At 45.8% G+C, this 72,089-nt stretch overlaps 1 pseudogene; it reads right to left on the reverse strand.

Annotated features, from left to right (window-relative positions):
* Window positions 1-9,007: 9,007 nt before the first annotated feature.
* On the reverse strand, window positions 9,008-41,753 carry LOC119394665 (uncharacterized; annotated as a pseudogene).
* Between the last annotated feature and the right edge of the window lie 30,336 nt (window positions 41,754-72,089).

A 72,089-nucleotide genomic window follows, 5' to 3' on the forward strand; every position in this document is an offset into this window, starting at 1 on the left:
AGAAAGCTCGTGTCGCAGAAATTCCGCCGTCGGTGTCGGGACCGTTGGTTGTGAGCGAAAAATCATCCGTGAGCGAAAAATCGAGAAAGAAGGAAATAAAATAAAGAGTGAAGTTTTCGGTCTCATCATAGTCCCTAGTATTGAGGGACTATGGTCTCATTGAGGATCGAACCCGGGCCGTTCGCGTGGCAAGCAGGTGTCCTACCACAAAGCCACGATGGTACTTGCAGCTGCTACGGAAAAAACACTACATAAATGCCATGCAGTGGACATTTTGTTCGACAGGTGTCACGACGGAAACGAGCCCATTCGGCGATTTTTAGGCACATTTGGGAGGCCATCAAACTACGTCGAAAAAGGCCGGGATAGTGCAGCCATCGCCGCTAAAAACAAACACGAACTTTCAAACAGCTTTGAAAATGGTCAACTATGTCCATCTAGCGGAAAACATATCAAGGCAATGCCGCCTTTCCAGAGGAGGCGTTGATCAAGCAAACAACAAACGCTAGATAATGTGCTGCCATCTGTGAGGCATTGTGAGAATCTTTATAGCCTCCGAGATGGCAAGCGCGCGGCGTGTATCTTGAAGGCCATGCGACTCTTGCTTTAGATCAAAAACCTGTATGTACCATTCTCGCGCGCGCGCGTGTGTGTGTCTGTGTGCGCGTGTGTGTAACAATACACATTAATGAGTATGCACTTAGTGGTTGAAGTGCGCACCAGGGGCCGGATTTAGCTATTGCGTTCAACTCTTAAAGGGTCCCTCACCAGGTCTGACAATTTTGAGCTAACGAGCGTAATGCATACACTGGGCGTTTACGATCACGTCTGCCAAAATTTGCAACGCTACGCGCCGCGAAAATGGGTCAAATTTCAAGGTGAACGCTGCTTGCCCTTCTTCTCGCGGGCGCGCGCTTTAGAGAATGAGGGGATGACGTACATGAGAAAATGGCCCAACGTAGATGGTAGTGCTGTGACGTCGCTCCTCTACGTAGACGACTGTGCTCTGACGTCGCCAACAGTAGCACGTGACACTGCGATAATTATTTGACACGACATGTGTAGTTTGTGTAATTTGTTGCTTGAATAGATTAATAAAACTTGAGAGAAATAATGAGACACACAAAGGGAATGTGTGCGTCTTTTTCATTTTTTTTTCGTGAATTGCAGCGAGATGCGGGGCTTATGTGCCTCCCTCTCCCATGCGCTCATGTCCCCGCGGTTAGCGCATCGAGCAGACGCCAGCCCTGGAAACGAAAGTAATGTACAGGCGCGTTCGAGCACTCATTATGCTCATTTATTCTACCGCGTCCAAGTAAACGTTAACGCGGCACTGGCTCACGACACCGCCACTCTCGTGCTCGTACAAATGTCTCAACTTTTATGCCCGTCCCGCAGAAAAAGGCAGTACACCACAGAGAACGCCGACAAAACGCCCACAGCCGCTACATAAAAAATAAAAAAAAAGGTAGTGGCCGTGCAACGCCGCCCGCGTGCTCGGGCTGGCTCGGGCACGTCATGCGCAAGTGACCATGCATGCGCATGACGCGTTCATGCGTATGTGTCAAGTGAAGAGGGCAGGGAAGGGATTTGGCTTGCTAAGGCTACACGGGGCGAGTGGCAAGGGTTTGAAACTCGCCTTCTCGCATCATGGTTTCGCGCCGCTACAAATTATTGTTTTTCTCAGCTCGTAGTGAACCGATTAGAAAAATTCTTGCGGCACACTGCTCTTCATTCGGCACACAACAACTTCCAGTGTCTAACTAAAATTTGCTATGTGGCCTGGTGAGGGGCCCTTTAAAGGCGAAGCTTAAGGGTCCCCCAATTTTTTCCTGAATATAGAATGTTTCGCTGCCGTTATTTTCGAGATATCCGACCTGAACTATGTCTGGAATTTCTTCGGCTTCACATTCGTTCGTAAGAACGAACAAACATTTACAAGAAAAAGTAATCTGTGGAGGTCGCTAAGAAGTGCTTCTTTTAATTAATCGACCTGCGCCAGCTTCGTTCGCAAGGATAAGACTTTAACAAAAGCTGTGCGAAGGGACGGCCACGAAGACGTGTATACTAGACATCACTTCTCACACTAATTGGGAACGTCTCCTTGAAGAAGATAAGACGAATTTACAATCACTCGACTTTCGTACCTGTTTGACCTTTCCTTACTGTTAGGGTGAGCAAGTTTAGAAAACTAACCTTCGTCTTTTCATCTTTGGAAATATCTTTCAAGTTGTTCAAGTTGTTCTCTTGAGGCTACAAGAAATTATGTGAGGACAACGAAGGTTTTAGCGGTGTCTAGAATGTCTTGTTCGCGACGTTATTAGTACGGAAATTACTATCGTTGTTATTTGACCTTCAAACGCATGAAAAAGACGCGAAGGACAGAGAGGAAAGAGGGCGGAAGCAAGCTGGCACCGAGAGCAGCACACTGCCTGTTTACGCTTTCAAAAGTTTTCCGTGAATTGTAAGAGGCGAAGCTTGAGACTTGTGGGAATTCAGTAGAAAGTACCAACAATACATTAACACTACCTGCTACTTTAACACTAGCTTATTTGAGTTAACACTACATTAACACAGCCTTAACCGCTGCATTAACACTTAACACTAATACACCCCCTTAACTATTTGGGGCACGTAAATGTTATGTTTTATTCCGACAGCTACAATAAAACTCCTACCCAAACCCTGTGCACCTCCACAGGAGCTACCCACACTTATACCCGGACAACAAATGCGAACTATGCACAAAAGAAAGGGCTTCGTCTAAACTTATATAACTTATCAACAAGTTCTCCTGAGGCCCTCCGGGAGCGGTGGCAGCTAGCGCTGCTCAGCTCGGAGGTCCAAGACCAAAAATGGGATATCCAGCAGGCCATTGAGGCTATAGGGAGACAAGGTCTCCAGGCGTCTACCTGGGTGGTATATCCCGGGCCACAAACATGGCCAGTCTTGTAACAAAGTTTATTCACTCACTCCCTCATTTATTATTCACCTTTCTTTATAATTATTCACGTTTTAATTGGCTTTTTGTAAAGTGCATTTGGGAAAATTTGCCACATTGATTTATTTTTGAATTGGCTTAATCCCATTGTAACCTCAGGGTGGTGCGCATCTTTTCACAGAAGCATGCACTGGTAATGTGAGTATAGCGCTGGGGCGTTCATGTACTTTTGGTCATCGTATATTGCCCAAGCGCAATAGGACTCAAATCAGACCCACTCATTGATTTGTAGACAGGACACGAAGTGTCACCAAAACGTGACTGCAATATACGTAGAAGTACACTGTACTCCATAGAGCTCGGGACGTGCCGTGATTTGGACTACGTTTCTGTTCCTGTCGAGGCCGTATCGCATATCTCCCGGCCAGAGATGGATTTTTGAATGGTTCCGAGGCGTCTCTTTTGTCGCAAGCAATATGTGATTTAGATCGAAGAAACAAAAAATTCTCTCGGTGCCGGCCGGTCTGTTGCCTTTCTGGGGCGCGTGGCAGCTTCTGAAATGAGTACAAGTCGTCGTGGATTTTGTAGTACATCCAGCGAGGACGCGTTCTTGTTTTGCACTCAAGACAAATATCGTGTGCCGAATGCGTAGCGACGAGTCGCAGGCGCTGTTGACGTTCTAATGCTGAGCACGAATTCGCGTGCTCGGTTCGCAGACTCCTGAGACGCAGTCTGATAGCGTATTGCGCTTACATTCAGACGCATGTCGTTCAGCTACGTAGTCCAAATCAAACGGGAGATTTCAGCAGTAGTCTCACTTGTAGTGGACTGTTGCCCAACCTTAGCTAAAGAACTATTCTTCTGGTAGAGTAGATTTACAGGTCGAACACCGATACTGCAATTGCGTCATGCGATTGTACGACTCAGTCACGGATGGTCAGGTAGTCTTGTTTTCAGTACAGAAATAAACTTGAAATGGCTCGATAAAGATGAAAATACAGCGCTTATTCTGAACTGAAATGCATTGTGAACATCCATTCTAAGAACGGCTAAAATTACACTAGTAGGTACGCAATTACCACATCAAGAAAGGGTTCGTTAATTGCCACTCTTTTCCATTGCAGGGGGTAACGTACGTGCAATAGCAACAGCCAACGCGAGATCGCCTGGCCCTTAGCGAACGTGGCGATGAATGCAAGTGAAAGGGTGCGTATGAGCCGCGCACGGCTTAGAAGGTGATGTGAAAATCCATGTGCAGCTCCAGAAAGTTATGGTAGTCAGGACTACTTCTTGTGGCACGGGCTGGGGTACTTTCATTTATGTTTTTTTCCTTTTTTGCCCTGACATTATTAATGTCCCTGACGTCAAGTCTACTTCCCTATAGAAAAGTCAAGCTGCAAAGCTCAGATTTCTGCACGTGGTTTGACTTTCTGAAGCTACTCCACTGTGCACCACTTCATCGACGAAGGGCCCACGATTTGCGGTGGGCAGTGATGGACGCTTAAAAAATGTTTTGTCAGTAACAAGAGACCATGTATTGAAGTTGCAGTGGCGTAAAAAGCACATGATAGGTAGTACTGATTCTATAGTTGCTAAAGACGATCCACTGGCTGCCAAATCCCGATGATAACATGTGCAAAGGAACGCCCGTGCTACCTTTTTATTACCAATTTTTAAAGCTCTCCGGCACGTTTTCTTGTGGCCTTTCACGACAGCCCTCGTACACGGGTGAGCTAGTTTTCTCTTGCCTTACGCATTGGCTAGCCTTAATTTATTAGTGGCACTAGCATTGGCTGGCAGTCTTGTTTCTTTTCCATGCACCTCCGGTCGAGCACTTACTTCGTTTTCTGAATATCCAGAAAAGTCTCGTAAAAGATAAAAGTAGTAGGAAACCGGTGGTTCAGGTTCAGTGTAAGAGTTACGTTGGATACCTATTGTTACGGGGAGAAAAGGCGTTGCAGGTTATATTTCCAGGGTATACATACAGAGGACGGAGCCAGGCATACAAGATAGAGCTAAGTCCGCGCGGAAGCAGAGAACGTCGTCGTCTTTAATGCTGTCTCTCTCTTCATCTGCGGCAGCGCTTCGTAGCATCACCCGTACTGCGACCTTCGACCTTCGAACCTGCGCGGCAAGTTATCTTTTCGTGCACTTTACTTTCTTCACATTTATATCCTAATTACTACAAATAACATCCCCTTTACTTGCCTTGGCTTTTTTGTGTTAGTTCTCATCATATATATATATATATATATATATATATATATATATATATATATATATATATATATATATATATATATATATATATATATATATATATATATATATATATATATATTCAGGAACACACGTGCAACAAGCTGGCGCATCTAAGACTTGTCCGAATGCTGTAATGACTGCCAGCTCGCGTGTTAACGTCCGCCAAGTCACGATAAAGGTCCGTGTGGGGCACGTTCGGCGGAGCAAACAGCACTAACGTGTTGGCGCTTCTTCGCTTTATTCTGCGCTTAAAGAACATTTGTTCGTTACCTCTGTGTTTTCTTTCTCTTTTTTTTTCATCTTTGTAATCATACTACAGCGTGCGAGAGCGAACAGTTATACAAATAATAGGGAGGTAACATTTAGTGCCTATAGAAATTTATGTGCGAAAACAGAGCAGCCACGAGACGTTCACTAGTGCTACACTGTGTCCCACCGTGTCACATCGCATGTGTCTATAAATATGTGCGGAAGAAGTTTCATACGACACAACATTGCATTGCTCGACAAGAGGGCACGCACCTGTGATTACGTTTTAAAAGGTACACTTTCCTAATTCTTTGGCGTCCGTCTAGGCGTAGGTAGGCGGCGAAACGTGCACAGTCTTCGTCGCCAGATACAAAATATGTTTGCCCCCTTCGCTCTATAGGTATATATCTCTTAATACTTTAACATTTTATTAGGCGTAAATAACTCACCAGGGGAGCTTCCTGAACCTTACAGCGTCGTGTATTCTAAAAGAAAGCTTAAAGTTAACGAAACGATTTACAACGAGGACTGCGCTGTGCTTCTGGTCAGTCTTCGGTTAAAATGACGTACGGAGTTCTTCTAAATAGTCGCCGGGATGACCGAAACAGCCTAATAATTGTGGCGGCATATTCACAGTTGTCTTATTTTGTTTCAACGGTAGAAAAATGATTCTTCTAATGCTCACTATTTTATATCGTTTAACAACGGGCCTCATCTGTTCAAAAATATTCCTATGCAGTGTTAAAATGACACTAAGGAAGCCAGTCGTCTATATTCACTAATCGAAGCGAAATTGGATCTCACTGATGCATTCTGGCCTGCGATGGGTTTAAAATTGGTCGAAATAAGCAATGTAACGGGACGTGGTATTTGGTCCGTGAAGTGTTCGTGCTACACTTCAGTTAGTTTTTTTTTCTAACCACAACCTTATATTTGAAACTATGCTCTCTCTGGATTTACTATTATGTGGAACACAATTGTCAGCCACTACCTGGAACCTGGAAATGCGAGGTGATAAACTAAGCTCTCTTGATCTTACGCATTTGCTGACACGATGATGGTAACATTTTCTTGGCAACAAAACCATCGTATACAAACGCCAACCATCACGCAGATATCCTACAGCCTGAGTATGTCGATCGGGAGCACATTTTCGTCTTGTCTCTTTAGAGTGCACTGCGGTATTCAGCTACGCTATGTGTTCCCAACAATACATTTCGTGCATACACTCTTCAGACAGGCAATGTAGGTCACTACATAGATCAACAACTTCTATTACACAGTAAGTGTCTTCTGAACAACACGTGTTAGCATCGGTCTATTTACACGATGTTTTCACATGCGGCTATCACGACAACACGTTGCCAAAAAATGAGCGTGGGCACACCTCGAGCAGTTGTTATTATAGCCACTGCTATCTGCACTCTTGCTAATACTGTAATAAACGTTCTGGTTTGAAGCTTCATTTCACTCCTAAATAGCACACTGAAACGCGTTCTGGTCAAAGAAAATGACAGGATATGCCTATTTCTAAGCTTAGCTAGAGGGCGTATTCATTTAGACCATCAGCCCAGGCCTTCAGACTTCAGCGTTAACAACAGATCGTAGCAGCAATACAGTAAAATGAGACTTCGTCAGGCTATGAAGTTTTGAAACAAGGAAGCAATCGCGTTTTCAGAAGACTATAGTCAATAAACTAGAAACGTGTATCTGCCGAAGCATGTTCAACAACAAATGCATCGGTTCTCTGAGACGACATTAGAATGCTGTTATAAGGAAAACCGGTTGATTAACGGGACTGTCTACAGCTCAGAAAAATTTTTCTGATTGTGGTGAAAATGAGATCGTTCATCACTTCAACGGCAACGAGCATGCTTTTGCCTCATAAAAAATTATATTTTTAATTTGATGTTTAAAATCGTGAAAGAATGACCGCTAGCGTCACTCAACGGCGATGCGATTCAATTTACTGGTAGGACAAGAAATCCTCGCAGGTAGACTCATTTTGCTTAAAAACAAACATGTATAACTTGAAATTGTATTTCACGCACTTGAGGCACCTTTTGGTTGCGTCAGAGGGTAGTTTTTTTGCTTTTTTTTTCCCCTCACGCATCCAAAAAGGCGCCCGGTGGCGCTGCTTGCGGCGCCGTCTTCGATTTCGTCTGCTTCAACTCATGCGCCATGCCATGCGGCTCTCCGCGCTGGTCGTACTTGCCGCTGTATTGTTATTAGAATGTCTCACATGTGCTGCGCTGTGAAGGCGCGCATTTATCGTCTCCTTTTGATGAATCGACTTGGCTTGGATTGCAGCAGCAGTGCTAAAATAAACGCATAGACTGCGATTACAGCAAAACAAGTGTTCTTTAATCGTATAATATGGCTTCATCTAACCGCTAGCGCGCTGAAAACGACTGTTACATCCATTACAACATTGTTCGGCGAAAATAAAGTAATCCTACAGAAATCACACGTGCTTTCGGTTTTAATTTTTACCGGCACTACAATCGTCATCGCGTCCACCAACCAGTGTTGTGGACATGTTTCATGACAATGGAAGAAGACCGAACGCACTGAAAAATTCTGTTTTAAAAATTTCTGCTCACTTTCCAGAAAAAGCGCTGCAAGTTTGGACACTTTAAACAGTACGCTTTCTATTGCGGCACAAAACAGAAAAGCGATGAAGGATGGTAGACAGTTCCTTTAAAATGTCTTAAACTGCACCAGCCCTTATTACACGTAGGTGGTTAAGAAAAGGTTTACACACTCCAGATGCATCGCGCCTACTCCAAACTGCTTAGCACTAATTAGTCACACTAGACCGGTGGCCAACAAAAAGAATAAATAAATAAAATACCGCTTAATCATCTTTACCTACTTGATGAAACAAGTTAGAAGGGACCGAAATATACGAATGGGTCTATTTTTATGTATAAAATATAAAATTTCGATTTATTTTTTCTTCGTTTCTAATACAAAAAAGACGCTGCTATTTTCCCGGCTTTGTCGGACTCTGCACACGCATGCGAGGCATATACTTATGCAGCCATTTTTTTTCTCGCAGGCCATTTTGCTGATTGCGCTCCTTCGGAAAGCTGACGATTCCCACTCTTGTGCTATGCATGCCGTTTACAAACAAAAAAGTAAATCAATAAAAAATGTTGGCGAGGAAAGGCTCCTAGCGGCCTGTATTGTGATTGGGTTGAAAGAAAGAAGTACTCGCCTTCAAGTATATTGCTCAATAACGAATCGCGTGAATAAGGGACATTGTTCTCCTTTAGAGCTTCAGAAAGAAACAAAAAAAGGAGAGAAATCTCCAAAAAATCTTTTTTCATTCCCACAAGAGTCGTAAGTATTGTGATCTGTTTCAGAAAATCTCGCTTTCTTAGCGGAGACAATCTCGCCGGACGAGAGCACTCGGACACCGCACGAGAAGCGGGCACACTTTTCGCGAAGAAAAGATCGCTCTTGCGTCGTCTCCTGAGCGGACGGGGTACCGGCAGTAGTGTCCGCAAGCAGGGCCGGTGACCATCGATGGGCGGTTTTATTTCGGCGGCGTTATCTCCGGTACCCGGGTAGCTTCTGGCTGAGCAGGTACCGGTATCTGCGGCCGTCGACAGCGTCGATGTAGGACCGGCGTACGCGAAACATGCCAATGTCGGCCTGGTAGAGCAGGGTGTCCAGAATCTCCTCATGACTGATTGTCTTTGTTGGGAGGACCACCTGCGAGACACCGAGCAAAGAAAAAAACAATTGGCAGCATGTTATCCTCTCTGTAACATGCCAATGCGAAAGCCTGCTGCATTAAATTAATAAATAATAATTGCTGGGGGTTAACGTCCTAAACCACAATATGAGGGACGCCGTAGTGGAGGGCTCCGGAAATTTCGGCCACCTGGGGTTCATTAACGGGTGCCTAAATCTAAGTACACGGGCCTCAAGTGCAACCGCCGCGGCCGGGATTCAATCCCGCGACCTTCTTGTCAGCAGTTGAGTACCGTAACCACTAGACCACCGTGGCGGGTCAAAAATTAAACAATCTGGGACCAGACTTCCTGCAAGACATGGTAAGCCGCAACGTGCGACATGCAATAAATTACTTAACGAGAACTAACAGAAAATCAAGCCAAGGAAAGTATCGGGGATGTTATTTGTAGTAATTAGGGTATAAGTGTGAAGAAATTAAAGTGGACGAAAAGTTAGCTTGCCGCCGGCAGTTGTCGCCGGCATTGCCAAAGTCACGTCTTCACTTTTGAGCCCGTCGTCTTGCTTGCCTTGCTTCTTTTCTGAGCTGTCGTGCAGCTCTATCCGCAATGTATTTTCGATTGTGGTCAACTTCTTTAAGCAAGTTGACTGTGTTTTGGCCGGGCTTCAATCCGAATGATTTCAGAATTTTGGCACGTGCGATAATGCCACCATTAAACGAAAGAACAGCATCCCATGTCGCAGTCTTTAAGACTCTGAAGCCTAAATCAGCGCCTCCTCAAATAAAGGAGGCGTTACCTAACCAAAGAGAGCAAAGACTGCGACGGAATTCCGATTAGCTCAACACTTCCACAGCACAGTTTGCAAGAGGAAGTCTGTCTAATTGCATCACAGATAATATTCATGCCCATTAGAGCATATGCGTTGTCAACCTGCACGCGCGATTCCCTCGAAGGACGTTGAGCAGGCTTCACGACGAAGATCTTGCTGGTTCAGCGTTCGGCACCTCAGTACGTCGCCGGCATTTATTGGCATTTACAAGAGAACTGTATTGGTTGCTGCGAAATTTGCGCTTGCTGAAAACCTTCTTTACTAGCAGAATATCAACTTACCGAGAGGCACGGCAGACACAAGGTGTAATGAAGCTAGGAGCTAAATGTGTTCGAACAGACGCGCCCCGAAGAACAAGTACGAATGAAAAGGGGCACCGCGTCTTCTGATTGCTTTAGAAGTTACCCGACAATTTCTTATATACAGTTGACTCCAGACAAGCATTTTGGCTTTCGTACAGGAAGCTTTCTTTCTCAGAAAAATGGACCGTAAGCACGAAGCGCATACGAGGGGCTTCTTCTGGGGTGCATGTTCACACACTACTCGCTTTCAGAAAAGCGGTTTTTCAGCCCACAAAAAAAAAGAGAAAAACATTTCCTAAGAAAAGCACGACCATGGAAAATATGCGCGAAGGGATACACTTGCCAAATTGCAAAGAAAAAAAGTCACTTTTTTACATTTTGCGTTATCCTGTGTCCTTAAAGTCTCATTCACACCTGCGACTAGCACATATCGCGCGACCATTCGCGACTGACGACCGAAAAGCGACTCAAGGCGGCCGACGTTGACACCTGCGTGCGACCTATACCCGTCGCCACACAGAGAGTTCACGTCTGCTCGCATAGCCATTGCCCCTCAAAATAACCTGACGTCCTGTTCCTGCGCACCTGATTCGTTCAGAGATTGGCGACCGCAGCCGCGCGACTGAAAATTTGAGCAGCGACTGACTGACTCAGAGCAGTCACTTTGCGACCAAAGCGACCATTCGCGACAATTTGCGACCAGTCACTTTGGGACTAACTTGGTCGCGCGACCGGTTATGGTCGCAGGTGTGAACGAGCCTTTCGGATGCGGAAACGCGCTAAGGCGCCTTTAATTCGGACGTGCGTACCTGGTCGACTGATGGTCTTAACGTGGTGCGTGGCCCAGCGAAGCGTGACTTCGAACTTGGTCACTTCGGGTATGTTCAGCTCCCTGCCGATAATGGTCTGGAACATGGACTCGGACAGCTCTAGGAAGTCCTGGCCTGCGAACAGCGACGCGGCTCTCATGTCCACAAACTGCAGCACTGCAGTCGGCCATGGAACTGGTGAACATGACACTGTATCATGTTGACCAGTTCCGTGGCCGACGTGTAGCACCACTAGTAGTTCTCCAGCACGTTCAGCATGCCGCAGACGACGGAGAGTCGCAGGTGCTGCTTGGCGTGGTGGAAGCAGGCCTGCATCAACTCCGGCAGGTTGTAATGCTCGGCGGCGACGATCAGGCCCGGAAAGGACTCGCAGGTCAGTGGACACGAGCCGCAGTGCATGTATCTACCAGAAGCTGGAACGTGTCGCTGTCGAATTCGATGATGTTGAACTGCGCTCACGCAGGAAAGAAAAGAAGGTTCGGGCAGAACCATTCAGGTTGTTGCTTATCCGTATGCAAGCGCGTCATTAAAATTATTTTGCATGAATGTAATGCTGTTATAATAGCATATAACCTACATTAGCTGACGTTAGTCAACACGTACCAACATTTAGCCAAGACTAGCGGATATTAGTCAAGATTAACCATAGTTTAGGCAACATTAGCTCTCATTAACCATCATTTAACCAACACTGTTATGATCGGCCTGCCTGGCTTGGCGCCGCTTTGACGCATGAGACGTTGCGGCTAAGACTACGCTGATTTCTTCCGGGTCAGCGGTTCCAGAGATGCCCCAAGAGCAGCGACAACACGAAGGTCGTTCGTCTAATATTCTCAGGTTGTCTGCGCCCCTCGTAAAACCCTTTGGGCACGCCTGACCGACTGACAGATTAGGAAGAGTTGTTGACCGTCGAGGCGGCTTGCTTTGTCGTCAAGGTGCCCCGGACAAAGGACCCAGCGTCTGGGAACCGTCTGCGGATGCATTTCCCACGTTCTCCGTGGCCCCTTGTTGCCGCTGTTTCCACCACGTGGCCTGCCTGGCGCCGCATACCCATCATTGCAACAGACTACGAAATTGACTTCCACGTAAGACTCAACGTCTTCGTGCTGTGCCGTGTGTGCGCGGTGGGCAGTGTTTTTCCCTCGCCATGGGACGAACTGGATGTGCCTCTTTCTCCTTTCGTGGGTTGGGAAGGAGGCGGCGTTTCACCTTCCCCTTTTGGGGGCGGAGGTGAAGATGAAATTTTCATTGGACTGTCCTGGCCTCCATTGTTTTTTCCTACAGGGAACCCTGGGAAGGCCAGGACATAAAATGCGAGCGCCGATGCGCTCCCGAAAAGCTCTCACAAGTTCTCTCAAGCTCTCACGAGCTCCGAGAGCTTCCATGATGCTAACCCCATCATGTAGCAACACGCTACCTGTAAATAAACGTTACTGTTAACAGCTCCGGGCTCCTCTCCTCGACATCTCCCCGGGACTCTGGCTGGCTCCGGTCCTCTGGGCAGACCCCCGATTACATCAACACTAGCTGACATAAGCGAGACATGCTCTTAGGAGCGGTGCTGAACGATACCAAGTGACGCACACCATCGCTGTTGCGTTTGCATTCAATAGCGCTACTTATTAGCACGCTTATATAGCGCCGGTCAAGAAGCTCGTTTTTCGTTCCTGTTGAGCATAATCTGGCATTAACTAACACTAGTCGACAGTAGTCAGCGTTACTCATTGCTAACCCGTTCTCGTAGTATGCGGCTAAATACTGTAGACAAGGGCACTGATCACCGTTTCCGCTCTCCACAAATCGCGGAGGGGTTACGCTAATGCTCTCGCAAATAAAAAAACAAAAGATAAGCGCCCACGCCTGGTGAGAACTTTCGTCATGCGCTAGTCGTTTTGTTTTCTTTGCTTTCCGACAACCGCCGCTCAGGTGTGACTTTAGAAGTAACGAGCTACGTTCACATACGGAGCAGCCCGGCCGTCACTTTGTGCATGTACTCCCTAACCTTGTTAGAACGGCTCTCAGTGTCGCGTCATAGGGAAGGGCACGATGAAAACAACAAGAAAAAATTAAGAAAGGTTCTGGCGGGTAGTAATTCTCGCGTCGGTATATTTTCGTCGCTGGAAAAAAAAAAGAAGTTGAAAGGTCTACGTCGTACGCCTCTACTGCAACGACAGCGCGAACGGTGTGTCTTTCATACCTGTATATATATGTATATAAAAAACAAAAAAAATGTCAGAAAGCAAACAGAGGAGCGGTCCTTACCTCGTGTTGACACAGCCAACGTTACTAGAACAAACTACGTTGGACACAGCTTCGTCCTGTCCACCTTGTGAGCGTCCGCGCAAACGCTCAGCGTTACTGTGGTTGGTTGGTTGGTTGGTTGGTTGGTTCCTCAGTACTTTGGCGCGACCCACTCCGGAGGATAGGCCATGAAGCGGACGGTGCTTTGCTTAGGAAACTAATTCACTTACTGAAGGAAAAAGTTGAAAATGAGATGTTTAACCTTTACATATTAACTCGCAAGATTAAAAAAAAAAACGCCTATCTGGAAACAACAACAGTTGCATATACAGTTGCATCTAAGACAACTGAATTCAGCTACACATAACATTCAAGTCTTTTCGATTCTCGTAAAAAATTATAGACAGCGTTGAAAGCGTTCCTGTGGCTAAAACCAAATATGGTTGCTCCAAATGAAAGAATCACCGGAAGTGACAAATTCAAGCCCAACTTCCGTAGGGGTTCTTCTAGTAGTCTTTTCCTCTGTGTTTTAAATCTTCGGCACGTCAAAAAGAAGTGCTCCAGAGATTCCCTCTCATTACAGTGAAGGCATAACGGTGACTGACCCAGACCCGACCTGTGAAGGTAAAAGGTCAGTGGTGGGACTCGACAATGTAGCCTTGTTATTAGTATTTCTTCTTTTCTAGACGAACACCATCTGCTCTTCCAAGGAAACTTTAGCTGTGGGAAATCTGATAAAGACAAAGGAGATTTATCGAAGTTATTGGCCGTGTTACGCTTTTCAAATCTCGCTGCTGTGACATACGCTGACGTGGGCAATACAGACAAAATAGGGCCATCATGGGATGATATTGCCAGTGCATCCGTATATTCATTGAGTGCTATAGCTCTATGGCCTGGTACCCACACTAATCGAACCAGCTGCACATGTCTGGGAATCAGCGAATAGAATGTATGTAAAGTACTCGATAAATTAGTTGCACTTAAGACAGAACAGACAGAGAGGCAGTCTGTTAGAACAACCACTGCTGATATACACTGGGGCAATTTACTCAATGCTAGGATTATTGCCAGCAATTCAGCCTGGTAAATAGGGGTGAAGTCCGGTAACCGAATCGAGAATGACCAGTCTAGAGAGAATGATACAATTCCCACACCTGCCTTCTCTGCACAAACGGACGCATCAGTCGCTATCACAGTGTTTATTTCTAGATTGGCCAAACGATCTTCCAAAATGCAATTTAGATATTGATATGGTAAATTTTTCGCGTTCTTGGGATATATATCATCAAATTAAATCCTAATTGTTTCTACAGCGCTGAGTATATGTACTTCCCAGAGGTGAACTTTTAATGGGTCCAAAAGTCTCTGTGTAAAAATGACTTGGGGTCAACGTAATCTAGACCATTGGAGGTTAAAAAACGAGGCCTGCTGGTTAATGAAAACATACTGTGACCTCCTCTGTGGAGATGCATATATTTTCAGAAATGTACGTACTGTTAAAATATGAAATCTTTTCATCAGAGACGGCAGGCGTGATTCTTCGTATAGAATATTGTTTGCAACAAGTTTAGGTAGCCCCAGACATAATCGTAACGATTCATGTTCTAACAAAACCAATGGTCGAACTTTATGAGCCGGAGCGCCAGAAAACAAAACGCGGCCGAATTCTAGTATTGGTCGAATGTACATGCAATAAATCATGACGGGCACGTCCCTGCGCAAACCGGCACGTTTATTGCTGAGCTTACGCAGCATCCCTATTGCGCGTGCTCCCTTAGTAGCCATGTTTTCTATATGGGGACTCCAGTTAAGTTCTTCAGTATAGGTTACCCCTAAATACCTAACTGACGCGACCTGAGGTATGTCGGCTTGTCGGTAGAGTAATGAAATTTGCACTGGGACATTTTGTGCGAAAAGTACAATTGCACTTTTATTAATATTTAGCGATAAGTTAATACCCTCCAGCCACGTTTCCAGGCTATTCATATATGTCTGCAGAATTTGGTAAAGTGTGTGAATGTCTGCTGACGTAGCGAAAAATGCGATGTCATCGGCATACACGTACACTTGCACGTCCTGTTGTATGGGGATACTACATAGTAGAACGTTAAATAATAAGGGTGATAACACTGACCCTTGTGGGAGGCCTCTCGTTTTCTTATATTCTGAAGAATTGACACCAGATTGCGAGCAATCAAATTCTCTATCGCTCAAGAAAGCATAGACCTATGCCACAACGTATTCTGGCAGTCCTAAGTTCTGAAGCGAATCTATCAGTTTCACATGCTCCACACTGTCATAAGCTTTGGCGATATCTAAGGTTACTAATGCGGAATATTGTTTCTGATAACGAGCAAGCTGTATTCTACTTTCAAGATCAACATGCGCACACCAAATGGAACAACCACGCCTGAAACCAATTTGACATGGGTTTAGTGTCATTTTTTCTGACATCCAGCGATCTACCCGGCTATGTAAAATTCTCTGGACGAGTTTTACTAGATTCGATGTGAGTGCTGTAGGCCTGATATTATCTAAGGTAAACCTAGCGCCTTGCTTTTGTAATAATGGAGTAAGTTTTGCAACTCTCCAATCAGGTGGGATCCAAGAATTTCTAATTGAGTGATTAACAATTTCGAGTAAGCCAAGGGGGTATATTTTGTGTACTGCTTTTATTACCGACGTCACCATACCATCAGGACATGGAGCTGAATTAGGCAGCGTTCTTACCACATTTATTAACTCAGCAGCTGTGACCTCCTCAAAATCCTCACCCCTATGAGGGGTCTGTGGTTGGTATAAGAGAACAGTCGTAAAGCGACCCTGTAGGCCCTGAGCTATATTTTCGAGGAAAGACTTCAGTTCACCTGGTGTTGACACCACAGATTCCACGTTTTTCAGTGCTGGAAGAACTTTCTTGGTTCTCAGAAAGCGAAATAGTGTTTTTCTGTTTGCCGTCTTTGAGAGAAACTCAGATCGTTCACTGTCAAATCTGTCCTTCGCAATGGCAAGGGTTCTCTTAAAAATCGCGGCCGCATACTTATAGTCCCTCCAGTTGCGAGGGCACTGGTTGAATAGTAATTTTTTCCATGCAGCTTTTCTTAACCTATAAGCCCGCGCACAGTCCGCATTCCACCAAGGGTTGGTAGAAGCGCTTTCGGAGCTTTGTAGATGATTTTGGAATTATTCAACGACTCTTTTAGGATGTCGCTTAATCTGATAGCGTCTGGTTCCCTATCATCTGCTCGGTTAGATAAAGCGCTCGTAGTAATTTTCCAAATGTGCTGAAATTTACATGCGTAACCGATAGTATAATCATGGAAGTCACTGGGCATACCATCTCAAACAATATAGGCATATGGTCCCTACATGTGCCAGGATTAATAGCAGCCCATGTTGAGATGGACAAATTAACACTAGAAAAAGTCAGGTCAAGCACAGAATAAGACTGATTATACACTAACGTGACAGTTCTGGTGTTGATACACACAAAGTTATTCTTATTAGCCCAAATCCACAGACGCTTCCCATTCAGATCAGTTCTAAAATCCCACGAAATATGATGAGAATTGAAGTCCCCCACTAATATAATATCTTTGCGGCAATATGAGACTGCGGAATCTAGAACGCCAGAATTTTGAACGCCCGCTGGAAAATAGGAATTAATTAACGAAAATGGGAGGTATCCCGGAATAGTAATGTCTAATGCTAGAATCTCGCTATCTGAAGTCATTAACTGAACTGTCATTTTCGCTCTGTGAGCAATTTTGGAGTATACAAAAATTGCCAAACCGCCACCCCGAGAGGCCGGTCTAATCTAAATGAGCGGTAATTTTTATATTAAAACACTTTTCTTCTGAAAGCCAAGTTTCTTGTAAAACAATATTATCAGGGGAATAATGATCACAAAGATGGAATAAATCGGTAGTTGCTGAAAAAATAGAACGGCAATTCCACTGTAATACTTTTAAACTGCCTATTTTGGTGAAATACCAGCAGCACTCACTGCTTTCTCCAAAATGCTATCCTTCAAAAAATCCTTTTTTGATGAGTTTTCCTTCTGGTAATTCTTACTCTTTGCTTTGGGGTTCTGTGAAGACCCTTGGGCTTCAGGGGAAGCACGTCTTTTCATTTTTCTTAAGTCAAGGTCCATTTTTTCCGGTATCGAGTCATGGGATCCGGAGTCAGAGCTCCAATCTACCTCCTGTTCACTAGGTACAATTATTTTACGGCCTGCCTTCGACGTGCATGGCTTTGGTTTCGAAGGGCCTGGTTCAGATGAACCCGCAGCAATCTCAACTGGAGTGGGTAGTGAAGGGGTCTCAGCATATCGATTACCGCCCTGCAAGATTTGTGCCAATTGAGTATTCACTACTTGTGCCAATGATTCCATTAGGCTCACAAACAGAGTTTCCATCAACTTCGTCATCGATCTTTCCACCGTTGACGCTATTATATCCGTCAGCGACGAGTCGAGCATCTCATTGGCCTGGTTGCAGCGGTGGCATAGCCACGTGAGCGCTCTGAAAGAACAGATCGGGCCTCACGCCGGGAGCATCGTTTCAGTTCAATTATCTCTAGAAGTTGCAACTCTTGTGTCCTCATAGGGCAACTTTCATGATCAGCTGCGTGAAATCCACTACATAAACAACATATCTCACTTCTTGGGTTGAACATTCATTAGTATTGTGTTGTTCAGCGCATACTACTCGGACTACTCGTAAGTGGACGTGGAGGAGTCCTAATGGCGAAACTAAAAATGAAATAGAATTCATAATATGCGACCACCCGGGCATTATACAGGATGTGGAAGTAGTTAACAAGATCCGATGCAGTGACCATAGAATGGTAAGATCTAGAATTCAACTAGACGTGAGGAAGGAACGCAGAAGCTGATACGCAAGAAGCCGATTAATGAACTAGCTCTGCGAGGGAAAGTACAGGAATTCAGAGTTTCAATTCAGAATAGGTACGCGGCTTTAACCGAGGAAACCGACCTTAGCGTTGACGCAATGAATGATAATCTGACTAGTGTCATTAAGGAGTGTGCTGTGGAAGTCGGGGGTGCAGTCGTTAGACAGGACACTGGTAAGCTATCCCAAGAGACGAAAACCTCATTAAGAAACGTCAATCTATGAAAGCCTCAAATGCAACAGACAAAATAGAGCTGGCGGAGCTTTCGAAGTTGATCAATAGGCGTAAAGTAGCCGACATAAGAAAGTATAATATGGAGAGAATTGAGCATGCTCTAAAGAACGGAAGGAGCCTCAAAGCTACGAAGACAAAACTGTGCATAGGCAAAAATCAGATGTATGCATTAAAGGACAAGGATGGCAAGGTCACAACCAATATGGATAGAATAGTTGAGGTAGCGGAAGAGTTCTACAGAGATCTGTACAGCAGCCGAGACAGTCAGGATGATAACGTAAGAAGCAGTAATATCCCAGAGGAATCTGACATCCCACCAGTATTAAAAGGAGCTGTAAAGAAAGCCCTAAAGGGAATGCAAAGAGGCAAAGCCGCTGGTGAGGATCAGGTACCATCAGACCTGTTGAAAGACGGTGGAGAGATTATGTTAGAGAAACTGGCCACCCTGTATACGAAGTGTCTCTCGACAGGGAGGATACCAGAATCTTGGAAGAATGCCAACATCATCTTGATCCAGAAGAAAGGGGACGTCAAGGACCTGAAAAATTACAGGCCCATCAGCTTACTGTCCGTTGTCTACAAGCTATTCACAAAAGTAATTGCTAACAGAATTAATACGACATTAGAGTTTAATCAACCAAGGGACCAGGCAGGATTTCGTACAGGCTTCTCAACAATAGACCATATTCATACTATCAATCAGGTGATAGAGATATGCGCGGAATACAACCAACCCCTATATATAGCCTTCATAGATTACGAGAAGGCATTTGATTCGGTGGAGACATCAGCAGTCATGCAGGCACTGCGGAATCAGGGCATCGACGAAGCCTATATAAACATAATGGAAGAAATCTACAGCGCATCCACAGCCACTATAGTCCTTCATAAAGAAAGCGACAGAATCCCAATAAAGAAGGGCGTACGACAGGGAGACACGATCTCTCCAATGCTATTCACCGCGTGTTTACAGGAGGTTTTCAGGGCCCTAGATTGGGAAGAATTAGGGATAAGAGTTAATGGAGAGCATCTCAGTAACCTGCGATTCGCTGATGACATCGCATTGATGAGTAACGCGGGAGACGAACTACAGCTCATGATTACTGAACTGGATACGGAAAGTAGAAGAGTAGGTCTGAAAATTAATATGCACAAAACTAAAGTAATGTGGAACAATCTTGGCAGAGAACAGCGCTAGCGCCTTGCGATAGGTGGCGAGACGCTGGAAGTTGTAAAGGAGTACGTCTACTTAGGACAGGTAGTAACCGCGGAGCCGAACCATGAGAGTGAAATAACTAGAAGAATAAGGATGGGATGGGGCTCATTCGGCAAGCATTATCAAATCATGAATGGTAGTCTACCACTATCTCTCATGAGGAAGGTATATAACAGCTGCATCTTACCGGTACTTACCTACGGAGCAGAAACCTGGAGACTTACAAAGAGGGTTCAACTTCAGTTGAGGACGACGCAGCGAGCGATGGAAAGGAAAATGATAGGTGTAACCTTAAGAGACAAGAGGAGAGCAGAGTGGGTCAGGGAACAAACGGGGTTAAGGATATCATAGTTGAAATTAAGAAGAAGAAATGGATATGGGCCGGGCACGTAGCACGTCGGCAGGATAACCGGTGGTCATTAAGGGTAACTGACTGGATTCCAAGAGAGGGCAAACGCGTGAGGGGAAGACAGAAAATTAGGTGGGTAGATGAGATTAAGAAGTTTGTAGGTGTAACGTGGCAACAGAAAGCACAGGACCGGGTTGATTGGCGGAACATGGGAGAGGCCTTTGCCTTGCAGTGGGCGTAGACAGGCTGATGATGATGATGATGTTCAGCGCATGTACGGCACCTCACCTCCGATCTGCATCCCTTTAAGGTATGTCCGTACCTCCAGCATTTTCTACACTGAAGTGGGCGAGGGGTTAGCGCTTCAACACGATAAAGCAGAGGCCATGTTTTAATTTCGGTCGGACGAGTCGTGCCCGCAAATGTCACGATCACCGACTCGGCAGGGACCTTCTTGTTTTCAATGTTACGCGAGCACCGGACTACGGACGCTGCTCCTGCTACAGCAAACATTTCGGGTATCTCTAGTGGTATAAGGCTCGAGTCCACGCCACGAACTAGACCCTTCACACAGGCCAAATGGGCAGGCACGAAACAGCTCACCGGATGAGAGGAAAACGTTGTGCATTTCAGAAGATCTGTGATGCAGGCCTGGTCCGGCGAGCAGCACAAAATGCCCCCACGTCCAAACTGACGCACCTCGGTGATCAGTTGGAAATGATCGGTTATCTTCCGCAGATCTTCCTGAATTATTCTCGGGTTTTTCATGCGAATGGATTCACCATTAGTTGGAACCAGGGCCACAGGAACGCTGTTGAGACCACTGCGCAGAAAAATATCGATTGGCAGATCATTGTTAGCAAGGGAAGCCGACCAGGCAGAATATGCGTGGCCGGGAGACGAAAGAGACATCAGGTTGATATGCCAAAGAGCACCGCCCGATTCGGCCGCACCCCCACAGTAGGATGCACGTAGACGCCCTTGAAGGAGCCGCTAAGGGTGAACACGACTTGGATGAGGACGCTCAGGTCAGGACGACGGAAGGAACACAGTGATCGGCAGGATCGGCAGGAGCAGCGAAGTGCGTTCGAAAGCCGTTGTCGCACGAGCTGGTTGGTTGGTTGATCCTAGAGGAATGGCACAACCCACCACGGGGGATCGGCCACGAATCGTGCGGCAGTAGGATGTGTGAGTGGAAAAAAAGGGGGGGGGGGAGAAAAAAAAGAAAACAAAGGATAATTCTAAAGAGATACTTTTAGGTAAGCGAAAATTTTATTTGTGTTCGCGGTTTCCCAATTGAATGCTAAAGAGATAGAAAAAAAGGAAGAGAAAGAGTTAGGTAAATAAAAGCGTTAAATAAATCATGAACGATAAGCGAAATAAATAAAATATGTATGTACTCTAAATATTCGCATGGCAGTCGTTTTGATTCGTTTATATAGTTAATTACTGCCTCACATATGTCCCTGTTGCAGTGACCCAGTGCCGACGCCCCCAGGGAGAGTAATGCCGTTACGGAAAGCTCAAGCCCAAGTTTTCGGAAAGGAGGTTCAAGAAATTTTTGCCTTAGATGTTGATATCTGCGACATTCTGTGAAAAAATGCTCTATGGTTTCTGCTTACGAACAGTAACAGTGTTTAAGAAGCCCTGTGGTCTCCGCCATGGCAGTATTTTTCTCTTTCTCCTTCTCTTTGCCTGGAATGAGAAGAGCATCTCTCTAAGAGACACGCCCGCCCGCGACGTCAAACACCGGCGTGCCGTGTCATCACAACGTATGCGGGCCTCGCATAATCTTCTTTTCTGCTCGCGTAAGCACTCGAGAGCGCGTTGACACTGTCTATAACAACGCGACCCGGTTAATTGGTGCAGTTTCATAGACTTGCGTAAAGATACTGACGTCCGTCAAGGTTGCAAACGCGTAGCTGGCGTAGCTTTAACTGGAAAGAGAAATGTGACGGTAAGTTTTACGCTGCTCTCCTCTTTTCACGACGCATGGAGGGTTAAGAATTCTTAGATGCGTACAAGTATATATGATTATTGGACTTTCCTCCACGTAACCATTCGATGACGTATTCCAAGAACTACGTTATGTGACTTTAAGCGTCCACTTGCGAAGATAGCGAGGAAAGAAAGGCCCAAAGTAATGGAAATCACCAGAGTCACCGTTTCGACTAGAAGGCTTGTCTTAGTTAAGACAGCAGCGACAACTCTGCTTGTTGAAATATTGGTTCAAGGGTCTTTTGATCTCTGCAAGCTTCCATTTTTTCCTGAACTTGTACCAAAGTAATGCAAGTTATTCAGAACAGTGAATGTTCCTGTAGTCCGCGTTTTTGAAAGAAATGTACGTCGCCTTTGAAAGATATTGTAGGGGTCATTTAAATGGGGTCTCAAGGGCATAGCTGACTAGAAATGCAAGCGCAAAAAATTAGACTAGCTGTCCTGCGCGTTAGTGAAATGATGTATGAAGCATGAGACGCTTCCTGAATCGAAAATAATCAGATTATACTAGCACGGCTTTTGTAAGTGAAGGTACATGCACTAAACACCCGCGGATCAATGATCAGTTGCACTTGTGCTGATAGGACTTATGCTAAATTACCAATTCTTCACTATAGAGAAGAAAGCAGCACCAGGGACGTGGTCTCAATAACCTAGCCTATCGGTTCCATGACAAAGAACTAACCATAACTCCGAAATGTCCGCAACGGGTATCGGGGAAAGAGTGTTGTGCGTACTTGGCCGTACACTTAAACAACTACACAGGCTAGGATCTCATTCGCAGCGTGCCGAGGCTCCTTGCTGCATTCCAGTAGTCAGTGCATACATGTGCCCACTCTTTGCCATATCTCTGCCACCAGGTCGTCTAAACGTCATATTCGCTGTCCTGTTCAGTTTAGTCGTAGTTTCATAGCTTTCATGAAAGCTTCTTTTGAGAGCGATAGCGAAATCCGGCCCCGAGTGCGCACTTCAACCACTAAGTGCATACTTAATAATGTGTTTTGTTACACACACACGCACACACGCGCGCTATGTATCTATAGTAATGGTACAGGCATTGGTACAGGTTTTCGATCTAAAGCACTTCCCTCTGCTAGAGTCGAGACATATTTCTCACAATGCCTCACAGATTGCAGCACATTATCTAATGTTTGCTGTTTGCTTGATCAACGCCTCCTCTAGAAAGGAGCATGGCCTTCGAGATGGCGGGGACGCCGCGCGCCCGCCATCTCGGAGGCCATGAAAGGAGACGTTGGCTTGATGTGCTTTCTGCTAGATGGACATAGTTGTCCATTTTTGGAGCTCTTTGAAAGTTCGTGTGTGTTTTCAGCGGCGATGGCTGTACTGTCCCGGCTTTTTTCGAAGCATAGCGTAGCGCAAAAACGTAGTTTGATGGCCTCGCCAATGCGCCTACAAATCACCGAATGTGCTAGTTTTCGTCGTGACACCTGCCGAACAAAATGCGTTAAGGAGACTCCTTCCACTACATGACATTTATGTACTGTTTTTTTCCCGAAGCAGTTGCAAGGAACATTGTGGCCTTGTGGTAGAGCACCTGCTTGCCATGCAAACGGCCCGTGTTCGATCCAATGGGACCGAAGATTTTTATTGTTTATTTTATTTGCATCTTTCTCAATTTTTCGCTCACAGGCGTCGGTAGCGACGCTGGCACCGTCGTCGACACCGGAATTTCTGCGACACGAGCTCTCTAACGCTATCGCGTTAAAAGACATGAACCCTTTCGACATACCAGAAGAGGCGTCTAACGTGGGCCCGCTTCGACGAGAGGTAACAGTTACAGCACAATAGAGAATTCTGCTACTCATTTGGAAAGTACGGCTAGCTCCATGTTTTGTCGTAAAGGGACACGGAAGGGCCTTTCATGTTTTAAAGGAGCTTCTAGGTCGTTGCTAGGCTTTAGCTATAGGGATGCTAGGTTGTTTCTATGTTGATTCTCAGCGCAGAGAGCTTCGAGTTAAACCACAGACAGTCACAGACACGACACGGATGTCCAAACTCCAGATACATAATCTCGCGCTGAAACCAAGCGTTCGCACCTCTCATAGATCTACGGCACTTCGTCGTTGGCGTAGGCCTTTCATCGCTTCGGGGTCTTCTCGCAGCCGCCTTTGCCTTTCCCGTTACCTAGTATTCTCTCGTACACTCAAAGGATAGATCGAGTAAAAGGGGCCTCTCTTTGTCCCACAACAATAATCGTCATCTGGCTTGCTTGCGTTTCCTTTCTTGAAAACTCGGCGCTGGCCACTTTCCTACCAAGAATACTATGTCACGCTGATAGCGTACATGCCGTTCGTGACCAGAAAGTGCCGGGTGCGCGGCGATAATGCAAGGAAAGGAAGGCAAAATAAATGACGATTATTGTTGTGGGACGAATAGCCGCCCTTTTAGGAGCTGGCTCGCCAGGTTCTTAAGCTGGGGCAAAGTCCCGCGTCGTAAGCGCAACCGCTACTGGCGCAGCTCGCGCGAAAGAGAAGTATACTTCTTCTTCTTCGAGCGCCTTGATGGTGATATTAACGCAGGCAAAACAATATATAGCATAGCCAACTGTAGAATGCGCACGCTCGGGGGAAAGAGAAGTCTTTGTCCTCTTGTTCTTCGAGCGCCTTGATTATGAGACTAACGCAGGCAAAACCACATTTCTTCGATTTCCTCGACTGCACGTTCGGCCCCAGCTGCAAGGTCTGCGACCGCTTGTGGTTCGACAACCTGACCACAATCGCTACTATAACAATGTGTGACGTCTTTATATGACAGTAGAGGAATTGTGCGGAGCATTCACGGTTTACCTGATTATCTCCGAGCTCCTCAATCGTCATTCATTTCGTGGATATGGCGTGATTTTTTTACTCGATCTTTTCTGTGAGTGTAGTACGTATTGGGGGTCTTCGGCTCGCCGCCGTCGCTTCGCAGCCGTTTGTTGTTGAGCCAACTGTTGCTTTCTTCATTTGTAATGAAGCAGTGGTGAGTAGTGGGATTTACCTAATTTATGTGGCACATACCCGTTTATGATGATAGCTTTTTATTCGTCGGACAAGTAACGATTTGCTAAACAGCTTCGCTGTTCAAGAAAAGACACTGGTGTCGAGAACCCGTAAAGAGAGTACCGTGACGTCTCTGAATGCACTGAATACATTTTTAATACCGCTACCTCAAAGAAGTACTTTCGACTTCGATATCGGGGAGGCGGTTTCACAGTGACGTATCAACACGGTCTGACGTAGGTCTAAGTCACGTGGGGACAGGTTTTAGAGACGTGCTAGCTACAGCTCCATCGTCTGTTGTCGTTTCCACGCAGTGACGTAAACAACGACGAGTGAATAGTTATACAGTGACTCCGAGAGCGATTTCTGCCACACGCAGGACGCAGACTTCGCAAACCCAGCGAACTCTGTTGACTCGTCACGATAACGTACATCGCGATGGGGCTGGCTTGCAGATACCTGATGACGAAAACTTCGAAATCGAACTAAAATATTTATACGCGTTTCCAGGCTCCGGCCTGTGGAGAGCGTTAGCACTGCATACCAAGAAAACAAAAAAATATCCCTTTCGCCATTCCTCAGAATCGTGTCAGTGCTCCTTTAAGAAGAGAAGGATGGAGACGTGTTCTGGTGAGGCTACGAAACTACAGCAGCCAACTACGTGGCTGGGCCCGGTAGGCCATACATGAAAACGAGGAAATGTTCAAGTGCAGGGAGGTGCTTCGTAGGAGATGCTCCTCGGCACATCGCACACATGTATAGTTATGGCGTTCCGAAGACGGCGTTGCAGAGAAGATGTTCTGGTATTGACGCTGCCATCGTAGAAAAATGCAGTCTGCATGCATCGCACCGTGTCAGCTCCCATTCGTTGAATCTGTCCGGTTCATATATATTTTTTACACAGTTGCATTCAGAGGTGTTTACCGTGGTCACAGTGATCGCTTGAATGATTCACCGTTGAGTTACACCACGTTTGGGTCCGAAGTCTGCACGCCAGCTTTGCCATGAACATCGCACTGTGAACTTCTCAACGTCAACTCTAAGCCTGACCCTCATTTCCGTTCTTTGGTTTCCCTGCAAATCACAAATTGTAGACAGTAGCGTGTATCTACGCGTAGTAACATGCGGTTCCCTTGGATGCCAACAGCAGTCAGACTTCTGCTAACGTAATTATCATTTCATTTGTGAGCATTTAGTAGTAGCACAAATGTATGTGCAGAATTGAACTCTTTCTTGCAGCTGCATTACCGCTCGACGCATGTTGCACTCTGAAGGTCTTAGAAAATGCTTGGGTACACTAATGTATCTCATACCCCATTGAATATTTGTGTGTGTATGTCGAATTTGTTGTCTAGAATAGCATCATTAGGAAAGTCATATTTTATATCAAACAGTTCATATGTACATACGGGGTTTCCGTATAAATTCTGATACATTCCGACATATATCGAAAGACACATACTATGAGAGCGCATAACTACTAGACCCAACATACGAACACATATGAATCTCGCATGTAAGCACGAATGTCTCCCGATAAGACATGTCCAAGTGACAAAAAACCAAGAGTTTTTCCGTTAGATTTTTACGTCTTTATATGTAGATTTGCCAATGTCCATGTGCTTTTCTTAGAAGAGTGATCACATACTAAATATGCACCAGACTTTTTGACATGCTTACTTGTTTTCTGCATGATTTACTTACTTTTGTTTACCTGCCACTGACTTGTGTGTTCCGGCTTACGTTGTACTTGTGGGTCTGCTGTTACTTCAACGTTTTCTTTTCAGTGGCTCAGTTTTTGCCTATCCTTGCTCCTGTAAAATATTGCATTACAATCCCTACGTACACACAAGAGAAGCCAAATAAAAGAAAGAAAAGTATGAGCAACGCTCCGCCGATTGTCGTCTTCCTCTGCTTCATGAAAGCGACCCCTCCCCGCCGGGTAAAATGTTCCCTCGATGCGAATTACTGAGGCTCTACGCTGGCCGTAAAGTACGCTGGTAGACACGAACAACGGTATTGCGTTGCAGGGATCGACCCGATGAAGTCACCACGAATAACAATGCGAGTAAGTCAAGCAACATTGCTGATCAGCTGGTGAAGGCTTGCAATGCTAATGCATTGTATGTTCCATTCGTCCAAGCAAACAGCGATGGGTGAACTCGTTTGGAACCTTTTAACCAGATGAGCAATGCGGTTCGGCAGCGGCGCTGTATTTTACGACGTAATACCCTGACTCTCTCAGCAAATGACTGGTATCACACCGAAGCGCATACGAACGAGAGAAAAGAACATCCGCAGATAAGCTTTGTGGCCAAAAGTCACCTTCTCCAAACTTTCGCGTATACCGATCAGCTGCTCCATTACGAACGCCCTTTGAGCGCTGCTGACAGCCAAGATTAAACGCCCATTTCTGCGTCTAAGCATGAAAAAACACAGAACCGTCGTCACACAAATGACATCAACCCAAATGTGGTTAGTTTTTTTTTTTTACAACTCAGTGGCCAATATGACGGAGCACTATAGTACAATTGAAAGAGTTGTAAATAGTAAATCGGATGCATCCAGTTTGTTTTACCTGTCTTGCTTGCTTCGTCTGATCTCTTGCACCGAATGTCGTCGTTGTCCTGATGAAGCGCGCTGCTATTTTAAACTGATATAAAACGAAGAAAATTTAATCGAACGTCGTCAAAGAAACAACCGCTGGACGCATTACCATATGAGTAATCGCAAACGTTAAAAAATAAAAGTATGAACTTCAAAAAGCTCATAATATTTCTTTGCGATGAGCCTCTCGGGAAGTCCCGAACAATCCTCTTATGGGCCGTCCGTGTGCAGTTCACTCACTACATATGCGCAAGTTGTCAAAAATGTTTCGTACGCTAACAATAGTAATAACTGCTGGGGTTTTACGAGCCAAAACCGCGATATGATTATGACACACGCCGTAGTGGGCAATTCCGGAGCTTAGCAGCGCGACACCCTACGGTCTAAGCTACCACGGCAGATCATCACACGCTAAGCATTTGGAAGAACAGCGCTATGGCGCATATGTAGTGATTAAACTCAAGTTCTAAGAGCAGCACACGGACGGCCAGTAAGATGGTCGTTCAAGAATTACCGAGAGGAAAACGTAGTAGGTGATGCAGGCTTTGGCATGGCGTAGCAGTTGTTTCTTGGTCTTCATTTATCATTTTGACTGTTCTTCAAAAAAAGAGAGAGAAAAAAAGAAAAAAAAACATTTATCTGTGTATATGTATATGGGATCCGCGCTTTACCGATCGGCGCTCGCCCGCTGCCGATCCACCTCGCCCGTTGCCGATCGGGCGAGGTGGCTGCATACTACTACTACAGAGGAGGGAACGACCCACACCTTAAGGAGCTTCGCCCCTAAAAGCCTCGGAACAGAAAGAAGCTTGGAACCGAAAGAGAGAGGCAGCAACTTAAGAAACGGAGAGATAGGGGTCTCGAGGGTAAGAGCGAGTGTCTACGGAAGCGCGCCCGTGTGCGGGACAGAGAATGAGAGAATGGGCCTTGGCACTTACAATTGCACTCACTCTGCCAGCACTTGAGGCCCCCGATATCATCAGGTATTAAAGAGTCCTTACTGCTGCTCCGGGAACTCCAGCCCGTCCAGTTTCCGAGGCGGGAGAAGGCGCGAATCACCATCGGGCTGTACGGTGCGCTCTTGTTGCGCGGGCTCTCGTGGATGTCCGGCACCTGCGGTGGCCAAGCACGTCTTTGACGCCGTCCTTGCTGTGTGGGCCCCACGACTCGTGCGGGGCCTCTACAAGGGACTGGGGCCGAGAGCCGGGGTGGTTCGGGTGTTGCATGATTCGACAGAAGAAAATCTAGCGGATTTCCTTCTGTCGGATCTCGCGAAAGTAACGTCTACGATATAAAGGCTTCACAAGAGACTCGCCACGATTAAAGAAAGTAAAATGACGTCAGCTGAGAAATGCGGCCGATGAGAGGAAAAACATCTTTGTTTTCGGTGAGCGTCCTCGCGGGAAATTACGCTGAAGGTGGAAACCAAATCGCGTGCTAAAAACCAGGAAAAAAAAAAGAGAGAGAGAAAGAAATGTTCAACGTAGCTCTAGAGAGACTGTGGGCACAGCTGCAAATGTGACGTGTAGCCATTGGATCACTTGAAGTCAACGTTCCGAATAACGAAGCGGTCCCGTGTGCGAGAGAGTCTACAAGTTGAGCACTTCTGTAAAAATATTCAGAAACGTACATGACACGGCTCGTTCGTTTCATCGTGCTCGCATGCACGTTCGTGTGTACATGGCATCGTGCGAACTAGGATTTTGAGCACGTCAAGCCCTGAAGCTCGGTGGGTCTTGTTGCCATGACGACGGCGTGGACGATTCGTTAAATGAAGCGAACGTGACGTTTTCAAATGTGGGTACTCACTATTTGTAAAGAAGGAAATCTTCGCGTGCAGAGACGGCTACGGCAAGAAGGCCAAACAGGCTGCAAATGCGCGAGGAGTGAAAACGGGACTCCTTCCCTAGCTCCCACGCAAGAAGCGGAGCGTCGAATTAGAGCAGTTCGCAACAGCTTCGTCACTGACCCAGTATCTCGGAACGTTAAGCGCGGCTGATACCTTTTAGATTACTTTGTGACATATATTTTGTAGGCGCGCGTATATATAGTCACTAATGATTTGAGAATGGTTCGGATCTGCGGTCAGTACTTGCCCGTATTCCTTTACCACTTCCAGCGCCTTCCTACCTATCACAAAGCATTGCTATCTTCCGAGACTGTTGAACATTACTTTATTTTTCTGAATATTAATTTTCAGACCTGATTTTGTCCTTCTGACGCCGTGTCAGGGTCAAGGTGTGTGACCACAAACATTAAGCGACGACAGGAAGCAGCAGCGTAGCCAGCAATATCTTTTTTTCTGGGGGGAAGGGGGGGGGGTGTTTCACCATACTTTATGTATGTTTGTGCTTTCGTTTGTGTGCGTGTATATACAGACATGAAAAGTTCAACAATTTCGAAGGGTAGGGAGGTTTGAACACCCCTCCCCCCCCCTGGCTGCAGCAGTGATAGGAAGTGTGAAGGTTTTCGGCAATGGCAGAACTCACCGATAACTGTCAATAACACGCAAACACTTGCCAGCGTTAGAAATCATATAGCCATATTTAGACAACCCTAGCTAAATTTAGTCAGTGCTAACTAGGGCTAATAATATAGGCGGAAGTACGGAAGGGCAGGTTACCATCGCCGACAGTTCACAAATTAAGGCGGGGGTGGGGAGATGTTACGTGAAAACATGCTCGCGCATATAAAACCATTTAACCAGAGCAGCCAGGAGTGAGAAAGGAATTTGTCGTTTGTTTACACTCTAAGGAAAAAAAAAATTGCAGTGGCTTAGCTCGGCTATGCCAGGATATACGTAGCGTTAGCCGAAGGTTCAGCTGATTATTCTTAGCTTTCCAGATTGTATAGGATTATTAGCCTTCTTCTGTTCATTCTTCGTACGCTGAACCGCTAATTGCCAGGCAACTACTTCAGGATCCGATGAGATAAGCTTCTCGGCTCTTCTGCGCCGTCGAGCAGCGTTTGCGCTCTCTTCACTATGGCGTTACCCACCTGCAAACGCCAGTCAGAGGCGCTATCAAGCGGACCCAGCGCAGTGTCAGACGGCGATTGCACCGCGAAGGCGAATAGCTGCGCGCGCGCAGGCGCCACTGTGTCTATGGCTACGACGTCACTCCTCTCGAATGCGGCGCAGACCTACAACGGCGAGCCGCGCTGGCGGAGAGTGCGTGAGATGCCAGCCGCGGGTGACCCAGCTGTGTGACATCACTGATCCTCGCGCATGCGCAGCACGGCTCATGACTCTCCACGCGAAATCGGCTCCAGCTAGGCAAGTGTAGCTAACGCTACAAAACAGAGTCCTTTGACTCACTTCGGTGAGTCCTGACTTGCCGCGTACGTGACTCTCTTTTCATCATCATCAACCTGACTGCACCCACTGCAGGGCAAAGGCCTCTCCCATGTTCCGCCAATCAGCCCGGTCTTGTGCTTCGTGATTCCACGTTATACCTGCAAACTTCCTAATCTCATCTGCCCACCTAACTTTGTCTCCGCCTCGCGCGTCTGCCTTCTCTCGGAACGACCAGCAGTTATCTGACGTACGCGCTACATGCCCTGCCCATGGCCATTTCTTCTTCTTGATTTCGACTATGATGTCCTAAACACCCGTTTGTTCCCTAACCCAGTCTGCTCTGTTCTTGTCCCTTAAATTTTGGAGTTCCAACCAGAAAGCGACGAAAACGCTGCTGAAGTTTCTCCGCTCAACCGACCTCGCTAAACAACTATGATGCTCCCGTGCTTGAGTGTGCGCGCGTTTTTAGATGCGAAGTATCTTATGGCGGAGTTCAATCCGGTGGGGGTGGTGGTGGTGTGCGGCGTGACCACCCTTACTGCCCATGCGCATACCCTCTCCACTCAACCTCTCCCCTCCCCCTCTCAACTTCTCCTTTCCCCTCTCTCTTTCCACTCTTCCTTGAAACGCGGGCTAGACATGCCGAAATTCTCTCCTGCTCAACGCCGCGATTAGCACCAGCGCATGCGTGTCCCCTCCCCCCTATCTCCTCTCCTACGCTGCCCCCCTCTCGCACGCCTGCCGAGTGCGTTCCCCGCTCGCCCTGTGAGAATTAACGGCCAGGCTAGAGAGAAGACAAGACGCGCGTCGCATTCCTCTTCGCGTTCCACGACGCGAAGTCGGTAGCTTGCCCAAAGAACGCCAACGGAACGCGATCGTGCAAGTGCTCCAGCTTCGCATCGTCTCATGGTCCCCTTTAGCGGGAAATGGTGTAATTTTTTTTACTCTTTTTTTTTCTTCCTTATCTTTCTATCGCCCCCTTACCCATTCCCAGTGCAGGGTAGCAAACCGAAAAACTTCTGGTTAACCTCCCTGCCTTTCACTTAACCTTTCTCTCGCTCTCTTGTCCCTTAAGGTTACACCTACCATTTTCCTTTCCATTGCTCGCTGCGTGGTCCTCAGTTTAAGTTGAACCCTCTTTGTAAGCCTCCAGGTTTCTGCTTTTCAGGCAAGTACCAGTAAGACGGAGCTGTTATATACCTTCCTTTTGAGGGACAGTGGTAAACTACCACTCATGATTTGATAATGCTTGCCGAATGAGCCCCATCCCATCCTTATTCTTCTAGTTATTAGATGTGAAGCATCTTATAGCGGAGTTCAATCCGGTGGTGGTGGTGTGCGGCGTGACCACCCTTACTGCGCATGCGCAAACCTTCTCCACTTCCCATCTCCACTCCGCCTCTACCCCCTCCCCCTCTCCACATCACCTCTCCCCTTCCCTTCCCCCTCCCATTTCCCTTTCCCATCTCCCTCCCCCTCTTCACTCCCCCTCTCCCGTCCTCTCTCCCCTCTCCTTTCCCCATCTCACCCATCCTCCTCCCCTTTTTCTTCCCCTCTCCTTTCCCCATCTCACCCATCCTCCTCCCCTTTTTCTTCCCCTCTCCTTTCCCCCTCTCCACTACCACTCTCACCTTTCCCCTCACCACTCCACCTCTGAAACGCGGGCTCTACATGCCGAAACAGTGCTTCGCATCGTCTCATGGTCCCCTTTAGCAGGAGATGGTGTGATGTTTCACTCTCATGGTTCGGCTCCGCGGTTACTACCTGTCCTAAGTCTACTTTACAACTTCCAGTGTCTCGCCCCCTATCGCAAAGCGCTGTTCTCTTCCGAGACTGTTGCACATTACTTTAGTTTTCTGCATATTAATTTTTAGACCTACCGTTCTGCTTTTCTTGTCCAATTCTTTAATCATGAGTTGCAATTCGTCCCTTGAGTTACTCATCAATGCAATGCCATCAGCGAATCACAGGTTACTTAGGTACTCTCCATGAACTCGTATCCCTAATTCTTCCCATTCTAGGGCCCTGAAAACCTCATGTAAGCTCGCGGTGAATAGCATTGTGGAGATCGTGTCTCGCTGCCGTACACCCTTCTTTATTGGAATTTTGTCGCTCTCTTTATGGAGGACTATGGTGGCTGTGGAGCCGCTGTGGGTTTCTTCCAGGGTGTTTATATGTTTCACTGACGCCCTGATTGCGCAGTGCTTGCATTTGTGCTGATATCTCGACCGAGTCAAATGCCTTCTCATAATATACGAAGGATATATATAGGGGTTGGTTATATTCCGCGCATTTCTCTATCACCTGATTGATAGTGTGAATGTGGTCTATTGTCGAGTAGCCTGTACGAAATTGTGGTTGGTCCTTCGGTTGATTGAATTCTAATGTTGTCTTAATTCTATTAGCTACTATCTTTGTAATTAGCTTGTAGACAACGGACTCTCTTTTATGAGACACGCTAACTCTCTTATGGGTCTCACGACGACTCTCCGACGAGAGTATAATGATCTGAAGAGGAAGTTCACGTGTCTCTTAAAACAGAGTCATATACGGGGCAAGTCAGGACTCACCGAAAAGAGTCAAAGGACTGTTTGTTTTTTCTTAGAGAGTACCTATCGTCATTGATAGCGATGAATCCTGTATTGAAGAGACACTACGAATAGCAAATCAGTTGCCTCGAAATTGTGGTTAAGTAGGCACACGGGATGTTTTTTTCCGCGTTGACTCCTCTTCCTTCATCGTTGACCATGGCTCGTTCGGTAAGGAGCGTCACGTGATGCTCTCCGGCCAATTTCCCCACGGAGTTGTAACACGCGGTGCTCCTTCCCGAACCGAACTGATTGCTTGCTGAGGCGGCGAGGCAGCTGGGATTCCGGCTCGTCAGGCAGGCTTAATCGAAGCGCGACAGCAATTTTGCCTAATGGGCTTTATTTCAGGCAGCGTCAGCAAGAGTTTCCAGGCAAAGGAACAGGAGTTTCAATACGAAGGCGAATATAGGCAACACGTAAGCACGAGTTCAAAAGCGCGCGCGCACACACACAAACACACTCACTCACTCACTCACTCACTCACTCACTCACTCACTCACTCACTCACTCACTCACTCACTCACTCACTCACTCACTCACTCACTCACTCACTCACTCACTCACTCACTCACTCACTCACTCACTCACTCACTCACTCACTCACTCATACACACATAAACACACATACCAGCAGACACACACGCAGGCGCACGCCTAGATGTGCGCACATGCATGCGCCAACTCATCGCGCATGCGCACACAGACACGCGCATATATACGCAATGTGTGGGTGAGAGCTTACGCACGCGTGCGAACAACGCCGAAGCTGCACGATCTCTCTTTCACTCTCTCTAACACAACAGTGCTTTTCTTTTGGTAAACGTCAAGACAGAAGCGCATACATAGCATTGACAAAAGAAGCCAGCCGGTCTTTAAGCTTATCCCTCTTCCAGAGCCCGTTTTGGGAAAATAAAAGCCTCCCCGTTCTTCCCGAGCCTCGTCCGCGTCGCGTTTCTCTTGTCTTACTTCGTTCTCTTGTCCTGCGGCCATCGTTAGGGTATAAATAATGAGTGATTAATTAAGGGGACCACTTTTTCTCCCGACTTGCCATTTCATACGAGCGTGGTACGCACTCGTCGCTGCTGGCAGCGAGTAAGCTTTATCCCCGCTGTCGTGCAAGCCTGCTCGCACGCACATGTACGTATGCGTGCAAGCACACATGTGAGTGCGTCGATCGAAGAGCGTCCCGCGTGTTGGACCGGCTACTGCCTTGATAAACTAGCGAAAGTAGCTTAGCGTCTTGCTCTTATCAGAAGTAGTTAATGAAAAATTGATGCGGGCGGCACTCGTCGGCTTATGTCTGACGATGCAGCTCATTTATCGCGTTAAGACGCCCAGCTGTGTACAGCCACAAAGCTGCTTGAAAGGCAGTTTAGATGAAGTATAGAGCATTAGCACGTCATACTTACATATCCGCTCTATTTTAGAACAACAAGAAAAAAACAACAAAACAAAATGGGCTACAGAGAAAGTACTCGTTTGCTCGCTGCTTTCACTAAAGCGCGGCATTGTCGGTCGCACGCATCCCGCCAAGTTGTTTTTCGATCGTTGAAGAAAGTCGCAGTGTTGCTCGAGAGACAAAGCATTGAAAGCAATAGCACAGTACAGCAGAGTAATACGAACTAGGGTTGATAGTATTATCGGCCGTGTAACTTGCATTTCGCATTCGCTTGCCGTTTTAATTCATGTAATTCAATTAATAAGCATCGTGTCAAGTGCGCACCCGAAGACGCGAAGGGGGCTCACTGTATGTCCGCAAAGTTCTGGCTTTGAAAACGCTGGTGCTATAAAGTGCGCCAATGCTGGGAAGTCAACGTTCTTTAATGATGCCTTTCTCTTGACCGCGTCTTGGAAATTTGGGATCGCGCGAACCCCAATGATAGGCGCGGGCGAAAGGAGGCTACCGGCCACTTCGTCTCGACTTTAGCCTTTGCAGTTGCCGCAGATCACATTAATGGTAAGGCTTGTGGGCCACGTGTATGTCCAGTCACGTGGACAGTCACGCTTAACCAAAGCTTGGCTGAGGATGATACGCGCTATCACGCCTGCCAACTGCGTGGACGCACGTTGCACATGTATTCGAAATGGCCCGGGAGGGTATTCTGTCAGAGTCAGCGAAGCGCATAATCCATTTTAGCTCGCGCTCATACAACAGAGATTCGCAGACGGCGGAGGAATAGTCGTCCATCGTAACTACTGATGTCGAGCCCTATGCAATTAGCGAGCACAAAAATGGCCAGCCCACTTTGTGCACTCGTGCAGAACACAAGCACTGGTCCTGCTGTGGTGTTCAGCTTCAACAACGTTCGCGTATCGCGCCACCCCGAACTAAATACGAGAAATCACGGTATAAAAGAACAGGAAAAGGAGGTTGCGTATAAAAACAATATACTTAACATAACTTCAGGCTTAGGATATAGAACAACAATTCATTATCGTTTTAGCAGTGGCACGCCGCTCCACAACTTGGGAGTCCTAACTTTTCTTTATTTCCGTAATTTCAAGATAGTACGTGGACGTTAAGTAGGACAATGGATGCGCAAAGGCTGCACTTTACCTGGAAAGAATTTAGTTCTCTGAGATTATGCAAAACCGCTTTGCGATGCAGCTGCGGAGCTAGAGCTTGTGCAACTTTCAGAGCCGATTGTGGCTGTAAATTATTCGCTGCAAATATTCGGGGATCACTCTTATTCACTGCAGCTAAACACAAACAGTAGCGTTGGCTCGAAAACATTGCGGTCCTAAAAAATCAACAAAAATATCATAATTAAGCTCCAAGTGGTAAAATATCATAATAGGCAAAAAAAAACTCATAATAGGCTCCAAGTGGTAGAGGAGCGTACGCTCCTCTACCACTTGGAGCCTATTCACAGGGAGCGGGCGGAGATGAAATGCGGTATGCCGACCCATTAAGGGGATGCTCTTCCCTCAGGTGCCTCATTCTGCCCTCCACGACAACAATTTTGGGTGGCCCTGCGCCCGACGCGAACCGGGAAACACCTTCAACGACTTCATGCCATACACAGCGTTTTTTCCCCCTCGCCTCATTTCCTGACTTCGTCGGTGTTCTTCTCTCACCTTTTTTCTTTTTTCCTTTTTTCTTTTTCTCGTAATCTATCTCCCCCACTCTCTGAAATGTCCTTGAGGGCGAGAGCGACGCGGCAAGAAGCAAGACCGCGAACTTCGACGTCAGTTTTAACTCATCCCCCGAGGAAGGGAGGCCCCCTCCCGAAACTGTTGGGAAATAAATATTTATATCACTGTTGACAACGCCTCCGTTGTATTATACCCATTACCCGAGAAGAACTGGCCTATTGAACCATATATACACCCATATATATATATATATATATATATATATATATATATATATATATATATATATATATATATATATATATATATATATATATATATATATATATATATATATATACAGGACAGTGGGAGCTCCGTGAAGAACGATGGGAAGATCTCCCTGCGCCGTACTATCAAGGAGGTGTACCTACAGCTCCGACTCGACAAGCGTCTTTACCCTCCTCCTTATCCATCGCTCACTCTGCTAGAGGCTCTAATTCTACGGCACATCCAAATGAATTGCCTCTCCCGCTAAAGGGGACCATGAGGCTATGCGAAGTAGTGTTTCGGCATGTAGAGCCTGGTTTCAGAGGTGGAGTGGTGAGGGGGAGAGGGAGAGGGGATGTGGAGAGGGGGAGGGGAAAGGGGAGGGGATGGGGTGAGGGCGCAGGGGGAGAGGAGGTGAAATGGGAGGGGAGAGGAGGAGTGGAGAGGGGTAGTGGAGAAGGGATAGGACAGGGAAATGAGAGGGGAAAGAGAAGGGGGAAAGGGAAGGGGAGAGGGAAAGAGGAGAGACGGAGTGGAGAGGCGGAGTGGAGAAGGTTTGCGCATGCGCAGTAAGGGTGGTCACGCCGCACACCACCACCACCACCGGATTGAACTCCGCTATAAGATGCTTCACATCTAATATAGGTCGTACCCCTGCTGTCCCAATTGCCCATCTACATATGCAGACCTGTCACACTGCCTTTTCTACTGCCCAACTTCTCAGCAATCTAGCTCTTATCCTCCCTTTGCCTTTCCGTCGCCAGGTGGCTCGACTGGATCGGCGCCGAAGGGGAAGAACAGCGTCGGCTGATCGCGCAGGCGGTCGAAATGCTCAGCCTATGAATTTGGCTGAATAAAATCTACTACTATATATATATATATATATATATATATATATATATATATATATATATATATATATATATATATATAGTCGGAAGAAATATTCACGCTGAACCCGAAGAAATACTTGCAAAAGGTACACACGCTTAACAAACAAAAACAAGTGATAATTTACTAACTAACGTGAGTTAGTAAATTATGTCTTGTTTTTGTTTTTAAACGTGCGTATCTAGAAGGCTACGTGTTACTCCTTCCAACCTGGCTAGGCACGTATAAGACTCTCCTTAAAGAGACACATTAACTCTCTTTCGGTTGCCATGACTCTCCTTCGGGAGTGTAATAATTTCCAAAGAGAGTCCAGATGTCTCTTTAAAGGGAGTCGCATACGTGGCTAGTCAGGACTCGTAATAGAGATGCAAAGGACTCTTTCTTTCCTTAGATTGTAGAGGCTGTTTCAAACGCTTAGGGGACCACTCGGAGCACGTTGCAATGCGCTCAAAGTTTTGCCCTAAGTGTGAAACAGCCTGTACCATCTTGAATATAAGCGTTAAACCTTCCTAGACAGTTAAGCGGCGTCCCAAGTTTCAGGACTGTATTCGCAACTTTCACAGATGGTAGCGACGCCATGCGGCAGCCGTCAGAACTGTCCTTCAGGGGATGCCCACGCAGCCAGCCCATTCCCGCGTTCAGTCGGCGCCACTTCGGCGGTTCGCTGGTGCTTTATTTTTAGTCGATGGCGAGTTTAACGACGGCTTTTCTGAACGCTGTAGTGTACTACTGAAGTCGGACAGGTACTGCGAGTCGTTGTGACAATTATTTACTTTATTGTTTCCTCAGTATGGGCAAGAGGTACAAGAATCACAAAATTTCCTGCGTGCCGCAGTGCACACGCCGTGCCGTCAAAGGCGAGGTTTCCTGTTTTGCACGAGCAGTGTCCCTACAAGAGAAAAAAAAAAAAAAAACATTTGTACTCGCGGCATTTCAGCTGCGTGGGAGATTACTCCATCGAATTTTTTGTCATCAAAGTACTTCTTTTGTAGACTGTGGTTTTTTACTTATATTCTGCACTGATCACATATCATCATTTGTTAATTGACTGGTTTTTATTTCTGTTGCACACACGCCAATCATTGCGTGGGGCTACGGTTTAGTGCAGCAGCCTACTGGCAGATTTATTTTCCACTGTCCTCTATCTGTGAACATATAAATGATGGAAATAAGATTTCGATTTGAAATTAGTGTTTCTGTGGTGATGAAATCTGCTTCCAAGCATGTCTCATCTGCTGTTCTACCCCATAAATCCCGCTTCAGCAGTCAAATACAACAAAGTGCCTTTTGTTTACAAGCGCATAAAAGCAGCGTAGTTTCTGCCGTGCAAAGCGATAATAGGGTTCGAACAGCGACGTCGCGACTGTAGGTACACGCTCGTTCACTCTTAGCTAGATCATGCGAGAGGATGGCTGGGCTCTTCAGAGCACCATTGCTTCCGTCGTAGCCGAGCATCGAAGCGAAAATAGGACAAGAAGCAGGAGCTTCAGGTTGCTCTACACCTGTGCTACTTTTGCTTCCGTGCAAGGCGCCTCGGACGAACTGATCCTCTAGAGCGCAGCCATCCGCTCACATGATCTGAGAGCGAACGACCGTGTGCATATACTCCATACCACACGCATCAGCAGCAAGCGCTTCGTTCGCGGGCAGCGTTCGGGCCCGGTGAGCAACAGGTGTTTCTGTACTATCTATCAGCGGTAAAAAAAAAATAACTACACTTCCATAAGCGCGGTCACACACGCAAAGTCGGCGAGAATACCCCGTCGAAGAAAGGGACACGAGGAAGGTAAACAAGCCAGTACAGTACGTGGACTTACCTTTATCGTTTGGTCGCGCCTGAATTCGAACCACAGCTCGTGTGGGCATTCCGCAGTTGGAAAGTCTGCTGGCATAATCCTTGTACGACGAAGCTGTGCACTCCTTCACACCACAGCAAATGATATGCCCGGCGTTCAAAACATCTCCTCCTTCAAAAGTACACCGCACACGCGTTTCTGAACCCCCAATGTGCGATGTAATACATCCAAGAGTCAATGACCTTCTAAAGAAAGCCGTGACAAAACGACGGCTGTAGCCGAATGACTGCGCGGTTCGAAGTGACAGACACACTCTCAGGCGGTGTCGGCACGGTCCCCTAAACGACAGCCATATTGGATTTCCACTAGCGCCCTCTCTAGGCCGTGAAAGTTGCGAATAACACCAGATAAAACGAATGCTGCTTTAACGTACTGCTTTTGTAAAAATCACCTTCATTTTCACTGAGTTTCCTTCACCGAAATGCAATAAAATAATACAATGAAATTTACAGCACCACTCATCAGACACAAACGCCGGTAATGTTGCAACGCGATGCATGAAACAACGACCAATCTTCTTTCTTCTTTTTTCAGTTTTATTGTACGTAGATGTGGTGATTCTAACGCAAGAACGACCAGAAAAAAAAGGAAGAAGAAGCGGGACATTTATAACAGGTGTTCTGTACGGCATTTCAATGAGGGTTCACGGAAGCGGATACGATTGAAACTGAGATGCCACGCCACGCTAGGCAATGAAAAAAAAAAAAGCATTCAAACCAACAGACGAGCAGACAGGCAAGCAAAGAAACAAGAAAACAAACAAGAAGAAATGAGTGAGCAAATAAACGAACACAACGAATACAAGAGAAAGCAGTTACAGAGAGGAGCCAGCCAGCCACCCGTTAAACTGTTTATTGCTTTTCGTCAGGGACAGCATCTGGAGACCATGACAACGAATTCTCTTAGCAGAATATCAACTTTTCGCGACACATTCCATTATGTGCCCCTGGATTCTTAGAATCATCCGCCTGAGATACCGGCAGACAACAAAAGCTGCAACAGCTACGTACGGTCTCTGCAAGTGACACACGGAGCAAAGGACATGCCGCATGCTGGACGCAGTCGTGCGGCGAAGGAACCGCGAGACGCCGGTGTTCTTACCTGCATTCTCGCAAACTTGGGCGCCGAATAGCTCGTGCGTTCCCCATTAACGATCTTGGTGAGCAGCCACTCTCGAAACTGTGCTCCCTGCGAGTGAGACGGTGACGCAGGGACAGGAAACAAAATGCATTAAGTGGAGGCTGTGTCTGAAGCCAAATTGAGCACGGGATATTTCGTTAACTAAGCTTTCAAGAAGCAGTTACAGCCTGCCCAGTTTTAACTTGTAAGCTCAAGAGACATGAAGAAAGAAAGCGATACCGGTAGCTGCCGATAATGAAAAAAAAAAGAGAGAGAGGGCAAACAGAGAATGGGGAACAGGAAGGTTCGGCATAGTTTTTCATCTGATGTTGCCGGGAAACGGGCAGCAAATTTTTTTGTTGATTCCTTGACAAAAAGAGACAAAAAGAGAGACAAAAAGAGAACCTGCATTTCTGCAGGTTCTCTGCTTGCTGACCATTCAAAGTAAATTTCGTTGTAAGCGAGGCGGCTGAGAAAGACCAGTCTTTAATTAAATGTTAGCAAACTGAGGCCCCGTCGCGGCCGTCCACAAGATAAAACCGCTTTGACGTCACAGTTAATGGCAAGAAAGTCACGCTGTCCCTTATGCACTCGCCTGAGAAGACTCAGAGGCGAAAGTGATTTCTTCTTTTACTTCTTCTTGTTCTTCTTCTTCTCGTCGGTCTATTGTATTGATCCTCATCTGACCTGATGACGTCATGTGACATTGAGGTCATCTGTCTTTTGGTACGCCGTCGGACACAGTTTCATTCACTTGAGCATCACGTGACCTTTGACGTTCTTTTATTACCTTCTTTTTGTTTGCATCATTAGTGCATCATTCGTGAGGCGACGTTAAAGATGCGGAGCTTTTAAAAAAAGTACAATTTGATACTTTTAGGCACACACAAAAAAAAGAGAGATTAAAAAACTCACTTTGGGGAAAACTGATCGATGCCACAGGTATGGCGTGAAGGTGCCCACCTCATTTTTGGACATGACGGACACCTTAATTCCAAGATAAGGACACAATTTTGGGGCATCTGAAGAAAGATTGCATGCACGTGTAGTATTTCATATTTACACACGAACATGCACGCGAAGGTTGCATGCACGAAGTGGTCAAACGAAAATGGCATGCCTAGTCTCTGCTACAACACGCCTCAGTAGCTTAGCAGGCTGAGGTGTTGCGAGGTGTTGTGCTGTTAAGCTTGAGGTCGCGGGCTTGATTCCCGGTCGCGGCGGCTGCTTTTCAGTGGGGGCGATATGCAATAACACCCGTGTAATCAGATATAGGAGACCTGCGTACGTCGCTTGGACCACAGCTGCGAACTTTGATCGAAAGGGCGCGGTCGCGCGCTCTATCTCGACAGATATCAGTAGACGGCTTCTAGACCCTTGTAGGTGCTGTGTTCCAACCGCTTACTTCGTGTTGAGGTGACAGACAGCTCGAAAACCGCTTCGCTCGCCGGAGCGGCCGTGTTCCCTTACGCCAGCGTTTTGTAAAGTTACGGGATATTGGATCCTAAAGGAGTTAGCGGCTAGCCTTACTTCGTCTGACATTACAATTTGTTGCTACCGCATTCATTGTTTCGCAATTGCGGTGAAACTGTCATGTTTTTTTCTGTAGCGTAGCGACACGAAGGGTTTTTCTGGTTAACATACCCGCCTTCTTTCAGTGAGTCGTTGCTTGGCGACACATGCTGTGCGTGACTGTCTCCAAAACGACTGAGAAAGACTACATGCCTTCGACCGCACAGCGGACGTTCGCCGTTGGGTAACATACGAATACGAATACGAATACGAATACGAATACAAATACGAATACAAATACGAATGCGAATACTTTCTATGCTGGCAGCGGTAATGTGAAGCAGTGGAGGTAACAAATATTAAAAGTTAGTATTTAGCAGATTGAAAAGGGGCTTCAGCAGGTGTGGTAGCACTAACTCTTTGCGTGCACGCATATGCATATACGTAATACTACGCAGTACTGCGCATTTGCGCAATAAAACCTCAGTGGTGAGTTATCGGTTGCGACTTCAGACCATGCTGAAATGTGAAAAGAAAAGTATTCCTCGAAGTGTGTGCGCCTTTAACATGAAGACGTACCAACTCGTTACGCTTTCCGTCTAGGTTTATAGTAAGCAAGGATCGTATTCTCTGTGGCATCTTTCTTTCGCTTTAATGTGCAAAGCCTATATCAAAATGAAGAAGTTGAAGCTGAGATGAAGGCATACGACATCAAGATATTTGTGCAAGAAAAGGATAAGGGGCAACTTGCGTCAAAGCGTTCTCGAGAGAAGGCCGTTGGAAGCCATTTGGAGCAGAGTTGTAGAACATTGATTTCAGCGAAGTAAGCCCTGTTAAACGACGGAGCTACTATTGAATTATTTAAGCACGTGACCTACTTAAACTGAACCGTTCGATTTGTCATCTGGTTGTGCTCTGAATTGCTTCTTTAGCTGGTGTTTCTCGGAACTACGTTTCAGCTAATTTAATAAGCCCCGTAGTACATGCTGTTTATTTACTTATTTATTTATTTTCAATACTGATAGATATTCATTTCGCGTTATTCAGTGGTAACGATGGCTCTACCGCGGCCCTCTCTTCGCACTGAACAAAAGCCGCGAGGCTTTCACACAATGGCCAGGGTGCTGAAGTGGCGTATGCCAGAGAAGCACGGGCCACATCGTCTAGTTGGGGTCGTACTGCACGTCCTTTTTTGCTTGAACTGTTGACCCGCTCTCTTTCTAGTATAATGTTCCCTCCCTTAGCGTATGGGGCAGCAAAAGGAGTGCTCGTCTTCTCGGCCTCCCTGCCCTTCCCCTCTCTGTTTTTGCCCTCTCGTTTCGTTTTCCAAGGTGCACTCTTCAACTGATCGAGAAGCGCGGTAATGTTGCCAGAGAACGGGCCACACACACACACACACACACACACACACACACACACACACACACACACACACACACACACACACACACACACACACACACACACACACACACACACACACACACACACACACACCACACACACACACACACACACACACACACACACACACACACACACACACACACACACACACACACACACACACACACACACACACACACACACACACACACACACACACACACACACACACACACACACACACACACACACACACCACACACACACACACACACACACACACACACACACACACACACACACACACACACACACACACACACACACACACACACACACACACACAAATGCGACGTATGTGCAAGAGCAAAAAAGTCACAGTTTCGCCGCAAGGGCGAAGCAATGAATGCGATAGCAAGGAACTAATGCTATACGAAGTGAGGCTCGCCAATGGATACTCTCAGTTTGAACAGCGCTTCTGTTGCAAAGGCGGCCGAAGCAGCGAAGGAAACTAGCGTGCTTCAAGTGTCGAGCTGTGACACTTGATAGTTCGCGCTCATCTTCTGTTTGTTCGTTTGGCGGCGTCCCTGAGCTCGAGTGACATTCGTACGCGCCGTAACATGAGCGCGGACATCACGGTGAAAGCGTGAAACATTCCTCTACCCCTCGCCACGAGAAAACCGCGCGAGCAGACAGCGGAAGGGCAAGCTTCTCCCATGCGCAAATATAAGAAGAAGCGAGCGAGCTCGCTGACGACTTTTAAATGCGCCCGTCGGGCTCCTAGCGCCACCTCGCTGGTAATGAAGAAACGCTTATTATCGCCTGCTGTCTCTGAGTCCGTCCAGCGCTAAATGGTGTGTATATAACGCTCGCCGTTAGCTACGTGGACGATCTGCGTTTCGTGGCGTAGTGGATAGCGCCGCTCGCTGCGGATCAAGAGGTCCCTGGTTCGATTCCGCGCTTTGGAAGCATTTTTCTGAGTTATTTTTCTTTGGGGCCTTTATATATATATATACATACTTATACATATACGGTGCATGACGGCGGCGACGGCGACGGCAAAATCCAGCCGAGACTGTCCATATAATTGCTATCGCAATAAAAGCCAGTCTAATTGCGTGATTGCGTGAGCGCATTTGTAATCTAAAGCTTACGAACACGCTTTCGCAATTGATTCCATACAGGTTGCAAGTTCTTGTGGCACGGTAGCGGCGTGTCTGACCGAGGCGCGCGTTCCTTCTCTCGCAGTGGAAGCGTGACCTCTTCTCGGTCGAGTGAGCAAATACCGGCGATGCTTGTCTTTCTATACCGAAGGCGGCTTACAAATGCGCCTGCGTCGACGGCCTTGTTTGTTTGCGCTGAGTGCGCCGCCGACGAGACGCAAATACTGCCACGAACTGAAAGGCAGCAGGCTCTTTCGTCTCTCCCTTTGCGCTTCGTTTCTGCCTCTTTCAACTCCTTGTTTGCTCACGTTCGAGGAGGGGGCTTTCAATACAGCCACTTCCGGATTGAAGCGGCTGCTTCTTCTTTGTCGTGTTGCTGTTGGGAAGCGCACAGCTGGCTTGACTGCTCGGCCTTCTGGCGGCCTACACACAACGCCACGAAGGCGGAGCGGTTATTAGGGAACCGCCGCAGGAGTCATCAACTGCTGGTCATTTCGTGTCGTCCGTTGTGCAGCCGAAAACGGATTGCGGCCTTGTCTTAGAAGGGAACGCGCTAATCTATAGGGTGTTTTCGCAGTGCCTGATTACAGCACGGTACATACGGAAATACCGTACCGTCGTCGTCGGTACGTAGCTTTATTAGTCTGCAAGACCTCTATTAAAAACTCGCGCGGCCAAAAAGCTAAAAAAAATAAAATACAGAAATCGGCAGATCCCACGTACCGTGGGAATCGATGTAATGCGAAGCATGCGGCGGGAAGGTGGCTGTGGTGTAGTTTTTTACATTGTGAGAAACGTTATCAAATGAGTTAATACCTGTGGCACATACCCGCATAACATGAACTGTGGTCCGCGGATATATGTGCCACACGTGCCTGAGGGAAATGATTTCACGACTTACGCGACAGGCGTTTTGCGTTATTCCTGTCATGACCAGCAAATCGTGTCCGTCATACACTGATCCCCTGCTATGCCAATTTCGGTATATTACAAGTTATGGAGACGACCAGGAGAGCTCCCAGACGTAAGCGGCTATATAGATAGATAGGTGCTTAGACAGAAGCGGCCAAAGTTCCTGAGCTTCGCTGAGAAAGGCTTCGCATTTAAAAAAACTGCGTGCTGACCACTACGGTACGGTAGTTCTGTACTCACCGCATGGTATTACCATCACTGCTAAAACGCGCCAATATGTAGCTTTCGCTTCACCGGATATAAGCACAGCGGCGGTCAAGCGGTGGAGCGTCCGCGTTCAATGGGGAATGCAGTGGGTTCGATTGCCAGTGCCGCCATGCACCGGCCAGTTTTTCTAACGTGGGGACATATATCTGCCTTCTCCACCTATTAGAGGGAGGTACTATCCACGGAAACACGCGCGGCATTCACTAATTTTAATAATTTTTAATTTTAATTAAGACCACTAGAGTAAGTCGATTTGAAAAAAAAAAATTAACGTGCTTAGCAATGGTCTCTGTTCTTGCGGCGTGTCTGTTATAGTATACCATATCCATTGCAGCATGCCAAAAGGGAGACCATACGCGGCTCGGTTGAGGCAAACCGCAACGAAACTACGCAGTCATAAGACACTATGCAGAATTAAGTCTAAAGCGGTTGTTAGCTGTTCTACAGTGACTTTGCGCACACTTCGATCAGGGCAAAGTGTAAAATAAAGAAAAAGTTTTATATACAAAGCTTTGCGCGGCAGACAACAAAACCTAGATTAAACAACGAAAAGACTCCGGAGCACTTCATTGCGGAGTCTCTTGCAAACCCCGCGTTGCTACGCGACATCAAAGACACCATTTCAATATTGGCTCAGGTAAACATTCTGGATAGCAGATTTCTTAATCAAGCCTGAAACGAAACGATAACATTATCATTGTTTCGAGAAAGAGAACTCTAGGCATACACCGTCTATAGGGTGGTATGGCTAAAGGCGGGAGAATGAATGCCTGACAATTGCGAAAGCACTGAGGATTTTACATTCGCGCTCAAGTGGACAAAATCAATGACAGGCCACGCTGGTAGAATATAAACTTAGCAGAACGCTGTGTGCTAGTAAATACAAGAGCAATAGACGCAGAACGAAACCATGTCCAGGAATTCGGGACATCGACAACTAGCACCATCTGTTGTGTTGGCTGCTAAGTGGCAGCGTCACTCAATGGGAACCGACCTTTAAACATTTATTGTAGTGTAACGCTTCAATATACGCTTAAATCACTTCGTCCATATAATATGGGAGTCATTATGCCACAGTGCGAGAAGTTTTGCTTTATTCCCATTAACTTCCTGGGTTCGAGAGCCACTTTTATGTGCCATGTGAAACTCCATAGGAGATAATTTAAAAATTTATATAAGAACAATGCGCCCTCACCTGCTTAAATCACTGAAGGGACCCAATCTCGATGACTCAATATTCGTACCTGTGAAGTTTGGCGGATGTCGGCGAAGTTTCTGAGGTTCGACGGGAACTTTTGTTTAAGGTGCATTGCAGCGAAACCACCTTATAGGGGTGCATACGCTTCATAGTGTTTACGGTTGCCATAAAACAGGTGAAAATGTCAGTGTTTTTGTATAAGCTTGTTTTGCTTGAAGCTGCTAAAGATATGGAGGGTATCAATACTGTGGAGGTCTTAAGTTGTTAATTAGCAATGAGAAGTCTTAGGTTAATTACAGCAGATGGTCAAAAATGAGAATAGCTCCTCGTAATTCAAAGTAAGAATTGACAAGATATATTGATACAGATACGAATTTTGCTCCACTGGGTGTAAGTAATCAAGGGTACTAATGAATTTAACAATTTACTTAAAACTTATTGGTGAAAGTGGTTAGTATAGAAGGACATGTATATTATATATATATTTAGATATAGTATTGCAATGCACGCCATTAATATTAGATGGCTGTCGCATGCAAGTAACTAGCAGTAGATACTGTTATAGCTAATTAGTAATCACAGGTATAAGAGATATGGTAATTGTACTCTGTCATTATTAATACTTACACTTTGAGGTAAATAGAAAAGGGGTAAATAAGATTCAACTAATCGGAGGATTGCGTTGTAATGTATCACATGAACGTGGAGACGAAGAGGATAAAAGATATAAGAATCTTAGGTTGCTAATTAGTGATTAGGGGTCTTTTAGCCTAATTACTATGGAAAATTAACAGAGTTGACAATGACCCCCAAGAACTCACACTGAGTGAGATTTACTCAGCAACATTATGCACATTTGCACCTTGCCCATATAAGTAATCACTTGTAATGAATTCACCAATTTTAAGGTTATAATAGAAATCTTTCCGTATAGAAGTATATGTACTGATATATATAGGGTATTCAATGCACGAAATTACCATCCGAGATAGATAGTAACATGCAATTATCTTTAGTGATAGTTATCGATAATTAGTAATCAGGGATAATTTGAGGAAAATCTATGGAACCTAGCAATTAAAGGTATCAAATAAAAGACATGCCAAAGATGACGATTATAGTTTATTAGTGATCGCCGTAGGCAGTTGCCAAGTGCGGGTATATGGTCAATAAAATAATACGTCGACAACATAGTAGTGCATCAAATGAAAGCATATAGGAAGAGGCTGAATACATTTGGAATGTTTGCTAATTGGCATTTAGGGGCTCTGCAGCGTAATTAATATTCATATTTATTTACAGCAGAGTTATGCCCACGCTTTGTACTACTCGCGATGTAGACAAAACACAATCATCATTATGCCGGCGCACTCAGCATAGCTGTGCCTAGTTAAGCCATGTTAATCATAGCCAATTGTAATTAAGTTTAGTTGAGCACGATGAAAACTAATTAGCCAAGCATAATACAGCCAGAAGGCTAATTAGCCCTAATTAAGCCGAGTTGAGATTCTAGTCTGCGTAGTCATGCCGAGCTCGGCAAGAGATGCCGAGCGATACCGATATATTAATTATGAATGATCCTAATTAGTATCAATTACGTTAATTAACTGATTAGGTCTAGCTTGACTTGTGGTGAAAGCTCGTCGAGATGAAGCCTCGAGTATGTAGAATATACTAATTAAGCGTAATTAAGCTAATTAAGATATTATTAATGCTAGCTTGACTGGGGATGCAACTTAAGCTAGACCAAGATCCAAATGTACAAATTAGACCTATTACGCTAATTATTCTAATTAATCTGATTAAGCTAATTAACCTATTTGGTGTTGTGACTGCCGAGCGATACCCAAACGAACCCGATCAACGCCTAGTCTATACTCGTAATTACCAATGTGACCCCGTGAACACTTCGTGCATCGGCGTGTGAGTGCACGTGTGTCTAGTCAAGCCAAGACCAGCCAAGTGCCGACCAGCTCTGCTCTAGCCCAGGTTTGCGCGACTCAGTGCAAGCTGCGCAAATTTTTCAATTTAGGTCAGCTAAGCAGAATTCACGGCAAGAGTATCTTACTAATGATGATCTACATTCGCACCTTGGTACACAGTGCATTACTAATGAATGGTGACAATGAATTCAACATATGTTCAATTTAGGGGATAAAGCTGTCAGTGTAGGACATCAGTAAAATAGATAGATAGTATCTAATCTATGCAGCTATAGATCTCATTCTATGCAGTTACAGTACAATGGTGGGAACTAGTAGAATATCATTCATTATTAGCTGTCATAAATATCAATAAATCGTAATCAATTATAATTATTCGTTTAATATAGATACCATCTATCACCGACAAGTGTCAGGAGAAACGTTTACGAGAGATGACGATTTAAAGGAGTACTGCGTTGAAAACGGCGCGAAAATTGGACGAAGGCTTAGGAAAAAACAACAACACAAGCGCTCGCACATTGATGAGTTATGCAAAAAACTGGGTGCAAAAGAGCCTGATGTAAGAGAAACAAATTGCAGAAGGGTGTCTTCAAGGGCCAGTTGCTACATGTTACTGCACTCAAAACCGCGCGAAAATGGCAGGAAGGCTAACGAACAAAGGAACAGCGCTTCTGTTGTCTGTTCCTAAGCCTTCGCCCCGTTTTCGCGCTGTTTGAAACGCAGTAACATGTACCAACTGACCCTTCAAGACACCCTTGTGCAATTTGAAGGAGTAATTAAATCTACTGATACTTTTAGGAAATTAATAATTAAGTGCAGATATATGATAAAAATAAATTCAGGCATATGACTGCAAAGCGTCAGATGATAGTCTAAAGAGAGAGGGTGAATGCATTGCGAAATTCTTGCTAATGAACCTTTTCAAGCAATCCCAGAAAGCCCCGCGGGAGCATGGCGCACTATGGGAAAAGTTTGTACATCGAGCGAGCCGGTCGTTCGGTCGCCAGCGGCTCGTTGTGGCCGTGGGAGCACGAAACGAAAGGAACGTACACGTCGCGGCTTGTTGAATATCCTTACATCGTAAAAGACTACACTTATCCAACCGCATCTGCCTGTATATCTACGCATGAAATGTGAAAGGAATAACACATTCAGTGTAGGTATTGCCGAGCGTATGTATATTGGACGTAGCAGTTAATCGATATGTGCGTTATCGCATGCCGATGCTGTCACGACGTTCGTTTGTCAATAATGTGAGCGGAACACCGAATTCATGTTTAGTGTATGAATACTTGGAAGGTACTAATGCGAATGTGTCGTATTGAAATGCCATAGAATTTTCCGCCTCAGCATTTTGTGTCATGAACACTTTTGCGCTTGCTCACTGCGTTTAGCCGTTATGGCGTATTTCAAAGATAATTTCAGTGTGAGAGACTCATCTTGCGCACGACTACACATATCTACGGCATGCATTCACCTGCGAGCAAACACGTGAAAGTACAACTAGGGTTTCTAAAATGCAACAACTGCAGTTGGTATCAACGAAGGGCGCTAGAATCTTATCATTTGTTATATACATGTATATGCGGTGCGAGCGACGCGCATGCGGTCTACTCAGTCTCTTGAGTACTCTGTAAATATCACAACCTCACCTTGCGCTCGTCGACAGTGCCGATGGGCGTTGATTCCAAGTGGATGCGCGAATTGTATAGACCGCTCCTGGACTTCACCCTAGGAAGCCACGTTGTATCGTTTTATTTCATTTTTGCTGCAGGGCTGGGGGTCACAAACGTGACTCGCACGTGACTGACTTCGTCCCATCCTTTTATTGGTCATCTCTAGAACGGACGAAGCCTCAAAGGGGTCAAGAGGAAACTGCGCACAGGCAAAAACCGGACGTATGCACTAAGGGATGAGGAAGGCAAAGTCACTGTCAATATGAATAGGAAAGTTAAAATAGCTGAGGAGCTTTACAGATATCTGTACAGTAGCCGGGACAACGAGGACGATAACGTAAGAGGTATATTAGTAGGCCAGAGGAATCGAACAACCCACCAGTAATGACATGGGAAGTAAAGAAATCCTTAGAGGGAACGCAAAGAGGCAATTGCCGCTGGTTAGGGTCAGGTAACATCAGATCTGTTGAAAGACGGTGCACATATTGTTTTAGAAAAACTGGCCACCATGTATAGAAAGTGTCTCTTGACGATGAAGGTACGAGAATCTTAGAATAATTTTAAAATCACCTTAATTCATAACAAAGACGACGTCAAGGGCTTGAAATGTTACATGCCGATCTGCTTACTGTCCCTTGTCTACAAGCGATTTAAAAATATAGCAAGATTCCGTACAGGCTACTTGACAATAAACACATTCACACGATCAATCAAGTGATAGAGAAATGCGCGGAATATAACCAACCCCTATATATAGCCGTCAGAGATTACGAGAAGGCACTTGATTCGGTCGAGATGGCAACAGTCACTCAGGCACAACGGAATCAGGGCGTCGACGAACCGTATATAAAAATACTGGAAGAAATCTTAGATTTAGGTGCACGTTAAAGAACCCTAAGCAGTCAATAATTCTGCAGCACTCCAATACGGCGTCCCACACAATCATATCGTGGTTTTGGGACATTAAACGCCACTAGTACTACTACTACTAATAACAGTAATAACAATTATTATTATTATTATTATTATTATTATTATTATTATTATTATTATTATTATTATTATTAGTAGTAGTAGTAGTAGTAGTAGTAGTAGTAGTAGTAGTAGTAGTAGTAATAGTAGTAGTACTAAGGCGTGAAACTGGTAGAGTGTTGGTTTATGTAAATTGAATTACCACAAATGAAAGCTTGAAGCATTTATATTCAACCTGTTTTATTGTTTTCTCCACGGTGCATCGGTTTAAACCGCACTCGTATTAAGCGTCTAGTCGGGTTGTGGATATCACAACTTGCAATCTCACTGCAAAAAAATATATATACAGAGACCAGGAGGAGCCATTTCTTTACTTGTACACCGCCAAAATACAGACACCGCCAAAATACGGACACACTGCGCTGTAGCTTTTCGGATGCGACAGCAGCCCCAGAAGATGGCCTAGCGAATAAAGCAAGCAAGACTAGAGGAATATTATAGCCTTCTCCCTTTATATCTCGATTTTTTTTTATCCTGCGACAAGAGCATGCGTAATTCCGAAGTATCCATGTGCGCATTCACATGGATACTTCCGAATTATTGATAAGCAGATACTTGTGATGGAACATGCAGAATATTAATTTAGGCAGAACTCTGTGCGTGACACTCCCGCATTAATGACGACGCGTGTGTACGAGGTTGTTTTTCATGCATTATTTTTGTTGCCCCCAAGCGGCCTACGTAAACAATAATAATTTAAGGGTCTTTACGTGCCATAACACCATTGTCATTATCGCCAAGCCGCAGTGAGAGATTCTGTGATAGCTTTAAACACCTGGGGGTCTAGAACGTGCATCTAACAGACCTAAGTAAGCATGTGTTCTTACATTTCGTCCCCGCCATAATACAACCGCCGTGGCAGGGAATAGAACACGCGACCTCGCTACTCAGCAGCGCCACACTTTATCAGCCAATTGCTTCCACGGCGTTGGCGGCGTCAACAAAAAATCATTACGTGATGACATCACGATGGGACGTTATTATGACGTCACACATTCCCAAAATCACGTAATTATGACGGCATGATGACGTCACATAACGTGACTTCATCACATGACATTGTCGCATTGCACTGCCTCTGTGATCGGTTGGCCAATCACGGAGGCAGTGCAAAACCACGTTAGGTGCAGAAAGCTTTTGCACGAGGGTGGGGCAGAACAGGCACATCGAATGACGACAAGAAGAAAACTTTCACCTTCGAGTCGTCTTAGTCTAATGCATAAGGGGCCCAGTGCGTTTTTTTTCTACGAATGATAGGCCTTAGTCTACGAGAAGTACTGCTCGCAAACGTAGTCACGAGGCGTGCGCTTTCGATCTTTCCTTGGTATGGCACGAGCCCACGCTTCCCAGCTCACCGGGTCACTAGGAGCTTTGGAAATCACAAGCCATACAACACTGCCCTCTTAATTAATGATATTACTTAGCACCCTCTAGTATTTATTGGTATTACTGTACGATTGAGACGATGGTAATGAGTGATGCGAGGAAACCGAAGAATTTCATCATGTAAGATTTCTGACAAATTCGGTCCGTCGATTAGCAGGCGAATATCGTGTCTACTAAGTATGAAAATAATCAAAAAGTAGGCCATGCCTTTAAGAGGGGGGTCACACTTACTGCGAGATATGAGTCGCGCACTGACAACACTGATTTCAGCGTCATTGACTGCAGCACGTGGCTTCAGTTAAGCTCCCATTGCGAGAAGCTCAATGCGGCCACTCTAGAAGCGCCACGAACCAACACAGAAAAAAAGTGGGGCTCATCACGTAAGAAAAACAGAGTATGTACATTGCCTACGGTACGTAACGAAATGCAGGGAAAGAACTCCGCTTGCAGACTTGCAGCCTATCGCCGTGGTATAGGTAAGGCCTGCGTTAATAATATCCGGGATTTAACGTCCCAAAACCACGATATGATTATGAGAGACGCCGTAGTGGAGTTCTCCGGAAATCTTGACCATCCGGTGTTCTTTAACGTGCACTAACATCGCATAGTACACGGGCCCCTAGCATTTCGGATTCATCGAAATGCGACCGCCGCGGCCAGGATCGAACTCGCGACCTACCGGTTAGCAGCCGAGCACCATATTTACTGCTCCTCCGAGGCGGACAAGGCCTGCGTTGACAGCAATGTTTACCTTCTGGCAGCACGGTAACAGGGCAGTTCAATGCCTTGCAACTGTTATAATAGTGGGTACACCCCGCTATTCTAAGAGTTGCACACACACTAGCGATGCGTATGTGTGCTTCTTTTCGTTTTCTGTCCCCTCTCGGCGCGCTTTTTCACGCTCAACAGTGAACTAATTGACTAAAAAAAAAGAAAGATATTCATGGAAGGTTGCTCAGCTTGGCTTTAACAACTTTGAGTGTAATCCACTATTTGAGAAACATCGTCTCGTGAGGTGCTACGTTGTCTATCGGTAAACAAATGCACGACAGAGAGAATAAACTTAAAACGGCTTTTCGAGAACCTTCCACGTCACTTTCTCACATAAGCAAAAGATTTCAACTCGTAATGGAAATATTAAATGGGTCCTGACGAGAGACTTTTTAACGAAATTTACCATGTAAAAATAGAAACAAGCTATTTTGTCCAGAATAAAACTGGCCGCAAGAACCGGGTTTCAAGCCGCGACCTCCTGCAATTCTACAGAGCAGCATAATATAATAATTGTTGGGGTTTAGCGTCCCAAAGCCCCGATATGATTATGAGAGACGCCGCAGTGGAGGGCTCCGGAAATTTCGACCACCTGGGGTTCTTTAACATACACCTAAATCTAAGTACACGGGCCTCTAGCGTTTTCGTCTCCATCGAAAATATGGCCGCCGCGGCCGGTATTCGATCCCGCGACCTGCGGGTCAGCAGTCGAGCACCTTATTCACTAGACCACCCTGAAGGGTTGCAGATCAGCATAGGCAGTCAAACAAGAAGGCGGGTTTCACGATACTTTATATCAGTCTAATCTGTTTCATCCCTCTTTCACCAACACTTAGCGGAGAGGAAAACGCGGCCTGGGTAGCATGTCATGAGCATAATGAAGTCGGTGCTTTCCGCCGTCTTTAGTTATCGACTAAAACGCGTTCTTGGGCTAGTTGGTGCATGGTCTGACAAAAATTTTGAGGCACAAAGGAACGAGGACAAGAAATGACAGCACTGGTGCCAAACTGACAACTGTTTTATTGGAAAGAACTTTGCATTCCAGGTAGCTTCACGCGCAGGGGCGAGTCACATTGACAATCACGGTAACAGAATGACAACCTACTTTGAGTTATCAAGACTTGTCTAAAAAGTGCAATTCGTTGCGATATAAATTCAAGGAAGGCACACTAACACATTGGGCACATTTCTTATTTATGCAAAAAGCCTCCAACAATTTTCTGGCCACCTGGTTTCGAATTTTCCCAAGCACCCTGGTTTCGAAAAACCGGGGCGCGCATGCGCAGGACTTGCAGTGCGAAGGCAAGTGTAAACCAGATACATTGTTAAGGGAGGCTTCATGTTCCATTAATCGAATATTTAAACATCGACCAGTGTGGCCGATGTATGTCCTACCACAGCTGAGGGGTATTTCGTAAACCACCCCAACTACGCATGGGCAATACGGTTTTACATGCTGTATGTCACAGGCGGCCTTATTGTTTTTCTCAGACACACGGGCGCATAGCCGCGAGAGCTTGTTAGGGGCGCTGTTGAAACTAAGGTGACTTTATTAAAATGATTCTTTTTAAGACGATCATTGAACAATATTGTGCTTGCAAATGTATTGTTGCTTTACCTCTGCTGGTAATTGAGCTTTAAAGAAAACTGTCTGTGTGCAGCGAATATAACACGGCAAGACGTCTTGTAAAAGCGCAAAATATTGAATTCATAAATTGAGGCCGACTGAAATTAGGGACGGCAAGCGTCTGTCTACACATTTTGAAACCCATGATCGTCATCACCGCCTCACAAGCTTGTATTATTTTCTGGAAGTTAGCTTTTTTCACACTACAAAAACAGCAGCGCTAAAGGACGTTCTGGCTTTAGAACTTTTAAGAAACCCGTGGGAGCTAACAACAATATAATCGGACGAAATATATTGAAGAGGCAGGGGATGCGAAGAAGGGCAGCACGCTCTTTCGAGAGTTCCTCGTTATCGAGCGCAGCCAAGCGACATGTAAGCCTCCTTTCATTGCAACAGAACTGCTGATTCACGGTCGAGCAGCCCAACCGGCCGCTCGTTGCATGCGCTGCGGTTATCAGTCGTCGATTTAGGTTCGCGCTCGCTGCTTGTAGCGGATATCGTCGTCGTGCTTTTTTTTATGTATTGTGGTTTTCTCGATTCGCGCGACTACGGCAAGCGTCATCGCGCGAATTTTGAACGTTGAAGGTCCGTACGCCACGTGGTGTGAAAAAAGGTGAACTAAAAGAGATGTCCCGAATTCCTGGGTATGGCTGTGATTACAGTATCAGATAATTTAGCTCAGTAGTTAAAGGGACACTGAAGGCAAATATTAAGTCGACGTTGATTGTTTAAATAGCGGTCCAGAAACCTCGTGGTGCTACTTTCGTGCCAAGGAAATGCTTAGTGTGAAATAAAATCATGTTTCAGTGGTCCGCACTGCGTTAGCACACTTTAAATCCCCCGCCTGAACGGGCCTTCTGACGTAGCAGTTGCATTGCAGAACGTTGCCTGCCCCTATTGCGCGGCCGCCGGACCCTAATAGCAGCAGAGTGCTGCTAGAGGGGCACATTGCAAGCCTTGCCCATGTGGCGGGTGATCTCGTAATCCTCCGCACGAAATTGCAGCGAGCACACACGCAGATTTTTTGGCTGTTTTGCACACTGGCGCAGAGGCACGGCACTCAGCCACTACGGACGTAGGGGTTCGTTTTGCGGCACCCAGCGGAAAGTCACGTCGGTTCTTTGCTGCAGCTCAAGCGGCGTACACCATTCCGGAATCCCGCAACTTCACATGCACGCGACATTTTGCCGAACTTTCCGTCACCGCGACTTTCGTGAGCCTGCAAAGCACACGCAGCAATACGCGATACCGAAACTACCATTGAGACGCGACCGACGCGACCGCGTGAGCGAAGCGCAGTTCAGCGGCGAAACGGAACTTGAACCACTCGAGCCGTTCTCCATAGTAACGCCAAGCGGTCCTTTTTTCCATTAACCAAACAGAAACGGACACGCAGCATTTTATTACGTGTTGTAATGCACGGGAGGTTCTTTTTTTTTATTGCAGCTGGTTTGATTACTTGTGATTAATTGTACTCGTGACTCTTGACGTCATGTGTCCCACTCGTGGCGCATATTCGGAGAGGGTCGAATTTTACTTACTAGTTCATGGTAATCGTGCCGATATCCCTGGCTACCCCAATACTATGCCTCAGAGATCCTGCTACAATATATTGCTCGTTTCCTTCAATACTCTTCAATATAACCTGAGAAGTGATCACGTGCAATGCTTTATGAACATGAAGTCAGACTCCTGAGCATTTATGAACTTGTCGACAAGCCACAGGAGGCTGTAGTACTCGTCGTAGTGATAGCCTTATTGATAATAATAGTGGAAAGCGGTATCTATTAGCTGCATTCAACTGGAAAAGGATCCCTACTGAAACGTTCCGTATGCCATTCCAATAATTCCGTATGTTTCAGTAAGAATCTTACGGGAACATATGGAAAATATATGAAAAATATACAGAAAACATATGAATTCCATACGGAATTATTGGAATGGCATACGGAACGTTTCAATAGGGCATATGGTAGCACTCACTTCGTAGACGGTGTGCGCTCCGGGTGGTTTGTTTGACGATGCTCGCACGACTATGAAGATGTGCAGGAAGTTCGCGAACACCACGCAGACGAAGTCGTTGCCGATGTGTTGCTTCTAATAAAGCTGCGAATGAAGGAATTAATTAATTAATTAATTCGTTCATTCATTCATTCATTCAAAGGAGGAAACGTCGCAAAAGACGACTTCTGAAACCCGTAGAACATTGATTTTAATTTTTTTTTGTTGCTTCTGCATAAGTAACAAACTCGGAGAATACTCCAGGTTTTTTTTCTAAGAGCTGTTCCTGCCACGTAGTCTCCCTTCTTGTTTCTAGAATCGGCATTGCAGACACAAAAAATTGTTTGATAAAGAAAATATGTGAACCGCCATGATTCCGATATCTTGCATACGTAAGCGAATAAACTCTGACAAGTGTTTACGCTTTGACTTGCCCGAGCCTCGTAGTTGCTATCTCTACAACACCACTTCAGAAACTGCTTTCTCGTTATCGTCTTGCGCGGCTAACGAAAGCGGTGCGCAGATTCTGTTTATTAGAAGTTGCCAATTGTTAACTCATCTTACCCTATAACACCTCTCGCACAACTAGGCACATTGTTTTTGCGTTGTGACGAAGAGCGCACAAACACACAGCTCAACCCGGTCCTTACTTCCACGACAACCCATCTCTCCACATGACCAGTAAGCCCGAAAAAACAAAAGATGGCTCATTGATCGGCACTTTTCGTTGATTCGGCTACTTATATATTCTTTCCGGCCCTTTATTACTTCCACTGTAGTGGTCGCGGCGATGCCGGAAATGTTCAGGCGCCTCGCTGAGCATCCAGGTCACGTTTCAACCATCTTTGCCACCAGACATATTTTTGTTCTTACGCGTTGGCGTACTTTCCTTGTTTATACGTGCTTTTTAGCTAAGCCAAGCGAGAACCACTCCTGACACTGACGATAGGCCTTGTGATGCGTGGTTATATGATGTCCCGTAGAAAACAACCGAAGAAGAACAAAAAAAAAAAAAAAAAAAAGGAGCGCGAGAAAAAGCTAGCGAGCTGCCGCGTCACGGTTGCAGGCAAACAGTTACAGTGACAGTGTGAACGGAAGCACCCGGAATTCGGTAACGCAAAGTAGACGACTTAAATGTAACGGTAACACACAAGAAGCGTACCAGTATAGAACACTCAACAACGCACACGCAAAAAGCACGTCATTTCCCTGGGGGACATTTGTTTTCAATTTACGAGCGCGGAAACTGGAAACACCTCCGAATGGCTCGTAAAAGAAAAAAAAAAATCCCTCTCCCCGATAAGTGCACTGTGGATATAAGCGGTAGCGTTACAAGTTCTTTCTCGTGGAATGCGGGCGTTGGTTATATGAAGCGACAGAAAATATAAAATAACTTGGATTGGGGCAGGGGTTCTTCGTAAGAGCCTTTCTCGCGCAGCACGCTTCGCCGCTTGCTTTTAGGAATGCGAACGGGAGATTAATTTCCGTGCCACTCTGTTTTTCCCTCGAGGGGCGTGTGCGCATGATTTTTCGACATTTTTTGCTGCGGAAGAACGCTGTCGCACGCGACTCTTCGGGAGTGGTTTGTATTTGCGTCTTCATAAGAAATTGGGCATGTGTGTTTTCATTTTCGAGAAACTGTCAAACATTCCTGCCTTTCCACAGCGGTAGTTTGTTATCTTAAATCTGTACTCTTTGATTCAGTACTCTTCAAATAGATGTTTAGAAAACAGGTAAAAAAAAGCACGTAGGCACGCACATGATAACCCCCCTCCCGGTCCCCCCATCAAAAAAGAAACAAAAAGAAAGAAAAATTGGACCATCTCCCCGAAGGGAACCCTGATGGGATGCGAAGCAGCAGCGTTGCGCACGGGTGGCGTCACGGGTTGAACGGCGTTAACGCGGGTGCTGCGGAGAGCGCTGAAAGATTCGTTTGAAGCGAAACTCGGTGTAGCGTTTACTGGTGTAAACGTATGTTTGAAACGCAGACACGGGAGGCGAGCGGGCGTTGGAGCCGGCAGCTGCGGGCGCTCCGGCGGGCGAGGGAGAGAGTGACGTACGCGCGCACCTGCGAGGGAAGCGTGCGAGGGGAGCGTGACGTCAACGCCCAGCTGCGGCGTGACCTACTTGGCACCGCTCCAACACCTGCGCCGAGGGAAGCGCGTTGCCTCGCGTTTGTGCGGACGGAGGGACAGCGTTACACAGGCTAGTCAAAGAGCTGCTTCGCATCTAAAAGAAAGAAGACTTGTGCCTCGTGGCACTTCGCAGATGTCAAGCTCTGTGGCACCGAGTATTTTCTATTTTCATCTGGCAATACTGATACACGTTACTGCAGATTCTGCCGACTAACACCACAGCGGTGGCCTAGTGCATGGTTATGGTGCATGACAGTTGACCCGAAGGTCACTGTATCGAATTCCGGCCGCGCCGGCCGCATTTTGGTGGAGGCAGTATGCTAGAGGCCTTTGCGTTCAGAATTAAGCGTACGTTAAAGAACCCCAGGTGGTCGAAATTATCGGAGCCCTCTACTACGGCGTCCCTCACTCATATCATGGTTCTGGAACGTAAAACCAATCATTTTTCATGACCAATCATGTGCGTTGCTAACTTTTATGTATTTTCTCTATTGGACCAGCTACTAGCCACGTAGGCTATTGGTCCAAATATTATGTACGCATTTTTTGTATACATGTCTTAATAAACTCATTTTGATTTGATTTGATTTGATTAGTTATTAGATGCTGCAGACATGCCGATACGCTGCAATGGTCTTAGTGAGCATGACGTTGCGCTGCCAAACATCAGGGCACGTGTTCACAGAAAGACATCTGATTGCAGAATTGTTCGTAAGGGAAAGTTTCAGCCAATCTTGAAGCTGAACATATCATTCACGATCCAGGCTGCCCAATGGCGTATATCACTTTCGAACTGGAATATTTGAGTTTGGCCTCAGGTCGAGTGTTCAGTACCCAGCCTCGCTGGCCGCATTTTGATGAGAGCTAAGCGCATCATCGCTTGTGAATACAGAATAAAATCCACGAAAACCGAGCGGTCATATGTTAGTTTTGGTATTGTGAAGGGGTACACTCTGAGCCAGTGGTTCTCAGCCATAGATGTTTCAGTACCCCTTGCGGACCGGTGGAAGTGATGGGGGAACCCTTGAAGTGAGAGAAAGCGGAGGGGGTCATAAATTAACAGAACATGCAGCGTGAAATAGGTTTTCTCCCTGGCAAAGAATCGTGCCACGTCAATTCGATCTCAACAGCTTGCCAATATGTTGTGCGCTCTGCGGCCACATTCAACCTGTTTCTAGCTATGTCTGCTCTTCAAATATGCAAGCCTAGAAAAAGCACGCTCGTGTGCATATGTCGCAGAAAACTCCAACGAAAACTTTGCAGCCATCTCTTGGAGAAGGGGAAACGTGTCAGCTCCGCCGCAATGCAGTGGTGTTATGCAACGGACGATGCCAAAAATCGGAAGGGGCCGCTGTCACGGGACGGTAGTGTGCCTCTAAAAAACGCATTTTATGTTTTTCAAGGATGGGTTTCGTGGACCCCCAAGAATGGCTTCGCGGGCCCCCATTTGAGAAACACTGCTCTTTATAAGCCACGAAAAGCGTTTCTGCCACGCAAAAATAACCGCCACCTACCTCGCGTGCTTTATTTGCGTTATCTGCGTGCACCCGATACTGCCCGGTCACGAGCGGCGTGAGGCTGTGAGCGTGACGCAGCACTCTTGATAGGAAAGTAGCGAGCGCACAGTTTTCAAAAAGAAACGCAACGAAGCGATATGACGATTATTGTTTTGTGGTGGGGACTCCGGCGAATACACCCATTTGACTTAGCGTGTACTCTACGAATAAAATAAAATTGTCTATGCGTTTAGTGTCCCTTTCAAGGAACACCACCTTCTGCGGGTCGTGCTCTTCGTGTGAAAGCGTGGTAGAGACGTGGCACATAATATCGATGTTCTTCCAGGCAGTGTACACGGACTCAGTGCCGGTCAGGTCGTGGACAGTGTCCAGTTCTCCTTTCTACTTGTCGAAACCTGCAAGAAAAGCGATTGGCCGTGCGTCATTGGCATCTTGAGAAAGCTTTTTTTCACATCATTTTTATTACCCGCCGTGTTAGCTTAGCAGGTAAGGTGCCGGGATGCTAAGCCCGAGGACGCGGGTTCGATTCCTGGCCACGGTAGCCCACGGGGAGCGGGATGCAAGAACACCCGTGTACTCATATTTAGGTGGACGATTAAAAGGAACCAAAGTGGTAGAAGTTAAAGTCCCCCCACCATACGGCGTGCCTCACAATCATACTGTGGATTCGGTCCGTAAAACCTCAGCAGATATGGTTATTGTTATTAAAATACAAAAATATATTTATTTAATTACTTTTTGTTGTACCCTAACGGTACAGATGCACGTTGTAGAGGGTAGGGGCCAAATTAAATACGAAGTAGATGCAGTATAAGTCAGATTTGAACAATAGATACAAAGTATTGAATAGAAATACACAAGCAAAAGTAAATTGCAAACACGTGGAAAGTAATCTATAACAAAGAAGGCAAAGTTTTGCACCTGGCTACTGATGTTAAAAGAAAACCAGAATGCTCTTTGTGAAATGTTTCAAATGTCCACAGTTTAAAATTTCTGTCGTGAAAATTTCCAGAAAGAAGGGTTGTTATACGTCAAACCATCCCAATATTTTCTATGCCAACTACACCATCACCAGGTTACCCGCTCTAGGTTCCCAGTCACCATATTCAAGTTGATTTCGACCGCCCGAGGTTCTTTAACGTGTAACTAAATATAAGCACACGGGTGTTCTATTTCGCCCTCGTCAAACGGCTGTAGCCGTGGCCGGGAATCGAACCCGCGTCCTCGACCTTGGTTGGGCAACACCTTAGCCACTAACGTACCACGCTTCATTGTGAATTGAAATGAGGTTTAAGGGCTGAAATTTATTTTTGGGGTTTGTTGATGTTGTGTTACCTTTTCTCACGTTTCAATCGATATTCACGCGAGAGCGAAAGCAGGCGCCGACATATTCGCCAGAGTGCGTCGCACGGATTCTGCGCCATCGATCTGCGCAGCATTGTGATTCGTTTCGGGTCGCAAAGTCGGGTCGCAATGTCTGCCTTGCTTTCTTTGTGTCGATTGATTTCTGATGCTTAGCGAGCATCTGCAGCCTCGGGCAAAAATCTAGAATGAACCACGACCTATACCGCTAGTGGGATACGGTGAAGCGCTCGCTGGCTTTCACGCTGCGGCTGGTGTTTCTATCTATATGCAGTGCGGTATTGTGCAGTGAAGACAACTGAAAAAAAAAAGAAACGGCAGTCCTTGGGTCACGAGCGGATATCCGTTAGGGTTGCATCCCGCTGAAAAGTTTCGTGCTTTTGCGCGCAGCACCGGTGGCGCGGAGTGTTAAATTTACGTGAGAATACTGTTGATCCCGTGTTCAGATCTATTCTGATTCCCGTTCGGCGGTTAGAGCCTTTGCCTCTGGCAGGGTCTCCCCACCTGTTGCTAGGATTCTCAGAGGTAGGACCATCACTCCACACGAGATCATTTGGTTCCCGGCCCATATGGGCTCCACGATCAGCGGCATCACCAACTCCAACGAATTGGCCCACGCCCGGGCGCGAGGACTTGCCTTCCGCGCGGGGCTTCACGGCCCTGGCACGTTGGACCGCTCCGCCCCGCCCGGGGCCGATCCTCTGGATGGGGGTGCGGCTGATCGAGGGTCGCGGGACGTTCTAGCGATATTTAACGAAGTCACTTCACATTATCGTGAAGTCGTAGGGTCTTTCCTCCACCCCATTCGCATCTTACCAGAGGACAAGAAATTACGCTCAGACTACTACAGACAGGGGTTTACCCTTGCCCAGCTAATGTATCTATTTATATGGATATATCTCCTGACTGCCCGGACTGTGGGTGTGTGTGTACATTTGAGCACATGATGTGGGACTGCCCCCACATACCCAAGGAACTCAAGGCGCAAATCATCCCAAGACAAGGGTTTTATTCCGCCATCAGAAGTACGGATCGTCACCGTCAGCTTCGGGCAATCCAAGGGGCCCACGATGCCGCAGGCAGGTACTCCCTGCCTGTTCCAACGTGGGAGCGGCCCGCAGGGGCGTCGGGGTAAAACCCGGCTCTCCTCCCTCGGTGTACAATAAAGTTATCTATCTATCTATCAATACTGTTGAATGCGGGACACATGATTGGTCTTTGCTGAACTGTCCTCGGGGCTTTTTAAAATGTTTTAAGGTTAGAAATGCAGCTGCGTCGAAAGAAAGCAGCTATGCGACGCGGAAACGAAAGTTTATGAATAGTTAACGCTTGGCAGTGAGGGATAACTGAGATACAGGTAAGGTTGAAAGATCAACCAGATGCTTAAGGTTTGTTAACATGCGCACGCGACGAAGGAGTTAAGAGAAAAGAAAAGAGAAAGAGAAAAAGCGAGGGATGTTTACTTGGTCATCTTAAAAAAAGTGCTTTGGTTAGTGCTCACTCAGAATGACTGTGCAAGAAATACTTTCCATTCAAGTTGTCTTGATATTTGTAATAAATGAATTGTGCCGTATTTATTTATAGTGGCTGCATATTTCTGACGTCGAAGCGCGAAGGTGGTTACAAAGTCTACCCGACTCTAAGTCTTGCCCAATAACGCTGAGTAAGTAGATGATTCTGCTGTTAAGGTCATCATCATCATAGCAATAATTTAATTGCCGTCGTCGAACGCCACTACATAAATAAGCAAGTACCTTCTGGTAAATAGATAAGTACTTTTTTAATGGCAAGTACTTATGTCTCAACGCTTGCTGTGATACCCATATTTGTGAACGCTTGAAAGGCAATACAGTCTTCTGAATGAGCGCTTATGAAATATCGTGTTGCCAGCCACGATTAAGACGACTAGTGCTTGTCCGATATGTTGAAGATGCAAGTAAATTTGGTTCAATAAAAACACTCAATAAGATCACTTAATCAGTGTACTCGTTCGTGCACTGGCTGCCGCGGTGGAGGAGAGATTACGTTGCTCCCCTGCTTACCTGAAAGGCGCGCGTGTGATCCCGGCCGCGGAGGTAGCATTTCGATGGAGGCGAAACGCTAGGGACCCGTGCATTTAGATTTGAGGCGCACGTTGTAGAACCTCAGGTGGTCGAAATGCCCGGAGCTCTACACTGCGGCGTGACTCACAATGATATCGTGGTTCTGGCTTGTAAAAAAAAGTTGACAATTGTTATACTATTATCGTTTCGTGCACTGCATGTCTCGGAGCAGTGCGGTCGTGACCATAAAGCAAGCCAGTCGCGTGTACTGTTTCCTCATACCACGCGCTTTCTTTATGACGCGTAAAAATCGCTGCCCAACGAGTGAGAAGCGAAAGGATGTTGAGTGAGACGCCCCCTTTAAGGCGTTCGACGATACTTTCGCTTTAAACTATTCTTAAAGGTACGGCTTTTAAAGGGCTACTGCATCCTATAGTATAGAGTAGAGTGAGACACGTGAAATAAAACGAGTGCGCTTCTCCACACGTATCGTAGACTCTCATGATGGCGGACATCAGTCTGCACTATGAGAAAAAAAATTCCTTTGACTCGTTTTTTGAGTTCTTAGTTGCGATATAGATGACTCTTTAAAAGTACGTGTGAACTCTCTTTAGATATCATTATATTCTCGTCGAAGAGTCGAGGCACCCGAAAGAGTCATTTTGAAAGAAAGTCATGTATACGTGGTGAGTGAGGACTCACTGAAAAGTAACAGTTAAATACCCCTTCTTTTTTCTTACAGTGTATACGTGTAAGTAAAACAGGAACGCACAAGCTATTGTTGCTACGTGTGAGCCATCCATCCCCTATAACAGCTTCGTTCTTCCCAACCCTGTCCTTTCGCCTCTGGCATAGCCTAGATGAGCGCGAGGTTGGCTACCTCGTGCATAGCACCGCAATAGCGCTGAAATTCCTACTTTTAAGTGTTTCGCCAAATTCGTGGCACTGACGGCTTGAGCGCGCCACGATTGCCCGCAACATGAAGGCGTCATGAAGGCGTCATGAAGGAGCCACCATGAAGGCGTCAAAGCAAGACGTATAGTTAACACGTTTCGTACAACGGTTTACAAATGACAAACGTTGTAACAAGCTGCCCCAAAATGGGGCACGCAGGCAAGCCATGGGTCCTATGCGTGCCTTCAAACTCTTGACTATAACGAGAAAGGATATATGGGGTATCCCGAACTGCAACTAGACGGAAACTGGTAAATGAAGTCATCTTCTGTTTACATGGGGTATTATTGCTATTGGCTACTATACGCGTCCGCGATACGAATAGAGTTAAACCCTTGGCTTAGGTTAGCTGTCATGTTGCTGGCATAAGTTGCTTGTTTTAGTTTACGTATGTTCAGCATGAACACTCCGCGAATAGTTATGTTGAAGGAACTTCTGAGAAGGCGGCATGAAATACGCGTTGCGATTTAAAATTTCCTCTCTCATTTGACGTTGTAGAATAAATGGGATCTAGCGTCTGCGGATCAGGAAACTTCCGGTTTAGCTGCGCATACTCAGAGAGAAATAAAAACAAAGTAAAAAGTTCATCAAACTTTCGAGATATTTGGGACTGTTTTCTTGCCTTTTATTTCTCACGGGGCGATAAGTGAAATTTTGCGTATTCATGCGCCGCTGACGCGTCGTCGAAGTAAATCCAGTGGGCCTTCCACTGAGCAGGCACTCAAAATTAGCTTTTTTTTATTTATTTTATTTATAATACCCTCAGGGCCAAATGGCATTGAAGAGGGGAGTGGATACAATACATGAAAAATACAAAATAAAACAGTGCAATGAATACAGGTAACAGAACATTTCTCCAGGTTATACAAATAATAGTAGTTACTTCAACGAAAAAAAAATAAAAATAAACAAACAGGAGCAGTGAGTACAGGTAACAGATTTTCCTTGTTATACAATATTATGTAATGTTTCGTGAAAAAGTTTGCAGTCAGTGATGGTTGCGACGCTTGAGGGAAGATGGTTCCAATCCTGAGATGTACGGGGAATAAACGACTGAAAGAAAGACTTAGTGTGGCATGACGCGATTCCTACCTTATTACGATGATCAACGCGGTTTGAAATGTACACAGGCCGGAGTATGAGGTCATTATTAAGTGTTGGATGGTGGAAAATTTTATGAAATAGCGAAAGACGGGCGACTTTGCGTCGGTGAGCCAATGGAATAAGTGATAAGTCATTTTTCATTGAGGTTATACTGGCAGTGCGGTTGTAGTTAGAGAGGATGAATCTAGCAGAGTTATTTTGTACTAGTTCAAGAGAGGTGATAAGGTTAGCATGACTGGGATCCCATATGGCAGATGCACACTCAAGTTTGGAGCGTATGAGAGACTTATAAAGCATTAGTTTTAAGGAAGAGGGTGCTTTGGAAAAGTTACGTCGTAAGTAGCCGAGCATGCGATTAGCATTGTTAATGACGTACTCTACATGAGTTGTCCAACTTAAGTTATTTGTGATGTGTACACCAAGATATTTATAGGAGATGACGGAATCTAAGGGAATGTTGTTTATATGATAGGTGTTAGGATTCGAGTTAGTTCTGGATACGTGCATTCTTTTACATTTACTGATATTAAGTTCCATTAACCAGTTATCGCACCAGTTAGCTATATTATTTAGGTCAGCTTGAAGTGTTTTAGTATCATCAGCATCAGTTATTTCGCGGTATATAACACAGTCATCTGCGAACAGATGTATGTTAGAGGCAGGGCCGGGCAAAGATACTTTGAAATTGTATCGCGATACGATACAAGATACTCAGGCAAGAAGTATTTGAGATACAGATACAAGATACTGCCAGAAGAATTGTATCCGATACGATACTTGGCAATTGTATCTTAAGATACTTCGATACATTCGCAAATTTGTTTTTATAAGTCCATATAATGTAGCAGCAAACGCCTATGCACAAAAATGTCTCCTTGAAAATTTCTTAACTGTGACCCATTTCGTTTCATTTATTTATTTACATCGTACTGTAGGCCATGTGGCCCAGCAGGAGGGGCAAGGTACAACTTAAGAAACACACGTACAAGGCACAATTGAAAATCTCAAACGAAGGAAGGCAAACAAACAAACGGCTCTAAAATGAAAATGTTGTTTACGAAATAGTGAGAATGTAATTATGAATTTATTCAGGTGAGTCCAGATGATGAAAAGGTATCAGGTTCCGTTCCTTAGTGGTTTGAAAAAATAAATAAATAAAAAGAACATGAGCGAAATGTCTGTTAGTATCACAAAAATTTGCCCTTCTTCCACAAATTACATTAGTTTCCTTCCGAAATAAATTATTGGCGTTTGTTTTAGCTTCTTAACAGGACATCTCTTTATACACTTGGCTGACAGTGCTTCTTGCTTGTAATTTTTGCAATTGATGGGAGTCGCTGCTCTGCTTGCCGACCAGCTAACGGGTCGCCATCTAACCACAAGAACTTCAAAGAAGCCTTCGCACGATGGTGCAAATACCGGTGTGGGCTTTTGCCTTGTCCGTAAAAGACCGTTGGCGCAATACCGGATCACTGGACAGGTGCAGAGCAGCGAGAACGCTGGTAGCGAATTTTTTTTTCTTGACTCATTGTGTATACCACGGGTCTCAAGCACGCGGCCCTGCCCGCACATATGACCGTCTTCGTCCCATTTGTTTTTATTTTGTTAATAGGCATTTACATGACCTACACTCACATGACGAGTCTCAATCATTCTTTTCGTGAGGACATGTGGTCACCATGTGTTGAAACATAACCGTGGAACAAAAACTCGGTTCGATCCCGGCCGTGCCGGTCGCATTTCGATGGAGGCGAAATGCTAGAGGACCGTGTAACTGTGCGATGTCAGTGCACGTTAAAGCACACCAGATGGTGCAAATTTCTGGAGCACTCCACTACTACGTCCCTCGTAATCATATAGTGGTTCTGGGACGTTAAACCCCAGATATTATTATTATTATTATTAACAAAAACTCTATTCTTCAGAATCCGCGTCCCGATTTCAGTCATTCCGTAGAACGGTATCGATGTTTCTCGAATCTTGACTCCAAAGTCTTTTCAGAAATGACCTATATATGAGATATGGGAAAGGCTTCCTTTCAAATGGCAACGTTGCTGTCATCTTGTTCAAGCCACTTCTCCCCCCCCCCCTTCAACCTTCACTTTACTGCCCTGGCTCTTGCGGGACTGCATTTAGTGACTGCGATCCCCTGGCTATACGGCGAGTTTGAGACCCCTGTTATATACGTAGAGGATGTAAAACTGCAATGAATTTTCATATTGTACTTATCTGCTGGCGTAAAGGATTCTTTGTTGACATACTCACTAAAGTACAATCTTTTAACAACTTTTCTTCAACGAGAAAACATGTGCAATCCAGAAAAGTCTCAGACGTATTGTTTAGTTGCACAAAGCGTCGCGGGATACCGCCGCTCTTCGCGCTATTGCCACTTACAGTTCTGATTACGTGGCGATTAGTAATACGAAAAAATTCAGGAAGGCCTAAAATAGGAAAACAAATATAAGCAAAATAGAGAGACGGTTCCGTATCAAACACTCACACTGAATCAGTACAGAAAGACGATACAGACGGTGCCCTTAAAGGGGTCATGAAGCACCCCTGGGGTTTGTTGAAAAAACACATCCTGCGGAAAGCTGACCCGGCTATGAACAGCTCAGCCAAATATTGCAGTCGTGCGCGCTGCGTAAAGGCTACAAGCGGAACGTGAAGTTGCTGTTTTCTCAGGCGCCCTCTTTTCAAACAGAGGCCGGTTCTCACTCTCGTCAGTGGGCAGGGCGTCTGCCCGTTGACGTCGCGATCTGCCTGTTCACGTCGCAAAAGACATAGCATCCTCATTGGCTGATAGCCGACATAAATCGAGAGCGGCGTGCGCTTCTTGCCACGGGGTGCCGCCACCTACCGGCGCCGCACTCCTCAGTACACGGTAGCCGCACTCGCGCACGCGAATCACAGCGGGAGCGCGATCGCGTTTCATGACGCGCGCTGACGTAACTTTTTTACCCCGTGCCATCGCTCCCTGTGTAGCTTCCAGTGCGCTCATCGGCACGAGAAAAGAGAGAAAGCGCCGAGAGCGTGCGCCAAGCCCCCGTAACTCCACTCATTCTTGACGGATTCGAGAAATTTTTGCGGCAATCGATTCGTGAGGCAGTAAACTCCGATACGGAGGTCATTAGATCATTACTTAGAAAAGTGGTTCATGACCCCTTTAATAGCTATGACAATTAAGCATGAAGTGTCGTCAAATCACCTGTTAAGGTGAGACAATAGAAAATTCAGTGCCTATGGAAAATTGCCTAAAACGGGTCATTAGGAGGCTCATCATAAAAACAGAGCATTCGGTATAACAACGTTTCTCGAACCCCCTTCCTGACATCTTTAAGATGGTTCCTAATAATTTCCTCTTTTATAACGCAAACTCAATATCGCTATTTTACTAAGCGGTAAGCAGAATGTTTTGTACTGTATACTCAAAGCGCACCCACATGATTATATATGTTTTCAAAATCGCCTTGGCAACGTGTGAATGTGTAAGCAGTAGTAGAAATAATGCAGACAGTCAAAAGAATAAAGCAGAGATCTTATTTTGATAGCCTGTTACAAAAGATATACTGCAGTGAGCAGACCGTAAAAAACAGTACAGAGACCTAGCTAATGTATGGGATGTAAAAGAACAGCTAATAAAGCACGTCTGCTAACATTCAAATTACGATTTCATAAATCGTTTGAATAAAGACAGCAGGAAGAAAAAATACGGTAGGCCCAAATATCTTCCGTTAGGTAAACGCTCGCTCTATTATATTTAGCATCAGTATCAGTAGTGCTAAAGTTGTTAGAATCTTATTTGCATGTAAGTTCATTTGCATGTAAGTTAATTCATTGCATGTAAGTCAAACATACATCCCCGAGATCCTTCAAATCGATGATATGTAAAAACCACGAGACGCAAAGCAGTCCCATCCTTGCAGACGCATCAGAATTTGCGCGATAGACGCCGCACGCATTGGAGTACGCGGCGCATGTACAGTGGCTAAGAGCAAGTGTGACGACATTGGCGCAAATAAAAAGAAAAAAAGATTGAGAAAACAGAAGATACGTGAGATGGGCGTAGACGTCCGCGCGCTTGTTTTTGTCGAGACTGCGCGAGCGCTGCCACGTGACTCTGCTCCACCAATAAGGGACACGCAGACCTCATATTCTGTCCTCACTGGAGGGCACTGGCGGAAAGAAAATTTCATCACTGCCTTTAGTTTTATTCAGATGGCATAGTGGCGCCAGTACCAGCTTGAGGAGCTGGGTTTGGCCAGCGATTATAGTTTCGCACAGTTGTGTTGCGATAGCAGTATCTTGTATCTTAAGATACACGATACATTATCGAATGTATCGGAAATACAGATACAGATACTTGTTTTGCGAGACGTATCGCGATACAGATACAAGATACCCAAAGAGTATCTAAGATAGTATCTAAGATACATGTATCTTCGATACTGCCCAGCACTGGTTAGAGGTTATTGAAGTAGTCAGATCATTAATATATATAAGAAATAATAAAGGACCCAATACCGAACCTTGAGGAACGCCTGATTGTACTTCAGTGAATGGCGAATGATGGTCATTGGCAGTTACGAATTGGAAGCGATTAGAGAGAAAATGTTCTATCCATCTAAGAAGGTTAGTGTCGATATTTAGCAAGCTTAGTTTAAAGAGCAGTAATTTATGGCAAACCTTGTCAAACGCTTTGCTAAAATCTAAAAAAATACTGTCAGCGCAGGATGAGCGATCCAGGATTTGATGCAGATGATGAGTGAAAGAAGCCAGCTGAGTTTCGCAGCAGTAAGATTTTCTAAAACCATGTTGCGCATTAGCAAAGTATGAGTTAGACTCTAGAAAGTTAGCGAGATTCGTGAAGATTACATGTTCTAATAATTTACAACAATTACTTGTAAGTGATATGGGTCGGTAATTAAGAGGTGAATTTCTGGAGCCGGATTTATAGATTGGAACCACCTTCCCTATTTTCCATTCCTTTGGAAGTTGACAAGAACTCAATGATTGTTCAAAGATTTTAGTTAATATCACAGAACTAGCGACGTTAGTGCTTTTAAGGAATTTACTATTAATACAGTCATAGCCAGGAGCGGAGTGGAATGGTAAGTTATCTATTAACTTTATGATTCCAGGTACGTCGATGATCACGGCATTCATTGGCATGAAATTGTATTGGTACGCATGAGGAAGTTTGATGTTACCGGATTTAGAGAACTGGCTAGTAAATGAATCATTGATAACTGAAGCGCACATGTTATCAGGAACACTATTTCCAGATGAATCTTCTAGTGATATTGTGTTGTTAGTGGTTGGG

This window comes from Rhipicephalus sanguineus, chromosome 5 (genome assembly GCF_013339695.2).
Source record: "Rhipicephalus sanguineus isolate Rsan-2018 chromosome 5, BIME_Rsan_1.4, whole genome shotgun sequence".
Taxonomy (NCBI): Eukaryota; Metazoa; Arthropoda; class Arachnida; order Ixodida; family Ixodidae; genus Rhipicephalus; species Rhipicephalus sanguineus.